Source organism: Alligator mississippiensis, chromosome 6, assembly GCF_030867095.1.
Source record: "Alligator mississippiensis isolate rAllMis1 chromosome 6, rAllMis1, whole genome shotgun sequence".
Lineage (NCBI taxonomy): Eukaryota > Metazoa > Chordata > Crocodylia > Alligatoridae > Alligator > Alligator mississippiensis.
The window spans coordinates 13,658,086-13,729,336 of record NC_081829.1 but is presented as its reverse complement, the minus strand read 5'-3'; the positions used below and the strand labels follow the sequence as shown (position 1 = coordinate 13,729,336).

General features: G+C 49.7%; 1 long non-coding RNA gene across 5 annotated transcripts; it reads left to right on the top strand.

Annotated features, from left to right (window-relative positions):
• The first annotated feature begins 19,614 nt into the window (after positions 1 to 19,614).
• Positions 19,615 to 70,281, top strand: LOC102565750 (uncharacterized). Of its 5 annotated transcripts, XR_009462956.1 has the most exons (5): positions 19,625 to 19,714; positions 33,868 to 34,056; positions 64,271 to 64,439; positions 65,572 to 65,723; positions 66,549 to 70,281. It is a non-coding gene; the product is annotated as an uncharacterized LOC102565750 (long non-coding RNA). The 5 variants fall into 5 exon arrangements; XR_009462957.1 differs by lacking the exon at positions 33,868 to 34,056 and having other exon boundaries at positions 19,615 to 19,714; XR_009462958.1 differs by lacking the exons at positions 19,625 to 19,714; positions 33,868 to 34,056 and adding an exon at positions 19,727 to 19,790.
• The last annotated feature ends 970 nt before the right edge of the window (positions 70,282 to 71,251 follow it).

Below are 71,251 nucleotides of genomic sequence, written 5' to 3'. Positions count from 1 at the left end.
CCTGGCAGTTTGAATGGCAAAGTGACAAAGGGGCTAGACGGCAGAGTTGTGACTCTGAGAATATGAGAGGGCAAAGGGAAATTGGGACTCGGGTTTGGATGGAGATGATGGAACACAGAGACAAATGAGTGTGAGCAAGGAAGTGAGACTGTAGTGAAAAGTCTTTTGGTGCCCAGAGGAGAGAGCCTGCATGTGAAATGTGCAGACAGTCATCCTTCTCAGTCATAAGTGGCTCTGTCCCTTGTGTGTTTTAAGTGCAAGGACATTTCCTCTGGCCACCTCATGCAGTGGAGCCTGCTGTATTTCTGAATAACTACACGTGGCCCAGCTGAGCAGATTCTGCTTAGCTGCTAAGGCTATATTTAGATCCTTGCAAGAGGGGATAGTGAGCTGCACTGGAGCCAGTGGCTCAGCTCAGAATGTCAGTGTAACAGCAGCCAGGGATAAAAAATAAAAATAAAAAATCAACCCAACCATCAGAAGCTTTGAGCAAATCCCTCTGATGGTTTGAGATGGAAACAGGCTGATCCAGAGGTGAAATCTGACTGCCCTTCAGGGTGAGATCAATATATGCTGGATGGGACTCTCATGAACACACTCCTTTCTGCCCTGCTGAGATGCAGCTATGAGGGCTTGGCAAGGTTGTTGTGGGACTGAAGGGCAGAGCTACCAGAGAGTTTAAGGAAAATGAAGTTCCTGTTGTCTAGACAATATTAGCAAAGTCAGATCAAATTTGCCAGTTTCAGCTGAAAAAACCTGGGACATGGGGGGCTAGATTCACAAAACAGAGGATAAGATAGTGGTTCCTCTTTATGCCATTGCCACTGTACTCACTTGGAATAGGGCTGACCTGGGCTCCATTTCCATCTCTGCCCATTGTAACAGGGGTCCCCTCCATGGGTGGCTGTGATGCTTCTGGAGCCCCCTCAGCCCTTACCAACTTCACTCTCTTTGGGCAATCTTCCTTTCCCCTCTTCTGCCATGCCTTGAAGTATTCATCTTTTAGAAAAAGGGAGGTTGTCCCAGGGCTCCCCAAGCCTGGTCTCACACTCATAAACACAGGTACCCATGCTCATCACCTTAAAGGCTAGTTACATGGATCCCGTCCTCCCCAATACCCATGCCCATGCCTCGCAGATGGCAAACATACTAATTAAATCCTAACTGGCCCTGCAAGCTATGGGCTCCTGGTTCTGTTCATTCTTATACCAGCTGCTCTCTGAGCTATGGGCGCTTGGACCCCCTTGGTCTTAAGCCATGGCCCTCCTGGACTTCAGTCCTTCTCCTTAGAGCCTAGCCCCACTCCTAAGCCAACTGAGCCCATGGTTTCTCCAGCCCTACCAGTTTCCAGCTGTAGCCCTTCTTGGCCTTTGGCCCCTCCTAAGCCCTGGCTCCACTCTTAGGCTAGTGTGACCCATGGGCAACCTGGCCTCCATTCTCTCTCAAGGCCCACTGACCCTCTGTCTCCTCTCTCCCTGGGCCAGCTAGGACCTTCTTACCTTCCCTCAGTCCCTTTTACAAACTACCAGTGTTGCTTACCCCAGCTCAGATATAGGGGCTAGGCTATTAGGCTACTAGATCAACAAGTCATGTGACTCCTAATTGCCCCCTGGCATACCTGCAGGATGTTTCTCAGGCAGTCTGTCTTCTCTTAAAATAGCAGGAGTACCAAGCATCCTGCTACACCATGGAGACCTGAACCCACATCTCTACAAGTAGGCTACAGTTTACTTGGCGGGCAATGTGTTCTCATTCTCTGCTAACAAAGCTGTTCCACTTTACATGGGCTATAAAACTGAATTATGACAGATCTGAATGCCTCTAACCTAGTGGGTATGGCACTCTCTTGGGAAGTGGAACATCTCTGTTTATGTCCAAAAATAGGTATGTGCTTTATTTAAAGTGAAATAGCTTCCCAAGGATCAGCAGGAAGTTTAATACTCTGGACCAGGGTTGGCAACCTATGACCCATGGGGTAGATTTGGCCTGTGCTGAGGTCAGACCAGGCCTGTGAGGGTCCAATCTGGCCTATGGAGGCATGGGGAATTGGAGGCAACTCTGTACTGTGTCACATGTTCCCTCTGTAGTACACCACTCTACAGCCCTCCCTGCTGCTCTCATACCCGTACTTACTCTCACTGCAGAATTTACCTCTCACCATTGCTACTGAATGTGGGAATCAGCAGCAAGGGTAGGTTCAAGCAGCTTGGGTGCCCTTGAGGTCAGAGATTTGTGGCCTGCATTGCTACCAGCAGTAGCCTACAGTGACAAAATGTTGCTGACCCCTGCTGTATAGCATGGGATTAGGTCATTCTCCTAACAAGTGCAAAACTGTGGTTCAAATCCCTACTCTGAAGCAGAGACTACACGTAAACTACAGTATTCCCAATCCTGGTATAATGCTTTAACCTATTGCCCTGTTGGGCAAAACAGGAATCATGACCTCCTCTATACAAATGGTGCTGATGTGCAGCCCTTCATTCTGAGTGCTTTGCTTTGGGCACCAATGCCTGAAATAGAAATTAAGTGCTTTATTTCAGTTGAGCAAAATGTTTAATTTGACCTGAAGTGAAAAAATCAATGATTCATACAGCCCTCATTGCAGGGATACTTTGCTGTTGTACTATACATCTGTGGATCAGCAAGTAGGGGCACAGATTATATAGATGGGGAAACAAAAGCTGAGGAAGGGGATGTGACTAGTCCTACAGCCAGAAGTGAAGAACCAGGCTGTCAAGAGTCCCATCTCCCTGGACCAGGCTGCTTTCCCAGTTCTTTCAAAGTGGAAGGATCCTCTAATTGAAGCTTCCCCCCCCAAGGATTTGGAAACAGAATCCTCCCCTCTTGTTGGTTATGGTCCATCATTGCAGGCACTGCATGGCTCTGCTAAAGCCCAGGCCTTCCCCTCTGTGAATAAGAGCATGGATGATGTATTTAAGGAATCTGTGCAGTCACATACCAACTGGCTGCCCCCTTGTTCCTTCCAGTACATACATCACTGTAGAAAGCTCCAGTGCAGCAATCTGCCTTGCAGGTATGAGGTCAGCTTCCATTATGTTGTATTCGACTGCCTCACAGTCAACACCTATTTAACCTCACAACAACCCTGGGAGGTGAGGCTTCTGAGAGGCAAGGGAACTACTACTATCCTATTGTACTACTAGGGATCTGGGGCACACAACAGCTAAGTGACTTGCTCCCAGGTGCACACGGAAATTTTGTGGCAGAACATAAACTTGAACCTCCATCTTCTAAGACTCAGGTTAGCACTCTTACCCCCAAACCGTTCTGCTATAGTGCTCTGTGGCATGCAAGTCCACATAACACAGCATACATGTGTCCTTGGACACAGGCTTTCTGTAACCTGCTTCCCCCTTGCCCCACAGAATCACTGGAGCAAGTGGCCTTCAAATCTACCGAGGGGCTTTTTAACATACATCATGCTAAGGCCACCTGGTATGGTCTGAAAGAGGCACAGGCTGCAACCACATGCCCAGCCATGCTCCCCAACCCAACCCCAACCCATGTAATGGGGAGTGTAACTTTACCCCATCACCACTGTGCAGTGGAACAGCAGTTTCCACTATCCCTGAAGCTGGGCTCCCTTGAAATTTCTTGCCCTTGAACTCAACCCTTGAAGTGAAGTGTTTTATGCAGCTTCATAAAATCCCATTTGAGAGCAATTAGAGCATATACAACAGACCTTATGTTCCCATTTAGACATTTCTCAGGTATTTTATTTGTACTTGATTAACTCAAACATACTTTTTATAAAGACCTCTCTGACAGCCCTTGCCTACCCAGCCCAATGGAAGAAAACCAAATCCTGACAATAAATTATTCCAAACTCCTCCTCCTTGGACTTCTTTAGAAGATGTTCACAAGGATCGCAGGTCCTATTCTATGGTCACTTTTTGCCACTGGAAACCCGTCTGCTTGCAGGAAACAGGAGGGTGTCAGTGAATACTGAGGTCTGTGGCTGGAAAATGAATGCTACGATCAGAGCAGTTTGTGCTGGAAACCTGCCCTGAAATGTTTCACTTGCCCAGCCAGGGAGTAGAAATATGCCATGCTCAATAAAACAGATCCAGCCTTCACTGCTGAATGCTCCAAGCAGCTTTCCCAGTGACTCATCTATGAGCATCCTACCGACTGAGATGCATAATATCATCATAGGTCAGGATTTTCAGTGGCTGTTGTGCTCTTAAAAAAATTCATGCACACTTTCAGTAAATAATTTCTACATAAAGTTGAAAGGAGCATCAGGATTTGGCCCCTTGTAACACAGCTATGATGCAACCTCCTAAGCTCTTCCAGGCAATGCCATTGCTCTAGAACAGGAGTGGACAAAATACAGCCTGCAGGTTGAATCTGGCCCACCAAGTGCTTCTATCCAGCCTGTGGCAGGTCCTTCAGCCCCGCACAGCCCAGAAACAGGGGCAGCCTGGGTCTGAGCATGGAGGTGCCTCCTGGCATGGAGCACAGCCTGCCCTATTTCTTGCACACAGTTCCTGGGCATGCTAGGAGCTATCCATGGGGTTGGGTGGCATGGCAGTGGGACAGGGGTGACGCGGTAGCTGGACTTGGCTTCCCAGAAGGCCCTGCAACAGCAGCTCACCCTCACCCTCATGCTCCATCTGCCCCGCACCCACTGCTAGGGGTACCTGACAGAGCAGGTGGGTGAGCAGGGTCTCCATGGAGACCAGCTCAGGACCACCATGGGCAGGGTGTACTTGGCTGGGTGGATGGGATGGGGCCGCAGGCAGGCAGGGAGTGGTATCCAGGAATGGGGCAGGCAGGTGGGGCTTGGATCATGGAGTAGTGACAGCACAGAACTGATGCCCATCACAGGGACATGAGGGAGCAAATTGCATCTCTGCCCTAGCCCCTAGCCCCACACTGTCACTGCCCCATGATCCCAGCCCTGCCTGCCCATCCCTCTCCCAGGTACTGCTCCTTGCCCACCCACAGTCCCATCCCATCTTCAGCCAAGCATGCCCTGCTTGCAGGGGTCCCGGGCCACTCTCCATGGACACCCCCCCCCCCCCCCATTAACTCGCATGCTTCATCTGGCACCTCTGGCAATGCATGCAGGGTGGATGGGGCCAGACAAAATCACTTGGCATCTCCCCACTGTGCTGGGCAGTGTAAACAGCTGTGATGGGGTACCCCCTGGCTCTTACCCTCAACCCTCACTAAAACTCCTTAAATGGCCCTCCAACTCAAATAATTGCTCCCCCCCCCCCCCTTGATCTAGCATCGCATAGTTAGAGCTGGTTCCTAGTATCTTCTTGATACCAGAGCTGAATGAAAACTGGAATTTCTATCCTGGGGAAAAGTTCAATATTTCAATATTTTTTTGCCTGGCTCAGGACAAGAGGCTGAATGAATAACTAGAATGAAAATATTTGAAAACAATTGGATGCGATGAATGACAAAATGTTTCCCTTCAGGTCAGTTTGGGTGCTGACAGAAGTTACATTTTTCATGAGATCAGTCCCCTGAAAGTGCTCTACAGCCATACTGTGACACGTGCACAGCTGCAGACAGCTTTTAAAGGAGTGGATTATGCAACAAATTAACCCTCAACAAGTGATGTGTCTGATGGAAGTGCTCCATTTTAGACCATCTTAGGGAACTTGTGTTGCCTAGGGTTAATATGTTGTAAGATTAGAGCTGATGCAGCTCAGCCCCAGCTCGGAGGTGGTTAGCAGGAAGGGAGGGGGGTGGAGCTTATGAGAGAGAGATGGAGGGAAGGCAGATGGATCGGAGCCCCCCCACTCCACCGCCAGTCACCTCCCCTCTTCAGCCCAGGCCAGGCAAACCCCAGCCAGCAGGTTGCTCCCCGTCCCTTTCTGCTGACAGCCTGGGGGGCTTGGGGAAAAGGGTGAGGCTGGCGGACAGGAGTGGCTCCTCAGCTGCAGGCAGGCTTTTCAGGCTTGATTGGCTCCAAAAGGGAGGTGATGCTCCCCTCCTCCTGCCCCGACCTAACAGGCAAATGTCTGTTGGGTTGGGGGGGCACTGTAACTCATGGTGCTTTATGCAAAGTGCCATGAGTTAGGGTGGGGGCCTGAATGTCTATCAGCACTCTGTGGTGCCAAAATTATTTCCCCCTCATGACTCATTGGCTCAATAGAGCTGTAGTTCAGAAACCCAATGTGCCCGGCTACTCTGCCAATGCACTTGCAACCATGTGACTCCCATGGTGCACTGCACTGCTTAGTCAGAGGGGAGACTGTGTAGCAATGTCAAGGTCAAAGGTCCTGCTGAACCTCGTGGCCCCATGGGCTCATGGGGCAAAGGCGCATTAGTTCATAGATTTCATAGATTTCATAGACATTAGGGCTGGAAGGGACCTCGGAAGATCATCGAGTCCAGCCCCCCGCCCAAAGGGCAGGACGTCAGCTGGGGTCATAGGATCCCAGCAAGATAAGCATCCAGTTTCATCTTGAAGGTGTTCAATGAAGGCGCTTGAACAACCTCCGGCGGCAGGCTGTTCCAGACCTTGGGGGCTCGGACAGTAAAGAAATTCTTCCTTATGTCCAGCCTGAAACGATCTTGTAGTAGTTTGTGACCATTCGTCCTCGTCATCCCTTGGGGCGCTCTGGTGAACAAACGTTCCCCCAGATACTGGTGATCACCCCTGATAAACTTGTAGGTGGCCATCAGATCACCCCTGAGCCTGCGCTTTTCCAGGCTAAAGAGCCCCAGGGCTCTCAGCCTGTCATCGTAGGGTCTGCTTCCCTGACCCCTGATCATGCGCGTGGCTCTTCTCTGGACTCTCTCAAGCTTCTCCACATCCTTTTTGAATTGTGGAGCCCAAAACTGGACGCAGTACTCCAGCTGCGGCCTCACTAAGGCCGAGTACAGGGGGAGAATGACGTCCCGGGATTTGCTTGAGAAGCATCTATGGAAGCAAGCCAGCATTTTGGTCGCTTTACTAGCCGCAGCATCGCATTGCAGGCTCATGTTCATCTTGTGGTCAATGATGACCCCCAAGTCTCTTTCTTCCATAGTGCTAACCAACATAGCACTGCCGAGCCTATAAGGATGCTGCGGGTTTTTCTTCCCAAGGTGGAGAACCTTGCATTTATCGGCATTGAACACCATCAGATTTTCATCCGCCCACTTGCTGAGCCTGTCCAGGTCAGCCTGGATCACCCGCCTGTCTTCTGTCTTTTCCATAGCAAAGAGTACACAAAGAAGTGATATGATTCCCCAGGCCATGTGACCAGGTGCTCAATTACAGCAAGGTCCTACTGGGCACAAGTCCAAATAGAGCTTGGACTCGTGCCTCAAGTGGAAAATGTCTTAACAACCCTGCCTTCTCTTGGGATGAAACTTCCTGGACAGATATTTATTTGGCTTCTGGTTTCCCCATATAAAATTGAGAACCAGACACTTATACAGCCATCACTGGAATTCCAGCAACACTGCTTTGTGAGGGGCAGATGGAGCCAGGCGCAATTCATTCATCTCCATTAACCTCAGACAAATGCAGCAGGCTGTGCATACTGCTAGGTATCTGCTTGATTGCATGGCAAGGGAAAAGCACCACCTCAAAGAACTTTGTTTTGTGCCCAGAAGATCACAAGAGGAAAGTAGATGTTGCATAATTGATGCATCCTGATTAGTCCAAGAGAAGGACAATGCAGACAGCTGAAATGTAGGTGGCTGCATACACACAGCTGAGAGGACATACCTTCCACCTGACTTGAGCTTAAAGTCTTCAGTAAAGAAAGAGCTGAGAAGATCACCCAGACTTTGGTGTGACCTGCCAGGAAAGGTGGGTCAGTCCTACTTAATGCCCTAACTTACACCAGATTGCTCCATACAATGAACACTCAAGTGTTTTGCTCTGCCTGCACCTTGTGCCTGCCCCCTGACTCTCATACATTGGCCTCTCTCCCTCCTTTATATTTATCACATGGTAGTAGATCATAGTAACACCTCCCTTTTGGCTAAGCTGTGTGTGTGTTGGACCAAATCTCTGTCTCCTCCTGTAAGGCCCAGGTAAAATGTCTTTGTGCAGAACCAGAGTCAGACTGCTATGCACCTGTGCATCCTGGTAGCCTTGCCAAGAATGGGGTTCAGAGAGCCACCTGCAGCTGGCTGCACTCCACCACTGCCCACCAGGCAGGGGTCCAGCCATGAACGGCGTGTGCCCCTGGCGGCTGGGGGGGCATGGCTGTGCCGGTGGTGACAGGAGCGCGGTGGTGGCGGCGAGAGTGCAGCGGCAGTGGCAGTCAGTGGCGATCGTGGACCGCTTGCAGATGTTGCCAGCGGTGCCAGTGGCAGGATGGCGAGTGGCAGCTGCCCACAGGCGCTGCCAATAGTGTCGGTGGCGCCTTTTTGCAGGGGATGCACCACCACACACAGGGGGTGCACATGCACCCGTGTGCACACCCTACACATTGCCCCTGGGTCCAGCTATAGACAGGAGACCAGAGCATGCTCCTGCAGGAGCCCAGCTTCTTCCTTACACCCTGCAAAAGAGATACAGCATTTGGGCTCTGGGGCATTTTGGCCATTTTGGGCCATGATACTTCACTGGCAGGGTCTTGAAGGCAGAAGTAGCACTGACAGAAAGAGCAATTTTACATCAAGACTGAGAGACAGAAGGCAGAAGAGCCTGGCAGCTCTGAGCTGCCCAGAATCAAGCTGTTCATTTTTATGACCTCTTGGACAGATGAGATAAAGCAGCTTAGCTGCATTGGAAGAAGAAAAGCAGTGAGCTTGTCTCAGTCAGATAGAAGGTCCTCCTGCCCCACTTCCTTTAGACTCTGGTTGTTTATCTCCAGGAGAAATTGCGATTTACAATGGGTGTGGTCTATGGGCAGATTTGGCACTGCCCCCAGCTATCTTCCCTCACCACTGCTAGTATCAGTGGGTTTGCAAATTGGCATTGGAACTCAAAGGGACTCTCAGCTTCCCCTGATCATTTCTCTTCCAATTCCTGGCCAGTCGGGAGTTTGAACAGCTTTGTGTTCCATAAACATACAATTTGCATCGGGACTGGAACAGATTTTGCTTGATTGCTTTTAAACATCATAGGATATGGTACATTTTTAAAAATCGCAGCTATGTTTCCAGCCTGTGATTTGCTTATGTAGCAACTGAAGCTGATTTTGCTGTTTATGAAAGGAGCTATGGAGATAGTCATGGAGAGTAAAGCCCTGGGCTTAACTACAGAACAGTCAGTGCTGTTTGTCCAGCTCCAATGCACCCTGCATCCCTGTGCCTCCAGCCTGAGAGTAGGGACAGACTATTCAATGTGGGGCAAAATGGGGTAGATAGCTGCACCCCATCAACTGCCCATGTGCATGCTTTTACCCTACAGTAGGTGGAAGCTAAACTGTCAGACTCAGAACTTAGTCTTCAGTTAAAGAAGAGTCATCTACTGTAGTTGAGTTGTCAACCACTCTATCTCATGGCAAATGGCATGGGGAGATCCTAAATCCCTTTGCCTTATGTTAACTGTTCTTTTGTTCACCCCCTATGAAGACGGCAGTTATTCAGAGCCCTCAGCAATGGGCCTCTACTGCACTTGGTCAACATTTTTTTGAGCAAACAATATATTTTTGTTTCCATATCAGGTAGAGGGGGTAAAATTGTTAATAAGGATATGGAAATAGTATATATACCCAGTAACTATTTGTCTCAGAAGCAGGACAATGCATTCATCTCTTCCAGTGATATGCATGTGTAACCCGGGTGGCAGCCCAATAGTTGCCACCCCTGCCCAATATCAGGGATGGTGTGGTGAGAGTGGGGCAGGGCTTCTGGCCAGCACCAATTTACTTCCAATTACTTTCCACCAATTTACTTTAACACTTAACTGATTTAACTATTTACACTTTATTTACAAAACAAGAATAATAGGAAAGGCTATTTACAAGTGAACTGAAATGGCATAACCAGAATCACAAAACCAACCACAATGCATTAGTCAACCCTTGACTCAAGAACCACAGGTAGGGGAACCGGCAGCTTTCAGCCACTGCTGAGGTGCTACCACAAGGAAGCAAGGTGCTCCTTCCAGCAGCTCCAACAGGCTTCCCAATAAGTGACAGACTGCAACAGTGTAAGTACTTCTGGTCTGCAGCAATCAAATTGTATCAAACCCCAACCCCCAAAAGAGAATGAAGGGTGACTCTCTGTGGCAACCAAAATGGCAAGCAACAAGCAACAGAGTAGGCTCCTGCAGCAACTGGCATGACCAAGCACAAAGCTCAGGGACTCCATTTGGTGACAATCAGCTGCAGAATAAGGGACAGGACTGAGTCCTCTCTGAGGCAGTCAGTGGCAGAGGGTCAGCAGCACAGGCAGCTCCCAGGGGTCGCTGCTCTAAACCCCTGCTCCAGATGACTGGCCAGGCGCCCCACACACCTCGTGGCTCACCAATCCCACTCCAAGCGCAGGCCTGCACCCCGAGTTCCCAGGGACCCTCATCCTTGCGCTCTGTCTGCTTCTGTCCCGCTTCCCCAGGGAAGGTGAGGGATTTCCTCAACTCACCGGATCAGCTCCCTGCTCTGGATAAGGATGCTGCCTGTGCTCCTGGCGTCTTCTCCGCAGTGGAGTGGGGGGCCGACTGCCACCCCTAGCCTCCGGGACGTCCTGCCCAACACATCCAGCTCACTGTGATGTGGCCTTGGGGCACCAGCTCCCTGCCCCAAGCCCTGGCTGCTGCTCCCTCTCTGCTGCAGGGCTGGAGGCACGGCTGACTGTCACTGCCTTCTTCTCCCAGGTCCTTCGAGGCTCTTCAGAGGGGTCTCTCTGCTCCCTCTGCTGGGTCAGCTCACCCCAGCTCTAATTAGGCCTCCTGTGTTGTTCCCCAGAGTCACTGTCAGCAGCCCCCACAAGCCAGTTCGGCTGCTGCTTTTATCCCCCCCGGCAGTCCCTCCTTGGCTTGCAAACTGGCCAACCAGGGCTCAGGGTGGCTGGCCCCCAAGTCCGGCCATCCCCCTTTCATGCGAATGAAGGGATTGAAAACCCTTTCTTTCCATCAGCTTCTCCTTTTCCCCAGGGCAGGGCTCCCCTGCTCCACCCTTGGGGTCGCTCAGACTTCACCAGCACTGTTTCTAGCCCAGGGTAAGAATCTCAAGCCAATCTGGTGAGCCCACATTGGCAGTCTGTTACACATGTAGATTGTAACCATATTAAATTGCAGCTGCTAAAGTTGTGCATATCTAAGAGTTGCACTGGAGAATTTAAGAGCTGTAACTGAGGAGCATCTTGAGCCACTGTTGTTTAATAAAGGTTAGACTACCTGGGAAGCTCCAGAGTGCTGGAACATATGGACAGCGACACAACAGAAAACTCTGTAATTAAAGTAATGGTTAGCTACAGCCAAGGAAGGACCCTGGCAAGATCTCTTGCAGTGTGCAGATAAACAAGGCCTCTTGGTCACTCCAGACTGCAGAACTGCTCCTGGTATCTTTGGTATTGACTAACATTAGGGTGAAATAAACTCCCCTAGACCATGGGAACAGGGGGAACATGCCCAGATGAGAGAATGTGCATTTCCCTGGGGACAGGCTGCTGCTGCTTGTCCCTGGGAAATGCCCATGCCATGTGTGCTCTGGTGCAGGGCAGGTTACCCAGGGTGGGGCAGGGGAGGCTGGAGCCCGCAACTGTGCTGGCCCCAGCAGCCTTACCTAGGGTCCTGGGGGCCTCTAGGAGCTGCAGCCATGGCACTTCTGCAGTAGGAAGCCTGGCCAGAAGTTGGAGTGTGGCTCTGGCCAGCCAGGTTTGTTTTGGGTGGCGTGCGCTGCCGCCATGTGCACCACCCCAATTTTTTTTGGCATGGGTTTCTTTGATCCTTGGATCTCCCGGGGTCAAAAACTCCCCATGCACTGCAAAGTAGCAGCATGGGGAATGCCTGCATGTGCAGTCTGTGGCACCACAGATGGGTCTGCAGCGCCACGTACCGCACATCTGCACTCATCTGGATGCGCCCAGGGTGTTACATATTCATGACCCATTCCACAGCTGGCTAAAAGGGAGTGGACTCTGCAGCTCTTCTGCCCTGGGTTACTGCAAGGGTCAGTGCTTCTCAAAATGAGCCAGTTATTCCCAGTTATTGCAGAGAAGGAACATTGGTAGCAGTTAGAAGGGAGGTAGTTGAGATTGATGTCAGCAACTCGCTCTGCAAATCCTAGGGAGTAGCATAGCCTTAGTAAACACCCTCACAGTGGAGAAGTGCACAGGAATGCTGTCCCAAAGTGTCTTGGGTGCTATTCCTCAGAGTTCAGTCAATAGGGCCAGGTAGACAACCTGAACCTCTCATGCTGCTCCACAGCTGAGCCAACCGCATTCCCAGTGTGTTGAAGCTTTTTTCCAGCACTCCAAAAAGCTTTTTTTTTTCTTTTTTTTTATAAAACATTTTATTAGAAAACCATACTATAACAAAAAGACTCAAAACGACCCCAAACAGAGGCCTCACAAAAGGGTAATACAACATTTCAAATAACATAATACAAAACATCGGAATTGATATCATATTGCACGTCATCTCATTTGTACACAATATATACAACATCCCTGAGTATTGGCTATCTAACACATATTACACATATCATATTAGACATCTGCCTCACTGGACCAGCCAATGGGGGCTCTCAGGAGCTGATGCATTCCTGACTGCCCCACCCTGGGATGAGCTGCCTGCCTGCCAGGTGCTGTAAGGTCCCCTGAGGGCTGCGGCAACCTGGAGACTGAGCCATGCTGAGAACCGGGGAGCTGCAGCAGCTTCTGGAAAGGGCTCCCTCCTCTACCCTTCAGCTGTGTGTGGCAATTTTACTCAGGAGGATCTGGGCCTAAGGGGCCAACTCTTCTCTGGGTGGAGCTAGGCCAGAATTACAGCCCCACACTCAGGCCCTGCTGCCGTGAACGGCTCACATGTAAGGGGTGGGGGTTTCCTTGCCAGGAAGCCCCATCCTCATTCTACATTTTTTCAAACAAACCAGTTTTTCCTTCCCCCTGAACAACGATGCCTCAGCACCTGCTAGCTGTTTTGCCATCTCTCTTCAGAGCCTCCTCTCCTCCCGTGGGAAGGCAAGTGTCATGACCGATCAGGCATAACGCATCCTAAATGGACCCGGCCTGTGCCGATTTCCCTTCCCACTGATCTGCAGGGCTGAGACTGCTGGAGAGAATAGGAAAGCAGGCAAGGAGAGAGCAGGGAGCGAGGAGCTAAAAATAGCCCTTGGAAATACCTCCCTCTGCAGAAAGCTGCTTCGGGAGCTGTGCAGCTCCTGTCAGCATGGATGGATGCACATGCCTGCCTGCTGACCAGCCCTGGGGCTCCCCCCCTTTTCACCCTTATCACCACCTTGCTCTGCAGCCCGGTGAAGGGAGCCTTCTGAGCAATGTGCCAGCCTGTAATGCAAGGGAACTGGGGTCAGTTGTGGGCTCTGCCATGACCTTCCTGTGTGACCCTAGGCAAATCGTTCCCTTTATCTGTGCCTCTGTGTCCAGTCTGTTGCATGGGCACCCTCCTTCCTGTCTTGTCTCTCTTGGCTGTCAGATCTTTGAGGCAGGGAGTGGGCCTGGAGGGCACCTAGCACGAGGGGGCCCTGGTTGTGGCTGGGGCAACTGAACCTGACCATCGTGGAAATCATGCCACACTCTCTGGCACAAGCAGACCACAGTAGGGGCTGGGGGTGGGGACCTCCCACCTCAAGGTTCAGTATTGCCAGACCATTCTCTGCACCAGGGATTTGCAACTGGTGGTCTGCATCACCCTGCTGAAGATCCTTTTAAGTGTGTTGCAGGATACAATGCAACGTCAACACTGTTAGGTGTGCAAATATGATTCTCAAGATAAACCCAGAGATTTCAAATATAGATGCACAGTGTCAAAACCATTTTGCTCTGTGGTGGTCTTTCTGAGTTATTTGCCATAGACAAATTGCTCTATTATTTTCCTGTAATCAAAAAATAAGTGAAAACTAAGAGCTGGCATTTTCTGAGCAGTGCCTTGAGTCTAAAAAGTTTGAGATCCACTGTTCTACATCCTAAGGCCTGTTCCCTCTCCCTTGCTCAGCTGAGCACTCTGCTCGTGCCAGCGGTCCCATGAAATCCACAGGCATATCCTTGCGCTGAAGTCTGCAGGGGCAGGTCTTAGATTGCCTGACAGCACTCATGAGCTCCTTTCTCTCAGGAGGTTTCAGACAGTGCCACAGTGGAGAAAGGGAGAATCTTCTCAGCCCTTCTTGGCCAGAGGTGTCTGCCCCATCCAGTTCCCACAGCCACTTTATACCCACAGAAAGGGGATTTCTGTTGCACTTGCCTTGGGGAACTGATCCACTGCATATTTGGAAAGACTCCTGATGACAAGGTTGCACTTTGCCTCGCTTGGTCCCTGGATGGTGAAACTAATTTAGAAATGTTCTTGTGTAACCCCTGCCTTTCCCCTTCTCTTACACAAGGGCTCAGAGGATGGGGTGCACCAGAGAGCAGATGAACCACAGCAGATGACAGGAAGATCTCTCTTCCTAGACTGAGAAGTTTTGGGCTGTTGCTCATGTAATTCATAGCAATATCTGGTGAGAACAAAGGACTCCCAGCTTCTACCCTCTTGAGTACAGATATTGACTGTCTGAAGGGCTGGTCTGACCCCACACATCTCCCTGCAGGAGGTTTAAAAGGGGCCAGGAATCTTCTTCTACACCTGAAGCATTACTTTTTTGTTTTCTCTCCTGAGATCTTACATTGAAAGACAGTAAAAGTCCCTGGAGAGCCTCTGGAGAAATCTCTTTTTCCAAGGGTATAACATCCTGCTTCTCTTCTAGAGGCTGAACCTTCTACCTACTGGTGCAAGACAGAGAATGTGTCCACCTTATGCCAGGTGATGGATGGGAGGAGCCTGGGGAAGACAGAACTGCACACTTGGGAGAAGGTGGAAACTTTTCTCTGCCAGGGTGATTTAAACAACAGGACACCAGTTACTTGAAGCGGTTTAGGGACTTGGAATGCTAGAAGCAACCCAGGAGTTGATGGCTTGGTGGGCAGAGTGCTGGGGAGACAACTCTTCACTGCATCAAATCCTGGATTGTCAATAGCTCCACACAAGACCATGCTGCAACTGAAGCAGCATTTCTCAGAAGCCATCTCCTTTCAGTATATATTAATTGCAAGAAAAGGCAGACCAGCTCTCAGGGCTGCACTAGGGGACCAGGATGCCAGGTACAAGGGAAAGTGCAGGAGATGAGAATTAGCAAGCCAGGCAGTTCTGCATTTTCACCAGTAGGTGGAAGTAACAAGTCCCACACCTGGTTAGCATTGGATTTTAAAAATCCATTGTCCCGGCTGCCAAAAATTGTGATTGCTGAGATTTTCCATCTCCCTCATCTTGGAGAATAAAAGAAGTCCAGTTCAGGTAGTTTGATTTCTTTTTTTATCAAGTACTTTACTTTCTGCATTCATCTCAATGGCTGAGCTAGGAAGGCAATGTAGGAAGGCATCAGGTCATTCAGGGAACTGCTTGGATGGGACATTCGTAACCAAAGTCATGAAAACTTCTGTATTCATAACATCACCATCATAGATAAAACTGAGGAACTAGCCTGAGTCATGTAGTGTTAAAAGCAGGAGATGTCACCACTTGAGATAAAGGAGCAATTTCTCTAGCTAGCAGCTGCAGTGGACTCCTATCTAGACCTGCCCCAAATGGTGATCTAAACCACACATTAAACAAATTGAGCTGAGGGGTTTTTTAAGGTCTTGTTTATTAAAAAAAAACCCTGTAGATATTGGGCTTAAATGGAGGTAGGCTCACACTGCAGAGAAGTGCCAGGTCACAAACACCATTCATGGTAATAAAATAAACAGGTCCAAGTTCCTCTCCTATGTCATAAATGACAGCATCTGACATCAGAGCAGGGTGCTGTAAAACTCTCATTTGTGCTGCTTCATCCCTTTATGCCTTTTAGCTCAAGTGAGCCTTCAGCAGGCAACTCCCTCTACCAAGCCCCAATTCTCCTTCCCCTACACGGCTCTGGAGGCAACACCCAAAAAAGTTTGCACATCTACAACCCTTCCCCTTCTCCCTCTCCAACTTCCTAGCTGCTGGCCCACACTCTCCATACACAGCTAGTACTTAAAGAGAAAAGAGCAAGGTTCTCCTTACTGCAGGAAACACCTCCCAGTTACACTGGAGGACACTGCCTGTATCCCATCTCCTTCCTACAAGCCATGCTGTACAGGCCTATAAATGCCAGGGATGCCTTAGACCTGCATTTCAGGGACAAGAGAAAACGAAGCAGTCTGATCTTGACCCAGCTCTGTCTTTCTCCCAGTGTGGTCCCAGACACCAGGGTTGGCAGCCTAAGCTTTCTCAATTAAGTGCAGCATTCTTACTATACCAAGCTCTGCTTGAATTGCCAAAGTGTAAGGAAGAGAGAGGCCACTCAGGCAAGAGACAAGTCTATAGACAGGTCTGGAGTCATACTCATGGGTCAGGGTTTCAAGGCCAAGTACCAGCTATAAGGCAAGGTCCAGGGTCCTAGTCATGGGCTCACAGATAAGCAGTTTTGAGCTAACTGCTGCTGCTTCCCTGAAGTCCCTGAGCTGCATCTTGTGTGGCCTGAACCAATGAGAATAAATAGCTGAACAATCAATCAGGTCACAGGCATGTGAGGATTAGTCATTCTACCATTGTGTGAGACATCATATCAGGTGTCTGTTAGTGCAGAGTACTATCTCCCCTATTGCCTGCAAGGTGGAGGCCACACACTGTGTAAAACAAGCCATGATGTCCTGAACCAGAGTTAGAGAGGGAAGTCCAAAGGACCAGCACTGCCTAATGCTCAGAACAGGGAAGTGGAAAAAGTGGAGCTAAGATCAGCTGAGTGTATGGAGCAGATGAAAAAGAGAAGGTCCTGAGTGGGGTCAAAGGAACAACAGAATAGAAAACAAAGCAGGGAAGCTCAAGCAGGGACCAAACCACTCTCTAGACAGCTCACTGGTTTTTTAGAGGTTTTTCCTGTGGTCCCACAGGTGTGTATGCTTGCACCGTAATCCCCAGGACAGGTTAGCTTGACTCCTACATTCACAGTTGGTCTATACTGCATACAGTCATGTTAAGCTACCAGAGTTGGTTCCAGAATCCCTCTGCAGCAGGGGTGGGCAAAATGCGGCCCACCAGGCCATTCCATCCGGCCTGCAGGGCCCCTAAAAACTTTAGAAAATTAATATTTATCTGCCCCTGGCTGCCTGTCATACAGCCCTGAATGGCTTGCCAAAACTCAGTAAGCAGCTCTCCGCCCGAAATAATTGCCTGTCCCTGCTCCAAAGCCTACAGCAGGCAGTGTAGGCATAGTGATCCATCTCAAGTCCAGAGGAGCAATGACACCACGCAGTTGGACCTCCTGTATGTCACAGGCCGAGAATTTCATCCACCTACTCCTGTGCCAAGCCCAGTTACTGGCATTTTACTAAAGCATGGCTTCCAGACAGCCCCCAAGTCTAGATCCAGAGGCTTCAGGAGAGAGAGAATCCAGGGTTCCCCTTGGGAGCTCGCTCTTGTTTAAATCACCCTTGCTGTAACAAATGTATGCCTTGCGCATGTGTCCCCAGAGACTTCGCTCTTCATTTTTAAAGAACCACTGTACTACAATAACCAGGTAGTTTCTCTTTTCTAGTTGCTCCTATCTCCAGTTGCTCTGCCAGCATGATGCTACCAGTGTTTGGGCTGCAGCGCTCCTATCAACAAGGCAAACAAAGCCGTGGTGTAGGAAAGTTGTTTTTATTCATTTGTTTTCTTGAACAGGAAATCATCTCTGTTACTTTAAAGGCCAGAGGAACCAAAAGGCAGGAATCCAAATCTGCACTTAGGCAATGAATCGGCCAACTTGATTTTCAAGGGTGCTGAGCCCCCCAGCCTCAGTGAACTGAAATGATAATTGGATGTTTGGTCCCTCTTAAAGCCAGGTCACTTCTGTAGGGAAAGGGGACATAGGATGAAGTGGTGGTTCAGGCAGTGGGCCTGACGCAGGAAGTTTAGGTTCAACTGGCTCAGCCCCCCATGTGAGGGAGGTTAAAGTCCCGTAACCCATCTATGCCTCAGCCCCCATCTAGACATTAGAGACAATAATCCTGCTTCCTCGTCCTTGTTGCTTTAGTTTATTTAAGCTGCGCTCCTACAAGCACATGTGCATTTACATCTGCCATGAGCAGTCTTTATTTGCAGGTGTTGTGGAGGACCGTGGGATGTTTCCCCAGGTAGTATCCAGTTGCCGTCACTGTAGATATACAGACTGCTGGAGTCCACGTTCTGCAAGGACAGTGCCACCAAATTGGCTTCGAGATCCCAAAGGTGACGCAGAAAACACAACTGTGATACGTGGTCAGTGGCAAAAGCTCAGAAAGTTTTATTGTGGTTGGACGGCACACCACTTGGCCTGACTAACAGTCAGTCCAATTTGGAGAAGCTTGTCCCTGCCTGGTAGTGACATATAATGTTACTCATGCTCCCGTAGTCTCTATGAGGGACAGGTCTCTGGACCCTTGTATTTATAAACTTGCATGCCCTCTATCTTGTGCCAACTCTTCTCTCTCTTTGTTGAGATGTTCATTTCTGCTTATTTTGTTTGCCAAGTTTACGTGCCCGTCCTGTTATCTCTCTCTCATTAGCAAGCTCTATCTTTTACATTTGTCCTCAAGTTTTTTAGGTGCTGTTTTCATACTCCCTTCAGTGCCTTTTTGCTCATTAGTGCATTTTTTTTTCTTTCTCGCTGCGTCATCCAGCGGTCAGGAGGCCCCTTTCTCCCATACCGCTTTTTGGGATCGTAGTTTAGCACAGCGGTGCCTGACCTTCTCAGCCTGTGGACCAGATGAGCGGTCCCAGGTCTGTCCATGGGCCACCGGATCCTATCCGCGAACCCGCTGCAGTGCTGGCCCAGTTGGCCATGTGGAAATAGCTTGCCTTCCATGTCAGGCCTCAGTCCCAGGAATTTTGTTCTTAATAAGAAAACCAAACAAAAATGTGGCTTAGATTTCCAGCGGCGCATTGATTTCCCACCTGCAGCCTGCTCCTCCTGACCTGTCCGCCGAAGGTCCTTGGCAGGACCTGGGGGTTACAGTGGACAAGAAGCTGAAGATGAGCCAAACACGTGCCCTCATCGCAAGGAGGGCTATCGGCATCCTGGGCTGCATTCAGGTCAAGAGAAGGGATTGTTCCCCTCTTCTGCGCAGGTGAGACCGCGTCTGGAGCGCCGTGTCCAGTTTTGGAGCCGTCACTCCAGGAAGGACCTGGACAAATTGGAGAGGGTGAAAATGCTCTGGGGTCTGCAATATATGGGAGAGATTGAGTCTGTGCTCATTGAGTCTGAGGAGAGATAATTGAGGGGAGCACCTGAAGGGGGTCGGAAAGAGGACGGAGGTCTACCCTTCTCAGCAGCCGCCCGCAACACAGCAAGGCGCCAGGGTCTCCAGGGAGCCCCCCACCCTGAGGGTAGACAGGACAGGTCACTCCTGAGACGTGTGCAAGCCCCGGGCAGACAAAGCCCGGCTGGGCTGGGCTGGGCTGGGCTGAGCCAGCTGGGGGTGGCCCTGCCCGGGGCAGGGGGTGGGTCTGAGCGGCGGAGCTGCCTCCCCGCGCTTCTGCCGGCCGCACAGCTGACTTGTTGCTCGGGGAGGCGCCGGGGCGGCCGCGGGCCGAGGGAGCGCGGGGCTGCGGCGGCGGCGCGGGGCCGTCCCCGCCGCGGGAGTGGTACGTGCGGGCGGGCGAGCGGGGGCGCATCGTGCGCGCGCGGGCGGCGGGCGGCGCCTCGGGACCGGCGGCGCCGGTGAGTGCGGGCGCGGGCGGGGGTCCCGGGGCTGCACCGGCGGGGTGGAGCCCCCCTGCCTGGGGTGGGGGGAAGAGGCTGCCCCAGACCCGGGAAGCCGCCGCCTTGTCTCCGCTGCATCGCTCTGCATGGCCCGCACCCGGGCCGGCTCACCCCGCTGCTCTGGGGGAAGCCTGCAGAAGGGACGTCTGGCCTGCGGGACCCCCCTGCCTCCCCTCCCCTCCCCGGCACACAGTGCCCCGAGGCCTCCTAGGGCTGCCTTCCCCGTCCCGTGGCCTCCCCCCGCCTGCTCGGGCAGGGGTCCTCTGCCCCGCAGCATCCCTCGGCCCCGGGAGCTCCCAGCACGTGGGTGGGGATGTCGGAGAGGCCTGGGAGTAGGTGTGTGCATGGGGGGCGGGGGGGCAGCCCTTCTCCATTTCGGACCCCCTTGTCTAGCCCCTTCTTGCAGCAGTTCAGTGCCTTCCTCCTGATATCAGATTCACCCAGAGAGCTGCGTCTGCCTCCCTCCTGGGTTGGATTTCAGGAGGGAGGTCAGGCCCCCACTTGGGGACCCATGGACAGACTGATCCAGAGGCATCCTTTCCGCTAGCCACTGAAACGCACCTCCTCGGAGGGGGAAGGTAGCCGCTGTTTAACAGCAGGCAACAATTTTGATGAGGACGGGAGGGTTTGTTATAAATGTCAGGAGTGCTTTCACAGAGAGTGAGGCTTGCTTGTGGCTCCCTGTGGCCTTTGAAAGGCTTGCGGATGGCCAGTGTTGTCTTTTGCAGCAGCAAAGACGGTGTCTCTTCTTGTCCCCACCCACCCTGCCTGGGAGCCAAAGCTGCCCTTCAATGCCAACAGCCCGCTGCACCGTGCACTTGCTCCGCTGCTTGCCTTACTTGGACTTGCAGTTGCTAACGGGGATGTGACAGTGTCCCTGGAGGCAGATGGTGAAACATGTAGCGGAGGGGGAAGAAAAGATGCAGAGATGCCTTGTGTTTGGGACTTGCTCTGAGGGGAGGAGGGGGGAGGCTGAGGGGGCATTAGCAGAAGTGGTGGGAGGTGGCAGCAGCCTCAGCTGTCTTCTTGAAGGCTTTGTCTGAGAACGGCCTCCTGTTCCATGAGTTTAGGCTCCTGACCCGCCTCTTGGAGACAGAAGGAATGAGTCAGGGACACCTGGACCTTGTTGGTGCTCGGAAGATTGTTTTCACGATCTTTGTACTGGGAACACAATTCCAGACTCCTTGGAAGTGCGTCCATGCAGAGGCAAACTCCCCTAGTTTGTGGAGAGATGTCACAAGCCTCCCTGCTGTCATGTTACTCTGGGTTTGCACCAGTGACATAGGGCAACATTTGCTCCGTAAATTCAGCATTCCTAGAAGCAGGCAAAATCCTGATGACTTGCACCCAGCTCTGATTTTGGCCCTGCTTAGTGCACTGTCCCCCTGGATGTCCCTGCAAAGGGCAGCGTAAGACTTGGCTGTGAGAGAGAGAGAATCCCTGACCTGTTACATGAAAGGTACTTCTGGGCTCCTCGCAGAGAGGAGCCTGAGCACTGATACCAGCCACAATGTGACCCATGAACACTGCTAGGGAGAAGGGTTTTGAATGGACCCGTGACATTGCAGCAGGACCCTGCCGCAGAGGGGGTTGAGCAGATTGATAGAGGAGACAAGGCCATAGTGGGAATGATAAAAAGCAGACAGGAGGCTGTGGCAGCACATCTTCAGACTTTCATAGCAGGCCCCTGCTGTAGGCGTTGCACTTGATCACTGCTGATATTCTGCTGCCAGAACGAAACCTGGAAAGCAAGATCAAGATTTCTCTGTGCCCAGGGGTTTCCCAGGACTTTCAGTCCCCATGGTGCAGAGCAGTGACTTGTCCACCGTTCCTGGGAGAGTCAAAAGTAGGGCCTGGGCTGGTGAGCTCCCTACTCTGCCCTCCCATCCCTGGAGCATTTTGATCATGTTGGCTGTGGTCCACTGGGATCTACTGAGGGCTCTTTCTTGAATGACCACAGCACTCAGGTGTGATGGAGCCTGCCTTGTACTGAGTCCATCAGTGGCCAAAAACATGCTAGTGATGCCTTTGCAATCACAGTCCCTGTCACACCCGGGGCATGTTTTGTTCTCTTTCCCTTTCAGTTTTGCTGAGGATGGGGAGCGTTGCTGAATGGCAGGGCAGGCTTTGTTCCATCTGCCTGAGGAGGATGTCTCATGTCAGGGAATCCCAGAGATGCTGGCAGCTTGCGTGGGGGAGGGAATGTCTGGAGGCTTAGAGGGCCTGGGTGTAAAGCTGGCAGTTGCTTTCCCTCTGCTGAAGGCCATGGGTAGGCAGATCATTGTCTCTCAAGGGGGCAGGCTGTCTGGGAGCACAGTGCATGCGTGAAACCCTGGAAAATTTCCACCCTCCTTCCTAGAAGAGGAATGGTCACACGGGGAAGGAGGATGTGTGTGCTGCCACGGGCCTGGGCTGCAGAAAACGTCAGCATGCACGGTGTCTAAGGAGCGTCTCCCCGGGGAGCCCCTGAGACACCAGCTGCAGGCACGTGGGCCAGGCAGCTATCAGCTGGCTCCGTTTCCATAAATGAATTAGCTGCCTGTTTGCATATGTTCTGCCACTTAAGCAAAATGAGTTGCTTCCCCTCTGATGCTCAGGGTTGTTTCTCTCCTGACAAGTGTTGTGACTGCCTGGAGACCCGAAGGGGAGGCTGCTTGGCTACTGAGGAAGGGACTTCGTTCTAGGTTGCCTCTGAGGTGAGAGGAGCCGCTGGGGACTAGGCACTGGGTATGCCCAGAGATAAGGACTGAGGGGACAGGGATGAAAGGTGTTGGGGATGAAGGAGAGGAGAGGCTGGTTCTTTGGGACATGGGGCTGGATAAGGTTGCAGAACAGGAGGGTATGTGTTTCTGGGAGGTAGGTATGGGCATGAGGGGCTAAGGGACTTGCCTGGGTTCATACAGAGAGTCTGTGGTTGAGTCAAGGGTAGACTTCAGATCCCCAGGCCTGTGCATTAACCATGAATGCCTGACCTGCCCCACCACCTTTCCCAGATAACAGTCCTTGTGAAGGGGAGTCCAGCTGAGAGGGATTCCTCATACTCCCATCACCCTTAGGGCTTTAACTGCCTTCCCAACTTGCCATGTCCTTTCCAGAGCCCGTGGATGCTTCACGTTGACTGACCAGAGAGGGTCTCTGAATAATATGAGGCCTTTCTCCTTTGGGCCATAGGAGCCATCTATGTATTCATCACAAGATCTGTGCACCTGGAGCAGGTTAGCTGTCTGCCTTTGCCTCAGCCCACACACCAGCCTCTGCTCTCAGCTCCAGTAGGAAGTCTAGCAGGGGAACCCAGCAGTGCTGCTGTCTCATTGGGACCTTTGTTCCTCTTGGAAGTGGCTGCCTTTCTCAGCCACTGGCTAACATCCCCTCCAGCCCCCTACACCTTCCTGCATCCTCTCTGTCTGCTGTGGTTCTGGCAGCTACCTGTGATGTTAATCTTGTCCTTGGTCACTGTTTGGGTCAGAAGTCAAGACTGGAGGAGAAATGTTTGGCAGCCAAACATGTGGTCCATATGCATGAAATACAGCAGGGTATGGGATGGGGAGGGGCTGCATGTGCAGTAAGATCAGGGTGATGATTTAGGCCTGTTGTTGGCCCTGGAAATGTGTTGCAGGTGTACAGAGCAAATAGGAAACTCTATGAGTGCCTGCCCCTGTGTGCAGTGATAGAGGTGGTAGCTAGCAGAAGGAGTCATGGTAATACATGGAGGCTTCGAGCACTGCATTGGTGGGAGACCTGCCTTTCAGTCCCAGCCTTGTAAAGGGGTCTGTGTACTGCTGGCTGTTGAAAGAGTAGTGCTGAAGAGCCCTGGCCTGCAGAAGGGTAGTGGCTGAGTTTTGAACCTCATCAGTGAAGGACTTAAGGCAGGGCCTGGAGAGAATGGGAGCCCCTGAGAGCACTGAGGGGACTTCATCTTCACAGCTTCTTCGCCATAATCTTGGCCAGGGCAGCAGATGCCTGAGCCCATGAACGAGCTTTTGTATTCAGTTCCCAGGCTCCCCCACCAGCCAACTCCCATGGCCTGCAGCTTTGGAGCTATACAGCGTAGTGAGGGCTGGCTTCAGAAAGCTGTCTTAAGTGGGGATGTGTCATGAGGACAAAGTTGGCAGACGGGCAGTCAGGCCTGAGCCTGGTGATTTCATTCCTCATCCTCCACAGCATCAGAACCAAACCATAACCCCACGTAGGATGGGTTTGGTTTAGAGTACCACGACACAGCTCTGTCCCTGAATGGAGATGGAGCAGTAGGTGAAGTCGTGGGTGCTCTGGAGGGTGGGATCTTCTAGGAATAAAATCAGGCCACTAAGTTGGCTCTAACTATCTGAAGTAAAAGGACTATGGGAACCAGATTAAAGAGGCTGTAAAGACAAAAGCTTGGCCTAGTGGTTGGAATGAGAGACATGAAGTGGGGGCACCAACTATCCTGTGTAACTGGACAAGGGTGATCTCAGGACTAAAGTCAAAGCCTAGCAGCCTGAAGACCTGGGTGCTAGGCCTGCTTCCACCATTGGTTTCCTCTTTGATCTTGGATAAGAGGTCACTGAGGGCCTCAATATGTGGGTCAGAGGATTCTGGCATGTTTTAAGGATTTTTTGAGCCCTGTGTTATGCATCCATTCTGGTGTTTCCAGCTTGGTACTACATAGACTCATAGATGCTGGGGTCAGAAGGGACCTCATCAGATCATTTAGTCAGACCCCCTGCCTAGGCAGGAAAGGGTGCTGGGGTCAGATGACCCTAGCCAGATGCCTATCTAGGTCTTGACCCTGACATGATCTTGGTCCTGCATAGTGCAGCACTGTCAGACCCATCAAATGAACTATATGCCAAGTCTCTCCATTGAGGCCCACAGGTTGAGCCTCCAGCTTCATCAGCTACAGGAGCTCCCCCTGAACTTTCCCCAGAGCTCCTGTGCTCTGCCAAGTGCTCCTCTTTCAGTCTTTGTGAGGGACAGAGGGAGGGAGAGAGAGATCAGCCCCCACCCCCAATCCACCCCCACCCCGCTTTGGCCTTCTCCCAGTGGCACTTAGTCTTGAACAGCTGCTGCCAAGCCATTTTGGTGTGGAAGGGAGCCTGGAGCCACAGAAGAATGAAACAAATTTAGAACATGAAAATGTGGGTGACACATTTATTATATAAAATAATAGTTTGTACAGTCATCAAAGCAGCTAAATAAAGGTTATGGTGGGAACTGTATTATTTAGGGCTAGAGCACCATAATTACCTTCCATTAGATCTGCTTTTTTGTAACTGAGACACATCCTAGGAGAAGTTTCTATTTACCTTGGTCGGCTACCAGAGCAAATATAGATTTACTCAGTGTGAGGGCGTCATTCCGTCGGCATGGAACTGTGCATGTATGTCTGTCGATCTGCGAGAGGGTGTTTGTGGGTTTCACGGCTCTCAGCGAGTGGTCTGCCTCTCTGTGAATGTGTTTGTGATCTCTGTGTAGAGATACCTCTGTGTGTGTGCGTGCGTGTGTGCATGCATGTGTGTGTGCATGTGCGTGCATGTGTGTGTGCTCTACCTCCTTTATCTATGTAAAGAATCCAAGTGCAGTAATGAAAATTGACTGCAAACAAAGATCATCCAAAGTACCGGAAGCTTCAAATACTACCATGCACATAAGCAAAATCTGTCTGTTGTTCACAGAACAGAGCAGGGCTTATACCTACTGTCAGCCATCCGGGTGAGTGGGAGATGCAGCTGGCGATGCCTCCTCCGCTAAATTTGGGGCTGGGTACTCAGCACTGGGATTGGGCAGTTCACTTAGACAGCTACTTGAATGGTAATTGAGGGATTTGCAAGCAGGAAAGAGGAAAGAAGAGAAGGTTAAAAGGAAGGCATGGAGGGAGGAATAAGTTGCAAAGTGAAGGGTTGAGCATAGAGGGGAGAGAGCAAAAGGCTGAATGTGGCATCTCCTTAGCTTCTCCAGGGAGTACTGGGGCACTGGTTTCTCTGCTGTGGTGTGTGCCACACACCTATTACATGGGCCGTTGTAGGTGAGATGCCAAAGCTCTCTGGGTAGGATATCCTTGAGCTATGCATGTCATGTTGTTCTGTACTCTTAAGTCACTGTTGTGCCCTCTTGCACCTCAGCCTCCTCTGCCCAGATGTGGCTGCATTTCAGAGATGAGAGAAGTGCTGCTTGTATGCACCACACACTGTGGAGAGTGCCTTCAGCTCTTTTGATATTGGAAGGTGCCATGGAAACATAAGCTACTGTTTTATAAATGGGAAACTTTCATAGAAGTCTGGATCACACAATGGCTTTGGTGCTGGGACCCTGAGGATTGCAGGTCCTGACCTTCAGGTCCCTGATTTTGGAGTGACACTTGTGTTAGGCGCTCAGGATCTCTAGGCTGTGCACGGGGAGAGTAAGGCATTGCAAAAGGATTCCAGGGACCCACATGCTGACTGCCTAGAGCTGAGCACTGGGGCTGTCTGAATTTCCATCCTTTTGTGGGGATTTGTTGTTTAACGGGGCGGGGGGAGGAAGAAAGTGGCTGGGGTCACAGCCTGAGACTTTCACTTCAAGGGAGATATCAACAACTCCTCTTTCAAACATCAAGTAGGGATCACACTGTTCTTTTAACACATGGCTGCAGGGGGTGCCCCCCCCCCCCCAATCCTGTTGAACAACAGCCCGAGGATGTGGGAGACCCAGGTTCAGTGATCTTCTCAGCTTGAGAGATGTCAAATGCTGGAGAGCCTTGAGCCCCAGGCTATGGAGTGGTCTGGGGTGTGGGGAGCACCCTCTGCCCTTCCTAAGGAAGCTGGGCCACTGCTTAGGAAACAGCTCAAGACTCATGGGGCCAAAGAGGGAGAGAGGGTGCAAGTGGGGACATGGCTGAGCATGGTTAGGACCCTCACTTGGGAGAAGGGACTCCTGGGTCCTTTTCCCTGCTCCAGGATTGTTTATGCATTCATCTAATGGCTGTTTCACATACTCACACCAAGATCCAAGACCTTTGCCCCCCTCCTCCCCCCTGCCCCCCAAATTGTGTGCCGTAACTGCTGGCTGATAATGTAGTGCTTCCTTCTCTCTGCCATAGTGAGTGTCCATGCAAGTGTAATGGGCCTGATAGAGAAGTGGCTATTTACGGCCATTGGTACACATTGGTTTCCTGGGTCCACATGGGCTTCCCTGGGGGGAAGTAGGCACCTGCATACAAGTTTGTGAGAACCACTACTGACCTCTGCTAGGGCCAGGTTCCTGGAGGCAGTGGGGGGTTAGGAAAGTGAGAGCCATCTCCTAGTTCACAACCATTCCTAGGCAGGACAAGGTCTTTCTGCATCATCATGTCACAAGGTAGGTGGTTGAGAGAGTGCAGGTAGAGATTTGGCTGTGGGGAAGTGGGGCTAGCGAACTTGAGTTGAGCCTCCCTTCTCTTTTGGTAACAGGGCTTCAGGCAGGTCCTATATAGCCCAAGAAGGAAGACCTTTTCACCTTCCCTTCCAGGGCTTCATTGCTCCTTCTCCCTCAACTCTGTCTTGGTCTCAGCAGCTTTCTTCTCCTGATAAGTGTTACCTCTGCCCACTCAGAAGTCATAGATAATATTGTGCAACTGGAGCCATCCTCCAGTACCTCCCATGATGGCTGTTGGGTGCAGGCAGGTGATATATTCTAGTTCATCCAGATTGAAAAATAAATATTCAAAACAATGCCATGATCGAGGAGTGCGGAAATGGGAGTGAAGTGCTTCCTTGGGAGGTAGGGGCTAAGGCTAAATCTGCAAATGGTGTAAATTGGATTAGCTCCTTCAGAACCACTTACACTGCAGCACTTTAGACCATCTGAAGACCTGGCTCCGAATGTGTTGAGTTAGGTTATTTTGCCTGCCAATAAATGGCTAAGCTCCAGGAACTCCATTGTCTTTTATTGATCATTTGTTGATTAGATAATTGGGGTAATTGAATTGGACTGGAATTTTAGAAAAATCTTGAAGAGCAAAGTACCCATCACCAGAGTCCTGGTTTTCTCTGATTACAACCCCCCCCCCCCTTTTCCCCCCAATTTTTGGATTAAAAAAGTAACCCGAAACCCACATTTTTCCATGATTAAAATGAAACCTTACTAAATATATATTATATAGCTATATATATCTATATATTAGTAGGGTTTCATTTTAATCATGGAAAATGTGGGTTTCAGGTTACTTTTTTTAAGCTGAAAATTGCGGATTTTTTTAAATCAGAGAAAACCAGGATCCCTACCCACTGTAAAACTCCAACAGCAAGCTTTGCTCATGAGCTAAGCATAAGTTATGTGTGTTGAATCTGCACATGTGAAGCTGAAGTTACTTTCTGTTGAATCTACTATTTCCAGTGAAGGTTTAGTTTTACTTGATGTCTCCAATATATTCTGTGCCTGCCAGTCTCGTGGCACTTTCTTACACTTGTGGCTGAAGTCACTCATTTATGAAGGCCCTGGGACAAGGGACAAACATAACACTAAGAGCTGGGAATCCTGCCCTAGGGGATTCACACCACAATGCAACAGACACTTGTTTGCTCGTGTACCAAAGCACGTGTGCAGACAGCAGCTCCATATATGTTGTCATGCTTATTGGTGTGTATGTGGTTGATAAGGCTACATGTGTGCAAGCATGTACTTTCAAGTGTCACCTGTGTATGAGCGGTGGGTGTGAGGGCATATCCATTCTGCATATCTACATGCTTTAGTGTGGGGTGTGCCAGTATATGTTGTGTAGCTATAAGCCAGTGGTTCTCAAAATTTTGTGGGCTGCGTTCCACCTTTTAAAGTTTCCTATTCTGCTGTATGCCCTCTGATTCAGAGTGACACAGAACAAAATGTAATACCTTATGTCAGTACAGCAATACTAAATACTTGGATACCTTGAGAGAACTTATAACATTATCATTTGCTTTTATTTTTTCTTCCTTTTCTTCCATTAATTTTCCTTTTTCCCTTCTGCTTTCCCATGCCTTCCTTTTGCACACCCTCTAAAAGTCCCCCATAGACTCACAGGGGTCCGTGTACCTCAGTTTGAGAAACACCAGTCCATATCTCTGTGTGTCTATGTATGGATGCATATTGATGGCTCTGTACTTTGGGGTCTTGTGGGTGTGTGTATGCAGCTGAGTGATGGGTAACTGTCTGTGTTGGGGATCAGGTGTATATATGCATGCAGTTGTGCATGTACACACCTTTTGAGTGTATCATGTGTTTTGAGTGTGTCTTGTGCATGTCTGTGTGTGTAGCTTTAGGAAAGTGCCTAGCTCTGGTGTTTATCTAGATGCATATGTACACTTCTCCTTGTGTCTATGCCTAAGGGTTTTTTTTTTCTTATTTGCTCTCAAGACCTCTGACTTTTCCAAGGCTGTTCTGTGCACTGAGGGAAGGCAGTCAGGACAGTTCTAGTCCAGGGAGGACTCGGGCATAGCCATAACCTAGTTACGCCTAGAACAGCCTCTGTGTGCAATCTGGCAAGGCCATTCTACTTTTCAGGGCCTAATAATCTGTCATTTTCCCACAATAAACAGTAATTACCAGAATATTGCTGGTGACTTCTCTGTGGGCTTAGTCTGTAATAGCAACTGTGGATCTAATTAGCATGCAGGCTGGCAGGCAGGGCTATTGCTGGAGGGAACGATATGAGCAGTTTGCAATTGCAGGGATGTTCCCCACGGAGCATTTTCTTTCTCCAATCTGGATTTAAAAGTCCCAAGTGAAGGAATGGCCAGCTCCTTCTTTGAGGAGATGCTATCACAACTATGTTAACAGAGATTTTGCCATTAGGGCAGTTTTCCTGACATACAACCTAAATTATTTTCTTCTGAAAGGGAACGTTGTCAGCCTAGAAATCCCAGTCTTGAACTTGCTGTCCTTATGCATGGCAGCTGTAGGAGGCAGAACTGAGAGCAGGGAAGGCATTTTCCTCCCTAGATTTCCAGTTTGTGTCTGCTCAGCATCACTCTTTCCCAGACTGCTCAGTCAGCTAGGTAAGATCTCTAGAAGGCCTGGGCCTGAAATGAGGCTTCTGGTTTCCTGGTAGTGCTTTGTGCTTTGAAACTTGAATAGTCCCCTCTGTCTTTAATAGCAGTTCCCCGGAGCCTGCAGAAAGAGTATCTGGAACCTGGTGGGGAAGGGCCCGGACAGTGCGGTAAGGTGACACAGTGAATCAGCAGCACTGAGCGACTTCAGTGGGAGCTGCTCATGTGGAAGGCTTGGAAAACAGGGCCTTGCCCTTTGGCTGCTTCAGAAAAAGAGGTTCCTTTCAGTGAATCGGTCTCTGGTCTCACTGTGAGCCTGGTGCATGCCGGGATTTCCAGCAGTGCTGTGCCAAGCAGACACAATCAATACAACTCACAGTGCTTTCATTACAGGTGCTCCAAAACCAGAAAACACTGCATTTAGGTAACTCATTTAAAAAACCGTTTTTAAAGCAACCAGCCATTTCGAAATTGGGAGTTGTGTCTAGGCGTGTCCTCAAGAAGTCCCTGAAATGGGACTTTTGTCCCAAATTTAGGCAGTTGGTCTCTCTTTTCTACAGCACCTGGCAGCATCCTGAGCAGAGGCAAAAGTAATTAACCTGGGTACAGGGCAGGTGAACATGGCTATCCTGTTTCTGAGGTGGGAAGCCGTAGAGCTGACTAGACCCATAGGAGCCCACTTCAGCAACTGCACTAACCAGAACCAGAACTGAAGCTCTGGCTCCAGAGGTTTGTGGAGCTTTCAGGAGCACGTCTGGGATGTTGCTACTGCAAAGTCAGTTGCTTTGTTCATTAGGTTTTGCAGACTGAGAGTAATACATACCTCGGGGCTGTGAGCATGAACTGATGTCTGTGAAGTTCTTTGATATGCGTGGCTCCCAGGAGCTATACTGACACTTCCCGTTACAAGACTTTTTACAGGTGCTTTTAAGTGGGTGTCTAACTCTGGCTGAATAAGGTTTTATTTATTTTTTTTATTTCAGCAAAAGTGGTTCAGTCATTTCTCAAAATGAAGTTGGGGCTAATGAGCATATTGTTTTGGCCAGGTTAAAATCCTGCCATTTGTTTCACTGAAAGATTCTAGTGCCTTCATATTTTGAAGAAGGGTCTTGACATTTGGCAGATGACTGCCCTGATGACAGGAACCTTTAACTTTTCCCTAGAAGAACTGCTGAAGTTTGGCCATATTATAACCCCTTGAGAAAGCTCTACTGACATATGCTCAGCTAGGACCTGTTATAATTTAGAAGCTAAATTTGCAGAAGATCCCATCTGCACTGAGCATGCTTCAGTCTAAGCTTGCAGGGGCTGAGAGAACATTTCTTTTCCATTGCTACTGGTTCAGGCTGGAGTGGAGCCAGGCACAAGAGCTGAGAGCAGAGAAACTGTCTCTCCTGAGCTAATGCTTCCCCCTTGGCACTCAGGCAGCATGGGGTAGGAAACAGCCCAGCACAAATTCACAAGGTGAAGAGCTAGACCTGAGGAGAGGCTGGAGGGAATAGTTTAGGACAAGGAGCTTGGGGAAGAGACTGAAACTCAAGTTTGAGAATAGACAGGGAGGGGCTGGGCAAGGAGATGGGAGGAGCTGGGATCTGAGGAGTATTAAAACATGGGGTGCAGAGAGACAGGTTGGAAGATGTGGAACAGAAAATTTGGGAGAAGGCTTAGCAACCTTGTAAGAGTGATGAGCCATTGCTTGTGACCTAACCACTGCCTCAGGCTGCTGATCCCCCTCCACAGCACCCCAGCCCTGCGTTCTGTGCTGAGGGATACTGTCTTGCCCCACTACTGCAGCCTCTACTTCCTGTCTTCACAAAGCACCGGTGATGGGGAGTGCTGAATTTGGCTGTGAGGATAGGCAGAGGCTGCAGTAGTGGATTGAGGAAGCAGCCCTCATCAGCACAAAGCTGGGAGGGCTGGTGTGGCTGCAGTGGCTTGGGCACTGCGGGGAGGACCAGCAGCATGCTGCAGAGGAATGCACATTGCAAGGCAGAGAAGGTGCCCCTGTTGCTGCATGACTACACGGGCTCGATCCAGTCTCTTTATAGGCTGTGGACCATCGATAGGATGTCAGCCCCTGGTTTGGAGAGAAACAGCGGTGTAAGGGTCTGTGACCACTGGAGAACACTCCCCTCTAGGATCTAAAGTAGAACCCAAGATCCCCGAGTCTCAGCATGGTTCTGCCACCAGCAAATAACCCTGGCCAAGTGTGTGTGTCACCTTCTCTGGGTGGCTGGTCAGCACAGAAGATTACCACCTAATACTGCTCACTCGAGACAAAATATTGGAGGATCATGTTGTGTAATGGTGCTCAACCTTTTGGTCGCATAGGCCAGATGACGATAGGCATGGGGCCAGTGTGCAAGCCCGATCAAGCCCTGCACCTCCTTCCTCAGCCCTGCACCACTGAATCAGGGGCACATGCTGCTTTCCCAGGGCCTGTATGTGGGACCAGGACCCCATGCTCTCAGATCTGCACTGCCTCCTGGGGGGCCATGCTGCCTCCCTGAGCTCTGCATCACTCTCCCAATGCCTTACACCACCCCCATCAGCCCTATGTCATCTCCCTCAGCCCCATGCCACCATATCAGAGCCCTATGCCACCTTCATCTGGCCCCTGTATGCCCAACTTGGGCTCTGGGCCTCCTCCACATGCCAATTTAGTGTGCTGTCAGGGCTCCCCACAGGTCCAGAAATTTGGCAGCAGAGATATGGCAGTTTCTGCCATCACTGCCATGTCCCCAAGTTTTTGGACCTGTGGGGATTGGGCCCACCGCCAGGGGTTGAGCATTCCTGATGTAGTGGTTTTAAAGTCTGGAGAAAAAACCCAGTGTGGTTGCTAAAGCTATTGAGTGCTGCCTTAGAATTTGACCCCATCACTGCATCTCGTACAGTGTTCCTGTGTGGGGAAGTTACTTAAAGCAGGATGTTCACGGCTGGCCACTCATTGCACGTTCCTTGTTTTCTGAGAGCCCAGCTTGAGACCCCACAGTCTGGTCTGTGGAAGTGTTGAGCACTCACAGCTGCAACTGAAGCCAGTGGGAACACTGGTTTATAAACTGCTTTGTCGTGTAAAGTACTTGAAAACATCAAACTTAGGAGTCTTAAAGTGGGTACCCAAAATCACTTCTTACTTTAGACCCTCATCTCTCTGTCTCAGCTCCCATTGGGATATTGTGGCACCCTCATCTCACAGGGGTGTTGGGAAGATGCATTAATTCATATTTGTGAGGCACTTGGATACCAGTGAGAAGTGAAGTAGAAAAGCCCAGGGGAGTGTGAGTATTTCCTGCCTTCTGAGCAACATTTGAACCATGTGCATTAAATGAGAAAAAGGCCGTGCTCTGAACAAGAAGAAAAGAACAAAATGTGAATTGACGTCCAGCACTCATTACCACGGGAAGTTGTAGAGGCAGATAGTATAACCAGGTTTCAAAAGGGATTGAACAAAGTTATGGAGGACAATTCCACTAGGGGCCGTTAAATAAAACAGTCGGGGACATATTCTCTGACATGCCTAAATCACTAATGTCAACCATGGAGGGTATGAGAGGAGCTGTATCATTTGAGGCATGCACAGTTCATATACTTTCTATTTAAAGCATCTACTGTTAGCCACTGTTGGAAGCAGGCTACTGGGCCCCGATATCGTACAACTTATATTCTTACATCTGATATTACAAATAGCTTTTTATTAACTGAGCACTATCCATCTTATGCACTGGGTGAGACAAGGCTCCAATGGAAAAAAAAATAGCACGATATCAGGCTGTAGCAAGGCTAATGTATGTGCACAATGGAATTAAGGTTGCAAGGACAGCCATCATCCAGGCAAGTCATGACTGTTTGGTGCTTGACTTTGCAACCCTATGGACCAGGGGGGTGAGGTGGGAGGGTGTTGTATGTAATTATTGTAAGGCTGGAGGCCCAAACCCTTCACATTGGGATCCCTTGGCTTAATAAGATATGAAAAAGTTGTTTGTTACTAGAGTGATGAGCATGGTATAAATACTTAGGTAAATAGGCTAGATGCTCATGTTAATGAGTTCATCCCGATTCTTTCTGACATCTTTTAGGTTTGTCCTTCAAAGCTTGGAGGAGCTTACAGATGTAATGTCAGAGAGTGCAGAAGCCAGTTTCACTGTTACCCTTGAGCAGAAGTGGTCTGATTGTATTTTTACCATTTTAAACAAAAGTGACAGTTTCTACAAACATACCAAAATCCTGCCTGGATTGCCTTATTTTGGAAATTTGCCGGCTTTCATGTGAGTATTAAAAATGTTGTGGCTGAGCTTTGCTATCGTATTAAAGACTGTGATTCACAGGGCAACAGCATGTCATTTATCTGAGTAACTTGATTTTGCAGCCCACAGATTTCAGCAAAGACATCTCTCTTTCTTGTTTCCTTGTTGGGAATCAAGAGTAATAGATGAAGATAATTAGAGTTGCCCATTTTAAGTTCCTTGAATCTAGCTGTTTGTGTTGGAATGACGCTTGAATACAAATATTTAACTGCCCTGCTTCCAACTGCCTCTCTTGTGGAAATGAGATGTACTGCACGATGCCATGCCAACAAAGGGAAGCTTTTACATTCAAGCTAGATTGGCAGCTGATTACAAGAGACTCTTAAGTTTTATTTTAAAGATAAATAGTTTCTAGCCTTCACAATTGCAAAGCAAAGCCTGAAAATGTACCCAGACGGCTCAGAAACCAGCTGGCAAATAAAAAACCTAACGTACAATTATGATTATGATTACAAATCTTACGATTTTAAAGCCAGTCTCCTAATTCGGAGAGGCTGACTCATGATTCCTGAACGCTGAGATTGGCCACATGAAATGAACCTGCATTTACAATGCTGCATGGTTAGAGTAGGGCAAGAACAGGAGTTTTCAGCCTATGTGTTTTGCAAGCATCCTGCCTTCCTAACAGTGATAAAGGGAAGGAGGTGTCTCAGTGGTCTGGAGGGAGGCTGGTATAATAGTTACCATAGAAGAAGTCAACTCAGGTCTGTTCCTGCTTCTGCCACTGACTGGGGCCTGATCCAGCACCCATTGAAGTCAGTGGGAGCCTGTACAGACAGCAGGCATTCAGTCAGGACTTTATGGGACCTGTCCACAGGTAATTTCTCGGGGGTCTGGTTTCCCTTCTGCCTCCTGGTGATGATGCTTATTCCGTAGGAGTGTGGTAAGGTTTCATTAAATGTTGTGGAGCTCTTTGGGGTGCTTGCAGAAGAAACTGTGCTGGCAAGGGGTGATCATCAGTAAAGAGTGTTAATGGTCAAGGGCATATTTGAGGGGTTTATTACTCACCTGATGTGGGACCCCAGTGCCCAGGTTTTTGTTTTCCATGGATTGTAAGGCTTGTGAAGCACTCACTCGCATCTCGGTTTGAGAGAGCCAGTAAAGAAACAGTTTCTCACCAGCAGAGCTTGGCAGAGCCACTTAGCTGCATGCTGGGATCCTGTTACTGGAACTGTAACATAATCAGCAAGACTTTAGGGCTGTCAGTCCAGCACCTTTTACCAGCTCTGAATTCACTTTAAGAAAGAAAGAAATACAATTATTCTTTGATAACATGGTAAATTGAGGCCTAAAAATCCCGAAGTGGGTTTGATTGAATGAGAGTCCATTTCCATCAAGTGTTGAGGATGTCTAATATAAACTCCCTAGACAAGCCAAGGAGCAGGCACGATGTTTGCTTTTCCAGCATCCCATTACAGCAGCACATAGAGTTTTAAAGCATTGTTTGTCAAAAAATAGGATTACTCAGCAACAGAGAGGGTCAGAACTGTTCTGACAAAACAAGGCGGCCTTTACAAATGCCAGTCTTTGGAGCCCAGAGTGTTTCATTTGAAACTTCCCGAGTTGCTGAATCCAAGCAAAGGTCCTGAGGGACCTTGCCTGGGTATCTGATGGCCTGTCCTGGGCCGTAGAAACTTCTGGTCCTTGGCCTTGAGGCTTCCCCACCAAGCATATCTGTTCCAGAGGCAGGGACTGGGTGAGCCCAGCATTCCTGCAAGTGGGCCAGATTGTGTTCACCCAATGTGGCATCTACGTGGACTTACACACCCTTTCCATTCTGCTCAAGAGAGAGAAGTGCCTCTCCCCACCCCTAGTCACTGAAGTGGAGGGGTATTTTCCCAGGGCTTGCTGAGTTTTATGTACTGAGTTATGCATTGTGGTCGTGGAGTCCCCAGCCTGCGGTCTGCCTCTGGTTACAATGCCGGTGCCATGGGTGGGGTTGTACTGTGGGTGGGTGCTCTGTATGAATGCCTAATCCTGCTAGGGATGGCTTGCATGCTGCAGAGCTTGGGCACAGTTGGCAACAAAGGAGACAGTAGTACTCTCCACTTAGAAGTAACAGCTTGATTGGGAATGGCTGCTGTTATGAGCCAAGGTCCAGTTGGGGCTGACCTGGTCCCAGTCCCCAAATGGAGGTAATCAGACAGTCAGGCTGAGTCAACCCACATAGAGAAGCCCTGCCCACATGGGCTATATAAGCTCAGACCAGACAGCAGAAAGCTGCCTGGGCAACACACTCACCTTACTGTGTCTCTGGCCTGCTTAAAACTCCTAAATCTGACTGTGCTCTGGACCCCTGGCTTGTGCCTCCATGCTCTGGACCTCTGGCTTACACCCTCCTGCCTGTTCCCACTTGCTCCTGTTCCTGTCTTGGACCTCCCTTCCTGGATCAAGTGCTTGCCCTGCACATGATCTTGACTTGACCTTTGGCTCGATATCCTAAACTCAGACTGATACGGAGCTTAACTTTGGCTTATACTCTGATAACCCCCTGGCCTGGTGTGTTCCAGTCAGGCTGACCACATATGACCTGGCCACCCCCTTACAGCTGCACAGTTAGCTGGCTGACAGAGGCATAGACCATAGTGGCCAAACTTTGCCCAAACAAGCGTCTTGTTGTCAGTTCACAGACTGGCACAAAAGGGAGCATGTGGCATCCTTGTTTTTGCTGTGGAAGTACATCCCAGGGAGATCACAAAAGGAAACTAAGGGCTTGTAGGGATTCAGTGAGTGTGGGCTTGTGTCCTCTGCAAAGACCAACCCAAATGTTCCAGCATGAACTGAATATGGAGAGTGGTAGGTCCAAACAGCAGAAAATGTGGGGCAGTCCTGTTTCGCCTTTTCTAAACCTTCTTGTTACTTTTGGCCAAAGCCATTTGCAGACTCCAGCTTCATTTAAGAACAATATGACCTAACCCCAAACTGCATTTTGGCAAATAAATCCTGACTGGAAAAGCCTGCCCTGCTCTAATGGCACTTGATGCACTGAATTAGGACTGCTGATGGTAGCTGGATCCACAGGTCATTTCCTACAAGCTATTAAAGATCTCAGAGAATGACAGCTTCTGGCATCTGTTGATGGGGGCAGGCTTTGAACTGGTAACCAAACAGCCACTCCCTACAGTCTGCTTATTTCTGTGTCTTTCCATTCCTTAGGTAAGTCTCTTTTCAGGACTGATGAATGTGTCCAGTATGGAGAAACGGGATCTAGTTGATTTCCTTGCCTTCCTCCCTGGTTCTTCTTAGCTCTCATGGATCTAGTGCCTACTTGCAGAGCATAAGTGGCTCTCCTATTGAGGTGGGAGGTGAGGGCCACCAGTGGGTCCACGAGAAGCAGGATGAGGCCATTGGACCTAGGTTGTTCTCAGTGGTAGCAGATGACAGAACACGGAGCAATTGTCTCAAGTTGTAGCAAGGGAGGTTTAGGTTGAATATTAGGAAAAACTTTCTCACTAAGAGGGTGGTGAAGCACTGGAACAGGTTACCTAGAGAGATGGTAGAATCTCCATCGTTGGAGGTTTTTAAGGCCCAGCTCGACAAAGCCTTGGCTGGGATGATCTGGTTGGGGCTGGTCTTGTTTTGAGCAGGGGGTTGGACTAGATGACCTTCTGAGGTCCCTCCAACCCTAATTTTCTGTGGTGCCATGATTTCACCTTCTCTGTGGGTAAAATTCACAACCCAGCAGAAAGCCCACCCAAGGTCTGGGCACCACAGAAATCCCAACTCAGCCCATGGGGAGAGCCTGTGAGCTGTGCTAGGACATCAGGGCTGCTTTAGGCTGTACTGGTTACCTAATTTTTGGCTTTTACAGATCTGGCCTATCTCACCAAAAGCAGAGGAGGGCACGAGGGGACTTTTGGGGTTCAAAGTACAAGCCTGTTTACTTTTCACATGGTATCACCATTTATTTTTCTTGCTGCATTTCCTCATTACCCAAGGTACTTGTGTGAAGACAAGAGGCTTGGCTTTTTCCCCAGCTCCACTTGTCTTCCCACTTGCTCCCAGTAGGAAGTCACAGAGCGCAGAATTGCAGCATTGTGTTCTGTTCCATTTTGTCTGCCCAGTTTTCATTAAATGTCTGGAACCCAATTATTTTCCCTCCCTGTCTTATCATAAAAGCATGGGGCATTTCTATAGGACGTGGGTTTCCTCAGAATATTTAGAGTCACTCCTGTTATAGAATTGGGCACATTGACTTGTTCTGGTAGGATGGTGCAGAGGCTGTTCACACTGCCTTGTTAGTGTGAGGTTATTTGTGAGCATGCAGCTGCTGCCAGAGACTGTTTTCCAAAATAGACCATGGTACCACTTGTTTGGAAGGTGTCTATTAAAACCACATGGCTTTTGCAGACAGAAGCCAGAGAACAAGCAGCGGGACCTAGGCTTGCAGACCTGGAGCCCTGGCTTCCAAACCCTTGTAGAGGGTTCAACCCAGTAGAAAGCATACCTTATTATCTCCCCCAAATGTCCATCACAAATCTAATGCTTGCTTGAGACTGTGCTTCAGACTTTTGGCTCGTGTTTAATTATCACCATCTGCCGTTCCAGTCCCCAGGGGCCAATTGGTTTGTTTGGTGGTTGTTTGTCTGTTGTTAAATTAACCCCACAGGGTTTTCTAGTTATGTGAGCTCCCTGCTTATTTTTCTGGCCTTAGCTGCAATATTGTCCCAATCCCACGATGGAAATAGCTGTTGCCATCCTATTCTGCAGAGCTCATCCTTGTTCACCTTTAGATTTACAGCCCTTGATTGGGGGGGAAGGTGGGGGAAGAAATCCTGAAACCCTTTCATTTTTAATTCTGCTCACCGTTGTTTAGCAACAGTGACACTTTCCACAGTAGCAGCGCTGAGGGATTCATCTGTGCGCTGGGCGCTTCCTCAGTCTTTAATCAGAAGGACCGGGGTGTTGATTTTTTTTAACAGATAGAGCCCTCTTCCAGAATCTCTCTTGGGCATCTCAGTTAAATGTGTCAACCCTTTCCAAAAAATCCCCAGAAACCAAAGAGGCTCAGCACCATGAAAAAATATTCTGCCCAAAATTGAGTTATACTCACTTATGTCCTATATAGGAAAAAAAAAAATAAAGCATATAATTAAATTAATCTTTGTTTAGAATGAGACTTCAGCAGATGCTTCAGGTTAAGTATATGGAGTCAACCTGTAATGGTGTCTGCTGTTGCAAACACATTGCAGCAGAGATGTTCCACGTGCCCTGCCACGATAATTTTGTTGAACCGGATAAGTTTGAAGAAGAGCAGATGGGATGGGATGTTGTCTAGTGTTGATGGTTCTTATGATTCTGCTGGAAGTCCTGTGATATTTCATGCTTTTCTTAAAGCCCCGACTCCTGGAGTCGTGTGATTCTGGTAGAGGCTCAGCTTTAACACAGGTGATAACCGGCCAGCCCTCATGACTGCAGAACAAAGCAAAAGAACTCCAAAAGCTCTTGTGTGTTAAAAAAAATGAATGATTTTGAAGACAGTGACATGAGTTTGAAGGGCAAAGGATTATTTTTGAAGGCATGGGGTTGTAATCCAATCTCAGTAATCCCCCTAGAATTACTTGGGAAAACAGTGTAAAGATGACTTAGATTTCTACTGTAAAAAAAAAAGAAAAAAAAAGAAACAGGAAATATTAAAGAACCTTCCAACTCTCTTTGGATCAAAAAAAAGGTAATACAAGGCACAAGCCCAGTGTTTCCTTAAAGGGCAAGGCCCCTGCAGTGGGAATGATCAGAGGCAGAGACACCACATGCCAATGCTTGGTGTGGCAGATTGGTTGGAGGGTATTGATTGTTGTCTAGGTGTTGTTCACATTGCAGCCTTTGACCAAGCAGGACTCACCCCAGACACACTCACACCAGTGCTCCAAACAATATGGCAAGTCTTGTTTTCTTCCCACCCCTCAGCAGAACTGTAGCACCGTTGTCAAACTGTTACTGGGTTTTCAGTGGATGCACTGGGCAATGTCTGACTGTGTTTATAGCTGGATTAACTATCCTGTGAGTTGTGAAGGAGCCAATATGATGGGACAGTCAGGGATGAGAAGGGTCTGTAGGATATCTGGGCCCCCAGATCTGGTGAGTGATGGCTTTGATCCAGTACCACATTAGAATCAATGCACAAGTTTCACTGCACAAACCCCAGATGAGACTGAAGCCAGTCCCTTTGTGTGTTGTGCATGTGTCTGTCTTTCTCTCTCCAGCCCTTAGGCCATGCGAAGAAAGGGACAGCAGCTGTTTTCAGGATGTGCCCTGGACTGAACTGCTTAGCATTTCTGAAGTGGATTTTGTATTACAGAAGCCGGGAGAGCCCTCTGAGATATCCGCTCTTGCAGGTGTAAGGGCAGAATTGTTCCATACAGGACATTTTCCACTGCTTTGTACCAGAGACATTTCAGTGCCTGGTTCAGTGGGGTGGGGGAGAACTATGCTGACCATTGGAGAGTGCATATTTGGGGGAGGGGGTGAGGGAGAGAAGAGGAGTCTTGCCTCCGCTTTCCTCACTTGGGTGGTTGTAGCTGCAGCTGCAGTAGTGCAGACTCAGGTAGCTGCTGCTGGAGGACAGGCAGTGGTGCAAGCTCCCTACAGGTCTCTCCTGATACCTTGTTTGCTCCTCCTCCTTGGGCATGGGGCTGTGCCTCCCATGGCAAGGTTTGGTGGGGGAACATCGTTTCACCTCCCTCTTCCCCAGATACGCAGTATGGGATCGGGCTGTGCCTGCATGCCTCTTACGCTTGGGCTACATACGGCCGTGCCTGCTATAGCAGGCTCTTGGGAGGAGAGGGGCATACTGGCACTCCCTCCAAGGTAGATGATGCCCTTCACCCTCCCTAGTTACACTACTGTTTTATGCAAATGCCTTGCAAGTGGGGCTGTCATGTCATGGCAGAGCTAGCAACTCCTCTGCCCTCTCTCAGTTTTCTGTCCATGTAATCTTGTCAGGTGTTAGGCCTTGAGCTGTTTTCTGTCCTGGGATGGCTCCTGTGATAGTCTTTCTCTTAGATAGGAGCTCTTTGCCGCAGTGCCCTGCAGATCAACCTGCTAACCAGTGGGTCTGACTGGGCTCAGGACCTGGGAGTCTTCCCTCTAGGAGTCTGTGCTTAGTGACCCGACAGCTCTCTTCAACCAAACCGTTGTTCAATTGTAGCACTAGGCATAAACCAGAATGTAAGAAAAACAAGATTTTAAAACAAGTCTGCCTTAAAGGTCTACCATCCTGGGAAGGAGGAAAGAAGTCCAGCTTTTTCAGATGCTCCAGTGGGTGCCTGTCCCAGCCTGGACAGCTTCTTGAAAGCAATGGACTGACCGCCAGAGTGGGATAGAGAGAGAGTGAGCATGAGCCTTTTCAGCTCCTTACAGTCCTTTTGATCTTTGGGATCTAAATACTGGCAAAATGTGTTTTGTGATGTGGCTGTACACAGAAATGGGATCTGCACTGCCAATGGCTTGCACCTGGTTTTCTACCTACCTGAGTGTTTGCTAAGAGGTGTCTTTGTCAGAGCTGTTATTAGGCCTTCTTACCTGTTACCTTACCAACTGCTATTAAGGTAAACCAGTATTATTCCTGGAGTAAACCAGGAACCAGATCACATGCAGTTTTCATGCGGAGCAGCTCCAGGTTTGGTCATGTGGATGTCCACCAGTTTTTATCCTCCTCAGCCTCCCTGCCTCTCCCATGCGGAAATCTCCCTGTGCTTTATGTGGCGGGCCAGTAGGGGGCGCTTCTGATTTGAGCCGCCCACCTCGCTGTGCCCGACCACCTTCCAGGCTCCGAGTGCCTCCCTGGGGTGCCTCCCATCCGGCCGACCCTTTCCCAGGAGCACACCCGCTCGCCTGGGGTTCCCGCTGCCACCATCCAAGGCTTTGGACTCACTTCTGGCTCTGCGCACCTTGGAGAACACAGGCCTGATCGTCCAATGGGTACTAGACCCAATACAGGCACTTGGGGCACTTCCCCAAGTCAGGGGCTTAATAGGAAAGTCTCCCTTAGTCCACAGACCTAAGGGACCTCCTCGGCATAATTTAGACCCACCCTTCAATAAGTCTCCCACACCGGTCATAAGGAGAGCTTTATTGATTACAGGGGGTAGGGCAAAAACAGGGTAAAAGGTAGAGCAGTATCATAGGAATATCAGAGGGATCCCATAGAGCAAACCACTATGGCTGAGGTAGCCTTTTGATCATGCATCTGAGTTACTGTAAGCTAAATATCTAGTCGAATCTCAAGTAGCTTACTCACCCACATCATCCAGAGGTGGTCGGAGTTTTCCTCTGGAGGCAGGTCACTCTTGGAGCGTGCAGTTAGCAGGATGGCAGCAGTTTCAGATGGTGAAGCTCCTCTCCCAGTTTCAGATTCACCTCGATGACTGCATGGCTAATGGCTGCCTTCTTCCTGGACCGAGCCTTTAAATAACCTTTCTGACCTCAGCAGCTCGGTCCAATTGAAGCTGCCAATGCTGGCCACTAGCCAACCAATTTAAAAAGCATCACGGGTCACCTGGGCCGGTGAGCGAAGCTTTTCCCTCCCCCTCCCCAGGTGACCAGAGCATCTACATCCGAGGCACCAGGCTTTTGTCATGTAGGCAGGGAGGAAGATCCCCCTCCCTGAGGAATTCAGCACCAGCCTTTCACACTGGCAGAGACAGATTTCTGGAGAGGGACACAAACAGTGGCATTTCTGCCACACTTCACACCATAGATCCTTGTTCTGCCCCCCAAGTCCATCTTAGGCTATAAAGAGACATCACCAAATGAAGAAGATGAGTTGTGCTGGGATGTGTCCCAGTACAGCTGATCTGCTTCATTGAATGAAACAAATGTCTCCTCTTGTCTGATAGGGTCAGGCCCCTGCTGTTTCCAGGGTTTACCCATTTCCAGACATGCCCTCAGTCAAATTCCCTGGGCATGCCTCTGCAAGTTGGGGGGGGACCCTGGGGTTCCCTGTTTGCAGAGGTACACCCCAACCTGGAGCAAGGCAGAGTGATGTGCACACCCATCCTTCCACACATTCCCGTAACCCAGGTCTCCTGGGCAGGAAGAACCCTGATCGACAGAAACGAAGTTTGTTGCCATTTATCTCCAATTTAAAATCCATCAGTAAGATTGTGCTACAGCCCCACGCTCTGCTTAAAGCCCAGGCACCTTAGAGCAAAGGGAACGGCTTGCTAATAAATGCAGGTGGAGACTAACTGGAATATATGAGAAAATTGTAAGAGAAAGAGAGGCTTGCACTCAGGTTAGGAGGAGCCCGGCATGAGTGATGCAATCCTGCTCACTCTCAGCCTTGTGTGCTTTGATATCACCACAGCCCCACAGAACAGGACGGGGGGAATGGCATGTAATGGAACATCCTGCTGGTTGCTGAGCACCTCCCAAGCTGAAAGTCCCCAGCTCCCAGTGAAGCTGCTGGATTTGGTGCTGTTCAGCACCTTGTAGGAAGTTTCCTATGTGGATGAGTGAATGCTGTCAATCATAGGGTCTACTTTGAGTGAATGCTGCCAGTTATTAGTGGCCGTCCCGAGGAGACTGCATCTCCCTAAGTGAGTAGGGCTGTGGATGCTTGAAGCTGAAGGAGCCAGGTTGAAGCCTGGCTCCCTGTGTGTGTGCTGTACAGTCATCGTGTCTGCTGGCAGCAGCGGGGGATCTATTACAACGCACCCTCTGGACCATAACTCGAGCTCAGTTGGGGCGAGACTCAGCCATGATGGTGTTCTTCTGGCTCTGGGAGATAATTAACATAAAGAAGGGTTTGGTGGAGGAGGGTTGAATGATGAGGAAAGCTGTGACAGGCTCCAACAGCAAAGCTGCTTTGTCTTCAGTGCCTCCAGGAGCATGGAGCACTGCTCCCGGCAGCCTCTGTGCTCTGAGCCCATGCAGCGTAGGAGGCCAAGGGGTAGAGAACAGCCATCAGGGCTAGAACAGACCAGCCCTGTCTGGAGGCCATATGGCCACAGTTTGGGGGAGGAACTTTCAGACCCAGGCCCCCAACACTGCATGGTGACATGTCTGAGAGTTGTCCTAATTATCATTACTGGATCACAGGCTAGATCTCCAAGCAGCATGCACATTATGAGCTGCAGAGAGACACCAGCACAGCCTGAGCCATTTCTCCATAGAAGTAGTAGCTATTCCCAGCCCCGGTGATGTAATACGGTCCAATCCAGTGGGAGCCCCCAGGGGGGTCTGAATAGGTTGGTGGTGATGGGCTGTCTGACACAGGAAGTTTACTAAGAGCGTCTCTCCACTTTCTTCTGTAAATGTTCCAGCCCCTTCCTGGAAGGGGGCCAGGGATCCGCCACTGCTGTAGTTCTTGCTAATGATCACTTTGCATCATTGCCTCACTGCCCTGCAGCTGGCATTTTGCCTTCACCTCCAAAGCAGAAATGGTTTTGATCATTTCACTGCCAAGTTGAAGTTCTTTCCTGGCATTTCTAAGTAGAAAGCTTGGGAGAGTTCACAGCATCGAAGAGGAATAAGGTGCCCAGCTCATCGCTCTGTGTATATATGTGTCAGATTGGGGACATGTTCAAAAGTCTTTCTCTGCCTTGATTTTTAGTTCTGAAGAGCAACAAGGGCTCCCTTTCTCTTTGAGTTAGACCCATAGGTGATGTGTAGAGGAGGATGGCGGGGGGGGGGGGCACATACCCCACCTGGGATTGGCCATCGCCGAAGCTGCTGCCGACTTCTGCAAGCAGTCGCCGCTCACCACCTCTCCCCCCACCTCGCTTGCGGCATCTGTGGGCAGTCCCTGCTCGCCACCCCCCTCTGCCGCCGACACCGCCACCCGCAGCCGCAGGTGGTTACCACTCGCCAACGCCGATGGCTGCGGGCAGTCCCCGCTCACCACTATGGTGCCCCACCAGTCTCGGGAGGCACCAGTCATTCATGGCCAGACCCATCAGTAAAAAGGAGCAGGCCCCCCGCCTGCATAGACATTGGATTCCCTTGGGAAGGTCTGCTAGATCCGATTCAAAGCTCCTTGGCATATAATTCACAACTTTCCCTCCACACAGCATTAAGCCGGCTTGTCTCCAAATCCTTTGAGCCAAATAGCCTCAAAATCTGAACCTGCTTCTCCTCGTTGATATGCTGCAGCACCTAGTCTCACAGCTTCAGCTTCCCTGCCACGTGCACCCCTGACATGCCAGGCCATTCGTGTGGGACGTGGAACTTAAAGCTGAGGCCTGCAGATGGTCTGGACCAGGTCAGAAAAAACCATCCCTGCAAGTCTCTTGACATATGTCTTCATTGTACAGTTGACTCTGGTTTCTACTAGGTTCCTGTCTCAGCCCTTACTGTCCACACTCAAAACCCTCTCACTCGGGTATAGCGATGCTTTAAGCTGGGTCTGCCCCACAAAGTGGTGCAGGTATAGCTGTGCCAATTAGGAGTGTGAAAAGATCACCCCCGGCCCCACCCCAGCCACCACAGGCAGGCCAGCAACCTCCAGCCTGGATTTAGCTTTGCCCACAGAATAGGTTTCTACTTTCTTGACTTACGTTGTTCAGAGAGGTGGCATAGCTGTGGCAGCAGCAGTAGGTAATACAGTCTAAGCCATGTTAAGCAGGCTCATGAGTGAAGTGCCTGAGGCCTGGAAAAGGGCCAATATAGTGCCCCTCTAAAAGCGGCAAAAAAGGAGGACCCAGGGAATTATAGACCAGTTAGCTTGACTTTAATACCTGGGAAGTTACTGGAGCCAATTATAAGGAAGTCCATTTAAAAGCACCTTGAGGAGGAAAGGCTGATCACAAACAGCCAGCTTACATTTGCTAAGATCAAATTGTGCCAACAAATTTGATCTTCTTTGACAAAGTAGCTAATTGGGTGGAAGGAGAGAATACAGTGCATATAATGTACTTGGATTTCATTAAGGTTTTTGACAAAATTTCACACAAACTTCCCATGCAAAAAGTTGGAGAAATGTGGGCTGGACAAAACTACTACAAGGTGAATAGACCGCTAGTTTAATTGGTTTAAGCAAGACGTTTCAAGTGGAGTCTGACAAGGGTGTGTCCTGGATCCGGTGATCAGGATAGCACCATAGGGTGGCTATACACGTGCAGGGAGGCTGCTCCAACACACTAATTACAGCATGTTGGTGCAGATTCAATTAAGTCTGCTGGAGTGTGGTAATTACCACACTCCAGTAGACTCCAGCATCATATGTATCAGCCTTCCTACACTAAAAAATGGTGGCGGGGTCACTTCAAAGCTTGTTCAACAAGATTTCATTAGTGTCTCCACCACCATTTTTCAGTGCCAGATGCTGACACACATGACCTCTGGGCACTTTAATTAGAGCGGCTCTTGGAGCTGCTCTAATTAAAGCACCCCCTTCCCAACTCCCAGAGCACGTGTATAAACGTCCATAGAAACTAGATGATTCAGAGAGGCATAATCTTCTGCAGGCAGCAGCGTATTTTGTCAGATGCTATGACTGGAGTAGTAAAAACCAGGGGTCCTAAACAGAAGGGAATTTAAATACAAAGAATGGGAGAGGAGGCAGCGCTGAGAGGTGAAGGTGGTTTGAACAGGTCCACAGGGATGAACAAGGCTGTTAAAGCACTCAGGGACATAGGAGCTATCAAAGCTAGTGCAGGTAATGGGATAAGAATTCATAATCTCTGTTCAGACCATATTTAACATAATCCAGTCTGTGGATGAATTCTTGTTCTGCAATTTCTTGTTCAGATTGGGTTTTGAAGTTTTGTTGTTTAAGGTCAGCGATGGGATGTCCAGGGAGGTTAAAGCATTCAGCCACAGGCTTTTGTGTCTTTCTGGAACTGATGTCATATCCATGTCCATTCATTCTTCCACAGTCTGTCCAATGTAGACCGCAGAGGAGCATTGTAAGCAGGTAGTGCTGTATATGACATAGGAGAGGAGCTAGTGAATTAACCTGGATAGTATAATCTATGTTGTTTGGTCCAGTGATGGTATTGTCTATGTTGTTAAGGGGCACAGCTGTAATCTGGGTCTTGACAAGGCCTGATGGCTTGGTGTGAATTGGAAGTAGGTAGTGTATTGTTGGAGAGATGTTGTTTGCGGCTGGAGGCCTGTGTATAAGCCAGGATAGGGGTGGGGGGGGGGTGTTAGTGGATTAATCTGGAACCTCCCCAGTGAGCACACAGCTGGGCTCTAGCCCTAGCACTGGAGAGCATGCAGCAGAGAGGTGCTGGCTCCTGGGAGCTGCAGTTTTTTGTGCAAACCTTTGTAGGGCCCCAGGGAATGGACAAGCTGTGCTGGGAAAGCAGGCTGCCTGGGGTCCCACCTTGGGGTCTGACAGCTTAAGCCAGGCTCCAGTTTACTTGTTCTTGGCATTGCTTGCCTTAGCAGGTCTAGGGGGAGCTCTGCAGATGCGTGTGCATGCTGCTGTGCAAAGTGTTTTCCCATCTGGACCTACATTCATTAGCTTTCCTGTGGCCCCATGGCACCATCCAGACATGAATGGACTGACCCATACAAGGTAAACGTGAGCAAAGTTAATGCTGTTGTCCCCACTCCTCCATGGAGTCTGGGACCCAAGGGATGAAATACACTCCAGATCTACCCCCAGCCCAGGGGGTCTGATTTCCAAGTGTGTGGGCACCCCCAGCTCCCACTGAGCTTCCAGCTGAGCTGTACGTGCCCAGCACCTTGCAAGTCAAGCCATAAGTTACTTGTGCAGTTACATGGCTCTGGCTGGCAGGACATTCTTCCCTAACCTTTGCTCGACAATCTGGGCACGGCCTCCAGCTTGACATCTGAATACATATACCAGGTCTTCAATCTGACCCAGTCAGGCCCTCGCGGTTCAGAGCACATCGGCCTGGACACCCGAAGCCAGCACCTGCCTACAGATCAACCCTTTCCCTTTCTACAAGCTGCTGGTCTCCCTGGTTCAGCCAGGCAACTTCTTTTCTGTGCTGCATGCATCCAGGTCACAGGAAAGCTACTGCAGGGCTGAGGAGACAGATGTGGAGCAACAGGGATGGTTGCGAAGATGGGGTCATTCTTCTTTCGTAGGCCCATCTGCCTTATTCGCTGGGCTCTTCTGTCTTTATCCCTGTCACAGCTATTCTAGGAAAATATCCTTGTCTTCTCTGAATTTCACCCTCCATGGCTCTCTCTCACTCAGTGGGTTGTCTCGTACCCGGGAGCCCTCCGCTGGGGGAGGCCACAGTGGAAGCAGCTTGTGTTTTTGGTCCGGCAGGGTGACAAGGACTTGGAGGGACACGTTTATTTCTAGGTTTTAAGGGGGGAAGAACCATGATAATGTCAGCTACATCCTGGCAATGAGAGGAGCCACTTACATAAGTCTTGCATTTGACCCACAGCCTGAAGGATGCAACATCCTGTGTTATTGATGTGGTGATTAAAGCAAAATCTTCTGTCCACAGGGATTGTGCTTTATTAGCTTTGCTTACAGAGTGAACAGGCTTTTTGTGTAATAATAATATACCCCACTGGGCACCAAGGCAGCATGGGGGAGGGGAGAGAATGACTTGGTAGGAGCTAATGAACTGGCATTCTTGCCATTCATTAGCTGGGAAAGCTCAGGGTTTCATGAGCACAGAGAATAGGCATGACAAGGTTTGGCTTTCATTGCAACTCTGAAGTAACGCCACATTATCTAGTGCCCAAGCTAGGGGGAAACTGGGATCTTTGTTCTCCAGGACATTCCAGCATTAGGAGCATCTCTTCTTTATGAACCAGAATGACAAGACCAAGCTCTGAAAGTTCCTTTGCTGCGATATTTCCAACAACAACAGACTGATGTGGACCCAGCCCCGTGTATTGTTTTGCTAAGGCCAAATTATTTGACTTTTCAATTTGATAATGTTGAAATGTTACCATATAATAGAAAATATTACCTCCAATGTATGGTATGAAACCTCAAAATATCTTTATTTACAAATACAGAGACATACCATCTTCAACCAGTGTTAATGTAATATAATATTTGGCACAAAAGGAATTGAGCTGATAGGTCAAAAGCGAAAGGTTTTTTTTTTTACCTTAATGAAACGCAGCATTTTGATGTTAGAGATTTGTACACACTTTTTCCCACTGAAACTTTTGCCACAGTGGACGCACTCCTACAAAACAGTTCAGTTTTCACCAGATTCCGTATTCTGATGGAGAACAATTCTGCTAAAAAATTGCCAGCCAGCTCTGCCCTGAGGAGTTGTCCCCATACATCAGCAGACCCTGTGAGACTGACAAGAGCACTCAAGAGTTTGACAGGGTGGCAAATTATATAGCCAAAGGCATTTTCACCTTCCACCACAACCTTAAGTGTACTGGTCTATGCTAGAGGCAGGATCCAGGCTAGAGGGACCAGTCCAAAGCATAAATGTGCTTTCTGTTGGCCAAGGTCTCATAGTGTTTAGACTCCATGTTGTCTAATGCTGAAATGATCCTAATTTGGTAGGAAATGCCTTCTGTATTCTATACAGCTCACAAGCATGAGGAAATAAAGACATCTCAACTTATCTGGTAGTTGGCAGCAGCAGCCATGATCCCTTACAGTTAAAAATGATCATTCCCATAGGTCAAGTAAAGGGTTATAGTAGGGTTTGCAACCCTCCTGGATTGGCCGGGAGTCTGCTAAAACTGGCATCGATCTCCCAGTGATTATTGAAAGCAATCCGGGAGATTGATATTGTGAACCAGCTGAGCAATACAATTAATGAATTTTGTCATGTTGGAAAAAAAAAATCTCCTGGAATAGCTTCAGTCAGAGTTGGCAACTAGGTTATAGTTGAGTCTACTGATGGCTAAGAAGGCTGATCCTAAAGCTGCAGACTCTCTGGCAAATGCCACAGGTGGTAGTTAAAGGAAGGGTCAGACCACAAATTTCTCAGTCTTGTTTCTTTTCCTTCCATTTCTTTCATTTTTCTTTCTCCAGGATGAGATGATTTGTCTCAAAGTAAGATGTGCCTTCTCTTACAAGGCATCCCCATGTAGCCCTGTCCCAGGCCATTTTTTCGAAAATGTTGGTGTCGGTGCCAGGCTTGTTTGCCTTGAGGGTGTCCTTGAAGTGTTTCCTCTGGTCCCTGTGTGTCCTTTGACCTTGGCTGACTTGGTGACCACAAGAAAGGTGGAAAACAAAATTGATGCAATCATGCAGCCTTGCTTGATGCCAGTTTGAATGGTAAAGGGCTCTGTAGCAGAGCCACTGCATAGGGTGGAGGCAGTCATCTGGTCATCAAGGAGTCTTAGGATAGTGATAAATTTCCCTGGGCAGCTAAACTTTGTTAAGATCTTCCATAGAGCCTCACAGTTAACAGACTTGAAGGCTCATCAGATCAATAAGATCACCAAATCAATAAGATCACCAGTTCCTGGTGTTGTTCTTGGCATTTTTCCTGGATTTGCTAGGTATCAAAAATCATGTCCATGGCGCCTCTTAATGGTCTGAAGCCACACTGCGACTTGAAAAGTATTTCCTTGGCAAGAGGGAGCAGTCAGTTCAGCAGAATTTGAGCAAGGATCTTCCCAGTGGTAGAGAGGAGGGCAATAACTCGATAAGTCTGGCTGTGGAAACTATCTCCCTTTTTTTTAATGGTAACAATACTGGCACTGCATAGGTCAGTGGAGATTTCCTCGGTGTTCCAGATTTTGAGAAAAAGTCAAAGTGTGGGGCTTATAGGTCATATTTTCCCCGCCAACTCTGAAGACCTCAAGACAAAGCTTGTGTTAATGCTCTGCACATTTACTGAGAAAAAGAATGCCATTGGAATTGGCCTTACCCACTTCTTACTTCCCAATGGTGCCCCTCCACATGTTAAAGTCCCAGCCAACTCTGGCATTGAAGTTTCCAAGGAGGATGATTTTGTCTTCTTTCAGGATGATAGTCAGGATTTCATCAGGGTTGGCATAAAACCCTTCTTTCTGTTCATCCTGGGCGTTGAGTGTTGGGGCACATGCACTGATGATGGTAGCAAACAAATTGTTGGTCAGTTGGAGGCGGAAAGTCTTGAGGCACTAATTAATGCCAACAGGGAATTAAGTCGTTCGACTGACAATCTGGTTCTTAATGACAAAACCAGTGCCATGTATTTGCCTGTCATTTGTAGGTTCCCCTTTCCAGAAGAACAGATAGCCACCCCCTACTCCCTCAGTTGCCCTTCATCTGCATATCTGGTCTTGCTGAAAGCAGTGATATCTATGTTATATCACAAGAGTTTCTGGGCAACAATAGCTGTTCTGCATTTAGGTCTGTCAGTGTTCGGGTCATCTAGTAGGGTTTGTGCGTCCCAGGATGCAAAGGGCAATCTTGTGTTTTGACCACAATTTGAGTGATCTCTCAGGAAGCGGCTATCCAGTTGGGTAAGGTAAAGTGGGACAGCCTATGTTTGGGTCACCGTTTCTAGCCCCCTCCCCATGTGTGGTTAGTAGAGGGGATCCTGAAAAGGACTGCTAAGTCATGATCGCAGCTGCTGAATCACCCTCCTGTCCCAAACCAAGGGTGAAGCAACCATCACGTGACCGCCGCCTGTATGTGGATCTGTGACTAGGGACTCCCAGCGATTACTTCATCTTTCCCCATCACCAGTTGTCCATCGCTGCAGAACTTTGTAGAAGTTATGGGTATTAGTATTGGTTATTGTAGTAGATGTTGCACCAGTGGGAGAAGCCTGTGTGTGTCTTGTTTTACATGAGGATGACATTGTGCATCGACAAGCACACGGATCTTGGAGGAGGAGAAACCTGTGTCCAGTGGCAAGGGGATCCAAGACAACTGTGGTTACTCCTCCACTGCAGTCTTCATCTGCCTTGGCAGCTGTTGAGAAGTCTGTCTTCTGCAACCACCTGCTCCACCACTGAGGTCTATGTGTTGTGTTAGACTGTTCTTCATTTAATACCTTACCTTTGTCTTTACTGCCATGGGTTACTGCCAGGAATACAAGACTCCTGACCGTGTTGTTCTTAGAGTCAGTGGTACATGCAGTGGTATTCTGTAGAGGTATCTGGTAGTAATTCAAAAGGAACAAAAAGCCATTTGCATTGTATATAGGACCTAGGGAAATGCATCACTTTGTGCTCCTGCTACTGTTTGGTTTGCCAGCAGCAGTCAGACACCAGGTGTTGAATCCTGTTCTCCATCTCGCCTCTCCTGTGTCTTCACTGTTATCAGTGCAAGGGGAGTGTGAAGAGGAAGGGAACTCATGTGGCAATGGCATGATTGAAGCCTCCAAGTTTAGGACAAAGGATGGTAGAGCAGAGCTGACACAGTTGGCAGTGCTGGGGCTGTGGATTGGGAAGTTGATAGAAAATCTTGGGAAAGGGGAAAAATATATTCTTGCTTTTTCAGTCTGCCTTCCTCCCCTTTTGCTCTGGTTTGTTGCGCTGGCAAGGAAAAGTAGGTGCTTTGCTGCCCAGAAACAGCATAAGGGCCTCTGTTGTGAGTCACCGAGGTGTTTAGCTGCAAGAAAGTACAAACTAGCCCCCAACAGAGGAGCTGGAGGCAGTCACCAAAGCACAGCAAAGCCAGACAACCTTTCAGCTCATTTATCAAAGCTCCTGCCATTCCCACATGCAGCGAAAGAGACAGTGATCAATAGGGAGGAGAGAGAGTTTGGTGGAGCTGAGCGGGTCCTGCTTGCTTCCTGCCCCTCCTGAAAGGTATGGAGAAAATGGCATAGTTCATGAAACTGTAACGTGGCCAAAAGCCAGGAATAGTGCGAGCCAGCACCTCAGCAGGCTGCAGCACATGCACATTCCTCACCGTGCTCTTCAGTTCTGACCATCCACATGATTTGAACCCTCCTCCCTGCTCTGCCAAGGCAGCTTGGATCCAGCCCAAGCCCCCTCCTCTTCCCAGCTATCAGCCCTGCAGAACTTCGCCAGGGTGTCTCGGGTCAGATTGGCAGCACCTGCAGGGCTCCAGTCCTGAGACCCCCAGAGCTCTGCCAAAATACCCCGGTCCTGGCCAGGCCACTCCTCAGCTTGACTAATTAGCCTGTGTGAAGTGCCTCACTAATCCAGCTATGCAGCTTCTAGTATGTAAGCTGCTGCTGGCTCCCCAGGGCTCCATTCTCAACCCAGGCTCCACTCACAAGTCCTCCTCTGCCCACGTGCCATGCTAAAACAGGAGACCACTCACAGTAGATTGTACAGTTTGCCCTAAGAGGTTCATCTGCTTTTTTTTTTTTTCCTTATACACTTTGATCAGCAAGGAAACATTTAGATTAGTACAATTAGGCTTCAGGGGATGAACACCGCATGGAGAGGAATGGGACTTCAAATGGAAGGTTCTTGGCTAGAGGGTCTTGCCCCTCTGCTCAGGGTCACACCAGTTGCTGTATTCGGGGTCAGGGAGGATTTTAACCCCACTATCAGATTGGTATGGACTATGGGAGGCTTTTGCTTTCCTCTGTAGCAGAGGGCATGGCCTTCTTCCTTGGATCTCTTGAACATATGCTAGCAAACTGCAGCAGCAGGACATTGGCCACTGTGGTCCCCCTGCTTTACCTGTGGCAGGTTAGGATGCTATGCTTTGTGTTGTGTCAGATTGACCGTGTAGTTTTGCTAGGAGATTAGGCAGTGGATTTGTATAGGGTTGGGTTGGATAGGAATGATCCTGCCTCAGGCCCTTTGATCCTGCCTTTCAAGCCCTACTTTTCTATGAGTCTAAGAGTCTATAAATCTCCATTGCCATATCAGCTACTGAAGGCTCAGGCTGTCTGCAGAATCAGGCAAAACACAACTAATCAACACCCTTGCCACCTAGATCCCATTCATAGGGTTTTCTGTGCAATGGGAGACCTAGATTTATTAAGGAAGGCTTAGATTGTGGAGCACAAGATTGCTGCCTCCAGAGGGAAGCACTGCTTCATTGAGCTACTGCAGAGCCTTCTGATCCCATCATGCCCATACCGACCAGCCCACCTGCACTGGTGAAAGCCAGGTGAGAACCTGCTTGGAACAGGGTTCTCAAAACCCATTACACAGCAATTCGGGGTTTTTTTTTTTCCCCTGGTTACTTCTGTTTCAGCTGGCAGCAACAAGGAAAGCACTGGAGATGTGTCCCACAGGGTTCCTAGTCTTACAAAGCAGATTCAAGTCTCAGCTGGTGTCCATCAAGTCTCAGTACCAGCCTGCTTTTTACCCATTGGTTTTCTAGGGGACAGGACAGCTTCTGTACAGGATTCAGGCAAAGAACACCGAAGGACGGGGTTTTGAATCCACGTGGATCCTAATGGATTAGTAACATCAGCTGAACCTGGCCACCTCAGCCCACAGGAAGGGCTAAGAAGGGGAAAGGCATGGCCATGCACAGTATGTTTGTGTGCATGGTTCCATCTGTGTGCAAAAGGAAGTGTGCAAGGGCCTGATTCAATGCTAGCAGCAGCCAGGCCATGCTCCCAAATGGTTGCTATGGAAACGCATTGAGTTTCTGGAGCCTTGCAATGTGTGTTACACTCTGCTCTGTGCAAATGCCATAGCTCCTGTCCAGCCTGGTGGTTTGAGATCAGGGAGACTGCTTAGGTGATTCCTGTGCCCACAGGATACAGAACCGTTGCATGGGAGAAGCTGTAGCTCTTTCCTAGCTGGCATTTGCAGATGGGGTATGAATGGATTTATTATCCTGGTCACAATAAAGATGATTCACCCCAGCTGGTTAGTTGCCTAATGCAAGGTAAAGCATAATAGACTCAAATGCAAACTGGATAGAGCAAACATCTGCAACTAGAACAATTAAATATCTGATATAATACGGGAAGCTGGCACAGCATCCCACGTGCAAGGACAGAAATGAACAGGTGGGCATACATGTATGTATGTACATCAAAAGGCATGCACACTTGCACTTGTGTGCAGTCTCTGATGTGCACCGCATGTGATCTGATACATACAGTCCCCACCCAAGCACACACTTCTGTAAATTAATATGCCTATGTGCGCACAAGCACAGGTACACACACACACACACACACACACACACACACACACACACACACACACATACATTGTGCCCTCTCCAGTTTGGCTGTGTTCACTGGCACAGCTCTGCTTTAGATAATTCCAGACTCCTGGTTCTGGTCTCATCTGCCTTAATGCTAGTTATGTAGGGCCAGGTTCTCTATTTTTTGCATGTACTGGAGTCCTACAGTTTCCAGACCTGCAAAGGGCCCACTGATAAATTCAGGAAAACAAGAAAGCATTCATCTCAATGGTTAATGCAACTCCTCTCCTTCCTGCTCAAAGACATGCTGGCCATGGGTCAGCTGCTGTGCCAGCCCACGGCTGCGAGCAGGTTTGGTTCTTGTGTGGGCGGGCAGTGTGACTCTGATGTGCCAATCCAGTGCCTCACACCCTGGGTTAATCATTGACTCCCTCCCCTCGCACACCTGCACAGGACAAGGTTGCTTTTCGTCTGTGGGCTCCCTGATACTTTTCTCTTGCCTGCTCAGGTGGGAGACACAGCATGAAAGGAGCTGGGAACCTTTGGTTTAACTGCTTCAAAGTAAGCACAGCACCAAGGCAGCGGGCACCACGCTGGTGAGTGTGTCCTTTCTGTCTGCTTGGCCCCTGGCCAGGCTTGTGACCGTTTGGCTAGGGCATGGGTGCTGTTCAGTCACCTTGAGCTCCAGAGCACACTTGCTGTTTCCTTCTGCTCCCGTCTCCCGCAGGCCTCTCCAGGTCGTTCTTTCCAGCCCAAGTGGTAACAGCTGCTTTCCTGACATTTCTCAGGGAACCTGGCATGTGCTCAGCTGAGTCCGCAGGGAGGGACCTTTTGTCCCACAAAGCCCCTCCTCTTGCATCTCTGCCCTGGAGTGTTTTGGATGTCTGCTAGGACCTGCCAGGGGACTCTGCACCCATAACTGAATGAATAGGTTTTGCTAACACTAGCCCTCCATCTGCCCAGTCTCCCCTAATATGGGATTAGTCTCCAGTTTCCCTCTTCCAGTCTTGTCCTGTGGGGTGCTGAGCTCAGGAGGACTGAAGAGCAGTCTGAACCCCAGAGGATTGGGCTCCTCACCTACTGTGTATTGGTTCTGCATGCCACTAGAGAGCTGTCACACCGCCAGGAAGAGGACTTTTGCATCATGCCCATGTCCATGCCTTGCCTGGCATTGCTTGCCCAGCCACCCAATAGGTCTGTGGCCAGAGATGGATCAGGGCACACCAAAAGCCAAGCAATTGGGCTTGAGCAGTCTCTGGTCTGTTGAGCAGTGCCTCCACGCCCCGCTCCCATGCAGGTGGCTCTGCACAGCGTGGAAGGTGTCCAACTCCCCAGGGCCCAGATCTACAAATTTTGAGGTGAGTGTTTGATTGCTAATGGAAAGCATCAGCTCCTCATGCAGGCATCTGAGTGTGTGTGTGTAGCAATCTGGGAAGGGACTTATACCCTTGAATAGTCACTAAAAAGATGATCTGACTGCTTCCCTCTGTCTGGCCATCCATTACTAGTTAAAATCTTCAGGCGGAGAAGAGAAGACTTCAGCCTTAAAGGCATATACTCCACTTGGAAAAGCAGCCAGCAGTTCCTCACCCTGCTCCCTCACTGCCGAGCTAGTTTTGGTCTGGAAAAACCAATGCTGTTTTTGTTGCCTGTACTTGTGTATTAATTAAGTAGATTCTACTTAGGTTAAATTAAGTAGATTTAGCTAAGCACCTGCAGCTGGGTCCAGACAGTCTCTGGGCAAGCACAGTAAGTTTCTAGCCCAATTAGCCGAGTGAAGATGCAAGCAAATGTGAGCCAGGGCTTCCAGATGCTCCTCCTGGCTCTGACACCGATTGCCTGTAGAGAGCCCTGGGCAAGTCACTTCTCTGGCCTGTGCCTCAGTTCCCCCTGCTGTAAGATGGGGGTTATTCACTTGCCTACCATGTGAGTATGTTGCAAATCTCAATTCCCTGTTTGCATTTTGCTTCAAGAATCCCAGTGCCAGCCAGGCCTTGCAATACAGTTCTTTTGGCTACAGCCTTAGCTGTTACCAACTCTCTTTTCAGCTCCGTAAGTATCTCCCCCAGGTAACCTGCTACACGTCTGTGTGGTATCAATAGAGTGACAGTGGTTTCCATTTGCTTTCAGTGTGATTGCAAGTGATTCTTTTCTCTAGTCTGGGCTCCAGCAATTGAAGCGACAGGATTTGCAAGGAAAGGGAGGGAAATTATCTTACAGCAATAATTTTGCTAAATGCTATGTAGACAAGCCCCTGAGAGGGAGAAAAAGGGCTGATGGATGTCATCCTGGCCTGCATGATGGTCATCAGACATTGTGGGTCCCTGCAGAATCCCCATGGCATCACTTTGCCAAATTTAGAATCCAAATGGGGCACGCTTTGGTCTTTAGTTCACATCCAAAGAAATCAGGAGTGTCTGGAGTCAGTGGAGCAGGACTGGAGGGAAACTGGCATGAGCACTGATCAGAACAGCAGCATTTTGCACTGGAGAAAGGACACCGCAGAGTGCCAGGCCACAGAGATTCGGCTCTGGCAGAATATGGGTTCTGAGCTACTACACGGAGCTTATTTTACTTGCTAACATAAAGCAAGAGCAACTTCCAAGGAATTATTTTTCCTACAAACAAACCTCCAAAGGCTGTGAGATACCTGGGTGGCTTGCTGTTATCCTGGATGGTAATTACCCTTGAAAATATGGGATCTGTTAAAGGGAATGTCTAAGCTTGTGTCACCTCCTCAGTAATAAGGGAGCACATGCTGCCAGCTGGGAAGGAGGGAGATGCAGCCAGACACTGGTGTGCTGAAATGTGGTCACCACAGGGCAGCAGCTGCTTGCATGGCTGAATGTAAAAGGGCAGCTACCTACAGAAAGGAAACTGGGAATGTTTGCTGCACAAGGGTGATCCTGTGGGGAAGAGGCTCAGGAGTGAGTGACTGGGCAGCTGTGCAGAAAGGAGGACACACAGGAGGGACTGGTTCCCTACCCTCAGGAGGGAAATGGACCTGGGTTGAAAGACCCATCCATGTTTTGGGGGTTGGAGCCTGGGGTTTGTACCTGCCCTGTCCTTTTTTTTCATGTTAAAAGCCCAGGTAGGTTTGCTATCATGTACATCCTGGTGTAGTGTGACCCACATTGACCTCAATTGCAGAGAAGACATCTTGGGAAGATTGAAAAAAAGTTTCCCAAAGCCCTAGATTTAAAGCAGCCATGTGTCTGGGGTGGCACTAGTGCTGGCTCCCATCACCAGATGGTTCATGCGAGTGTAGCAGCACTTAGAGTGCTTGGCTGAGGTCAGGGGTCCATTGTGTGGGCACTGCAGATGCAGTATAGTGGAAAGCCTTGTGCCAGAGGTCTCACAGCTTAAATAGATCAGGTAGAAAAAGGGGAGGTTATTCTTACTGTGACTCACGTAAAGGCCCACAAAGTATCAGGAGCAGAGCCAAGACCTCAGCCACATGCTTATGTAGCCTGCTACCTTGCCTTAGCCCCAGGCCTAGCCTTGTCAGCACCTTGACTTACCTACTGTAGGCAGTGCCATGAGTGGATGCCTGCTCAGGTGTCTCAGAGGAAGAGCTGCCTGTATTGCTCCCTCTGCAGCTTCCTATGGAGTCACTCTTCAGTTACAATGAAGTTATTTTGCACAAGAAGTAGTGAACAAGAACCTGTCTTAAGAAGGCTTCATGCAGGCAATATGGTGCCTTGTAATCAGCAGTTCATTCTGTGTCTGTCTGGGCTAGGGCTTGGGAAAATCCTATGTGGTGAGAGCCAGGGAGCACCCAGGGTCCGCTTGTGTCCACCAACCTTAGCAGAACCTGCCCTTTCATAGCCACTGCAGGCAAAGCCTGGCTTTGCTCTGCTGTGCTCAGGAGCTAAGCCAAGAGGCTCAATCCATCACATCCAGCAGGACTGATTCACCAAGGGCTGCTCAGGGAGATTATCCTGGACCATGCAACACTGTAAAGCCGGTGAGCAGTTTGGAGTGGGTGCTGAACACCAATGTGCAGCCCTGCCTGATCCAGGCCTTTGGGTGAGCCAAATCCCAGCTTCTCCTGCTTCTCCACCCCACTCCTCATTCACAGCAGGGTGACTGCCAACCGCCAGCGCAGACTGGTTAGAAGAGCTCCTACGTATGGTGGAGCTGGGGGCAGTACAAGCCAAAACCTCAACCCCCCTGCCCTTCCCACAGAGCCCTGCAAAAGTCCCCCAAGTCTTTTGAAGGCAGGCTAGAGTAACATTAGCTTACAACCTACAGACTGGACACAGGAAATAGATTTCTACTAAACCTAGAGCTATTAATTAACACCTATATTAGCTTTGCCCTCAAATATCATAACAGTAGTCCATAGGTCCGTCTTGCCCAGGATCCTGTGTTGCACAGCGGCAGAGAGTGAATGCTGAAATGGAGATTGAATAGAGTATAGCCAGAGTTTTTTCCACTTTTCCTCTCTCATTTTCAGCCTCCAGAATTTAAGGTCTAAGAAGTTCTGATTCAGAGGCTGTACCCCTAACTTCAAGGCTCAATAGCTACTGATGCCCCTTTCCTCCAATATGTCCTTTTTGAATCTGGTTAAACTGTCAGCTTCCACAACAACCATCAGTTTTCCCTGAGTTCTGCTGCCATTGCCAATACTCGACACAAACTGTTCATCCAATTCCCTATTCCCAGCACAGCAGTGAGCCTGGCTCTGAGAGGAGGCAGGAACAAGGATGCAATGCCCTATTTTAAATCAGTGGCAATGACCTCAAGCTTCTGGGCACCCCAGCTAGACTGTGCGCTCTGCACAGGCCCCGCAAATAACCCCGCAGCCTAAGATTAAGCAGCAGTGTGCTAGGGCATGACTGCACGTGTGAGTGTAGGTAGGCAGGACTGCTCACCCTGGCTGGCAATGACTGATCAAACCTTAGTATGTCAGGCATTCATCTCACTGCGAATTGTGGTGCCAGCAGCAGCTGGAGCAGCAGGGATACGGATGGGAAATTAATGAGCTTGCCACCTTCATCTATTTAACCATCTGTTCTGCTCTAACAGGACACATTTTACTTCATGCTACACCTGGGTAATTACCAGCATGGCACTAACAAAGCCCTGTATCCTCATAAAGTGAGCTTCTGCTCCCAACACTGCAAAGGAGATGGTGGGACTGGCTCCAGCTCCCTTTCCCCCAGGGGCTGATTGCCAGTGAGTACTGTTTGGCTGGAGGAAAAGAAAGAGGCACAGAGGTGGCTGGAGCAGGGCTGGCAGAGTATTATCTTTGTTCCCATTGCACTCATGCATATGATGTGTCAGAGCAGTTGCCACTCAGGGCCATGGAGGATGAGAATGGAAGAGAAGGACTCCTTCCCCTGGAGACATATGGCTTTATTGAGGAAGATGCCACAAGGGCCCTGCAAGTAAAGCAAAGGCGGGAGTACTAAAACCCAGTTAGGTTACAATGCTGTAGAGCATCCCAAAGGCCTGTGAGTGCAGACGAAAGTGATGCTGCCAGCTCTTGTGATTCTACTGCGAGTATCTTGCTATTCCATTTATTTCTTAAGGCCCCAGCTTCTGGGATCATAGGACTATGTGAGAAGTTCAGTTTTTAGTTGGAGAAAGAAATCTAGTTCCTAACCTTCCTGGTAGGCAGAAGGAACTTGGGAATGGACCTAATGTCTCTGAAGGTGGGGGCAAAGAGAAAGGACCTCGCATTTATTAGTTTGTCAGTCTCCTGATCTTACTCCACTGTTCTGCTTTTAAAGCCCTAGGATCATAGGAAAGCAGGGCTAAAAGGGACCTCATAAAGTCCCTTTGGGGTTGGCAGTCTGGGGAAGGTCCCTCTCCAGTTCCTTTGTGACTCCTGGGTGTGATCCAAATAAGCCACCTGTCTGCTTATCTCCTTCAGCTGAAATGGTTTGTAAAGGGAACAAAGAAGGGCCCTTGGCAGCTCCACGGTGCTTCTCACACAGAGCAGCCCCCTTCCTTCCCCTTGCCCCACATAAAGAAGGCAATATTGATAACTTCAGGGGCTGATGTTAGTACACATGGTGTTTTGTTCCCATTACCCTCCTAGAGTCAGTGCACTCCTAGGAGAGGGTCCTTGCTCAGGGATGGACCCAGTCAGGAGGAAAGGGAGGAGCTGAATGAGGAAAAGTTTAGTCCTGAAGACAATTCAGAGCAACCTCAGGACTGCTCTAATTTATGCCCAGCTGTCTGTGACCTTCAAAGGGCCTGTCTGGTAGCTCCACTGCACACGGTGGCTGCCCTTGCTGAGTGTGGTTTTCAAGAGAAGCTGATGACTTGCTCTGTTTCACATCCTTTCTGTAAGGGGTCAGGTCCTGAGTTTAAAAGGTGGGGAGAGTAAAGATGTTACATACCCATAGAGAACCAAACAATGATTTCAGTTACTGGTATGTAAATCTGCATTATTCCTTTGTCTTCAATAGAGGTGCTTCAGATCCATACTGGGGTACCCAAGGGAATTTGGCAGTCAAGTGCCTTCTAGTGGTGACTCTAATTATATCATTTATTACATACCTGGAGAGGGTGGTGGCTGGGGAAGCTTGGTGTGCTGTTCCTTGAACACTTAGAACAGTGGTTCTCAACCTTTTTGGACTCGAGGCACCTCGCTGTAACTTTTGTGAATGGAGTGGTACCCAAGTTTAGAAAGGAATTTATATATTACAGTGCTTGCCCCCTTGCAGCAGGGCTGGGTGGTTGGGGATGGCAGGGACAAGGACAAGCCTTAGCCTGTGTTTATCTAGTTAGCTTATCTGCTTATCTCTTCACACCTTGCTTATCTCCTTGCACCTCGTGGCACCCTTTAAAGGATCTGGTGGCACCCCAGTGTTCCCTGGCACCTAGGTTGAGAATCACTGACCTAGGATACAGGTGCTAACAACAAGTCACAATGCTACTCCCCAGCCATGAACCTGGGTGTGCAAGATAGGGCTCCTGGGAAGAAGCAGCTGCTGGAGGGGTGGTCATAAGCTATCATTCATTCTTGAGGTCCAGTGATCAATGCTGGATCAGTCAGCTTCCCAGCAGTGAATACCTGATGGATCCAAGGCTGTGAGACTAACAGTCATTTTGTACCTTGTGGTCTGCTGCTATGTCTCAGCCTGCCCTAGGGTTGGGGTCTTGCTGCATTCACCCTTTATTACTTAGAATGGTACAAGAGCTTTTCATTCAGGCTGCTGAGTTTGGGGGGCTCTGGGATCCTCAGAAGGAAAGTGCTGGCAGTATCCAGGATGTCTTTGCTGTTGTACATGGGCACCTCTGAATGCTCTGAGTGGCACTGAGACATTCCTGTGAGCAGCCATTTTTGCCTGAGTTTGGCATCTGGACAAAGGCTGGCTCCTTACATTGTTTCCAATAGCCAACGTGCAAGCCAGCTCTGCTTTGCCATCCCCCTTTGGCATACCCTGAGCTGCAGGAAGTTACACTGACATTGCCCCACAGCCATCCTCTGCAAACACAGTGGGAAAGGAAATGATCAGTGCCCTCCTGGTTTGGGCAGGAAAAGGACAGCAACTGGCAGACTGCTGGTTTTGTGGTGACTTGTGCTCTTGAGATTATCAGTGTTACTGCTATTGCTTTTGCTTTTGATATTGGGTGCCATCGTATTGATCCTCCCCTCCACCCCCCAAAATCGCTCAGTCGATTTTCCATCAGCCCTGATCAGTGTGAGCACTTGCCGTGGGGAGGATTAGCAATGACGTGCGGCCAAGCTGATGTTACTATTTCCAATGTCGGTGTGGGGAGCAGGGACAGTGCCCGACACCCTGTGAGCACTCCCAGCAAATGAGCAGCCTGCTTCTGTTCGACTTTCTATCAAGTGCCAAAGGGCGACTTTTGGCACATTAGTGAAAGGGACATTTTGGGCCAAAACACATTGATTGGACAGCTCTGCTTCCAGCAGGGCAGGGTGTGTGTCTGCCTGTCTGTATGCATTGGTCAGTCTCACCTCCAACCCTTTCCATCATAAGGGTCTCAAACCCATGGGCATTTTGTGTCCCTGATTTAAAAGGATGTTGTTCTGTGCTATCAAAGGCAAGAGGTGCCTGCTGCAGAGTCCCTGCCCTGGCTTCCTGGTTACTTTCCAGTGCTCGCTCTCTCTCCTGCCTGCCACAGTGTCACCTCCAGCTGTCTGTCTGCGTCTCCCAGCCATCACTCTGTCCCTTGCTGTCACTCTCCTCTCTCAGGCTCTTGGAGTCACTGGCTCAGTCAGGGCTTCATCTTGCAAAGTCCTGTCTGCTATTAGTGACAAAGGAGCTCAGCATCTTGGAGGACTGGACCCAAGAAGCAGAGCTCTTCCCTTTCTCCTTTTGGATTTGCTGAGCTTCTGCTGATTGTTTGGCTGGCAGGGGCATGGGCAGAGGCAGAGATTAACCCAGTAAGTAGAGGTGCAAAGTGGTCCATGGGAGGCCCAAGCAGGGATGGGGCCCTATTTCTGTATTTGGTGCTGTACACACACACACAGCCCTAAAGAGCTCTCACAGCCCCTTTTCTGCATTTGCAATTAGCACCAGCAACCTTGGGAACAAACCAGTGTCCTGCTGAAGCATTGGTGGCTTTCTTACTCACTCAGTGTTCATGCATGAATCTGTCATATCAAGCTTGACCAGGACAGTTTCTAGTTGCCAGAGACAGAAATGGGCCCTCTCTTGATAGCGCCTGTTGCTGCAGCTCTGTGCTTGCCAAAAAGTTCAGACGATGCAGCAGGAATTGTCCCAGGATCCTGTACTGCCTGTGACTAAGTCATAGGTCTGCCCCGGCCTGCGTGGCTCTCTTCAGTTAGGGCACACCGCTTCCTTCAGCCAGCACCGCCCAGGGAGGTGACATGGCTATCAATGCATTTGGCTGCCTTTGACTCTCCAACCTAAATGATCGTGTACTCACTCACAGCCGGGCTTATTGCTATGAGGCTCCCTCTCACTGTGGGACAGTTTCCTCAGCAGGGCCTGATAAAGGCACTGCATTGTCCATGCAGTGGACTAGAAGGGCTGAGAGGAACACACCAGCTGAAGCAAGTCGCCTTTCTTTCCAGTGTAGTGTGTAAAGCACCCCCACTCAGCCTTTTCTAGAGCACATTACAGCTGAGCTGGAGAGGAGAGGGGTTAGCGAAGGCTGGGTAAGAAGAACTGGGTGATTTGAAACGGGTGTGGAGAGGTGGAGCTGGGGCTGCGTGTGGAGGGCTTGGCAGAGCTGGCTCTGCAGCAGCCATAGCTGGCAGCTGTCGCTCTGTGGTGCATGGGTGTCCCTGTGACTGTTCTGAGGTCTCTTCCTGTCTCTTTGCACAAGCAGCTGCTGCATCGCTCTGTGGGCAAAGGATAACCGTGCTGGGAGCAGACCCAGGCCTGAGTACCAGATTCTCTTGGGGAAGTAACTCCACAGCCTGAAAGACGTCTGGAGGGGGAGACCCCACCCTTGGGAGCCTGGAGAAGGAGAGCCAGCCCATTCCGGAAGGCCACAGGTAAGGCTGCTCCTCCTGCACCTCCAGTGTCATGCAACAGGTGAGCTAGGACGCGCACTGCCCTGGCTCTGGACTTTCTGGGCTGCTAGCCCCAGGCTGCTTTTGACAGGAAGGCTCAGGTAGAGGCTGTGAGCAGACCTAGCAGGCTCAGAGCCTGGTTCAATGGGCAATGCCCCTAGCCATTGCCTTCTTCAACAATGCAGATTAATGGGTTGCTGTGCAGCCAGCTGTTGCCTGCATGCCTCTGAAGTACCCAGGAGCCCTGGCACAACCCCCCGTCCTGCCAGACATTCATGCCACAGTATCTGTTCACAAGTTGCTTAAGTCCAACCTGACATGAATGACAAAGTTCAAGGCCAGGTGAGTTGGCTTGACCCCTCATAGACCAGAACAGTTGGAGGCAAGGGAAGGGTCATCTTCACTGCCAGCTCTGCATGCCCAGATCTCCGCTCCTCAGTGGGTTAATAGTGGGAACTGAGTGACCACAGCTCATGACTGAGGTACAATGTCGCCAGCCAGTCTCCTGTCTAAGCAGTCCAACACCCCAGTTAGGCATGGCTCAGCATGTGTTAAAGAGTTCCCCTCAGTGCCCACCGTCCAGAGGGTCTGAGTCCATTACAACCCCAGCCACAGAGCCTGGTTCTTTAGCTGATGGCTAGAAATACCTGCTTCTATCCCTGATCCAGCCCCTGGTTGCAGGGGAATGCTGCTGCTGCTGCCCCAGCCTGGCAGGGCTCTGCTCTCCTGCTACAACCCTTTGGGGCCTACTGAGATGCCTTTTATAGATGGGCGGGTCAAGGCCGGGCAGGGGTGTGGAGAGGCTGATGCAATTTTCTTTCCCAACCTGGGTTAGAAGCTGTCTCTTCCATGTGCTTTAAGGCCAGGCAGTATTCATCATGCACTTGCATGTGCCTGCAAGCTCGTGTGTTGATGGGGAGAGCATTGTTGTACTAGGGCACCTGTGGGCATTGTGCAGGGGCAGAATAACTAACCACAGCTCCAGAATTAGAGACCAGTGTTCGCCGCCTGCCTGAGGGCGCAGCACCTTCCTGGGTCAGAGATTCTGCCAGGGATCTGTGTGTAAGAGCAGGGGGAGGTGCCAGCCTGATCTGGATGTGCCATCTTGCTCTAGGGAAAGCATGACTGAGGTGGAGCCCGTGTTGGACTTTGCATCCTCTGGGAGGACTGGCCGAAGGAACGCCCTGCCTGACATCCTGGGCTCACCGGCCGGTGTCAGCCCTTCTGACCTCCCTCTCAAACTAGCAGAAATGTCTCTAAACGCAGGTATGTACCAGGCCCTGGGCCAGGCACTGCTGGGGGTTGGGAAGTGCAGTCCTGAGGATCCTTGCTTATGAAGCCACCAGAAACAGAGGAGATGGAGCAGGTGTTGTGGTGTATCAGGAGCCCGGCACACTGGTTGGAGCAAGGGATTGAGTCTGCTGGCTTATAATCAAGTTGCATCCCCTCTCTGTGAAGGGAATTGCTATGTATTCGAATAGGCACCTCTGTAATCATTGTTTTTGTATCCTGTCAATCAGCAGCTTCAGTCCTGGACCAGCACCTGTGGTGCTGGGCACTGTAGAAGCACAGCGCACGAGTCCCTGACGCAGTGAGCTGCCAGTTGGAGTAGTGACCATGGCTTGTGGGTTTCCTACAGGATTACACAGACCCATTCCTAGAGCCGCTCTCCCCCATTCTAGTGCTCAGCCTTCTTGCGCTACTGGCTAATTCTTTGTGTGTGGGGATTGCAAAGGCATGGTTGTTTGAGGAACAGCACACTTGGCATTGTTGGCTGTCTGTGCCAAGACACCAGGGACTGAATAAGCCCAGAAAATGGGCCCTTTGAGGCAGGGCATAAGGATGGGCTGCTTAGGGATTAAGAGCTGTGGCAGGGAAATTGCTGGGGTAATGAGGACATCCATAGGCAGGGGCTCTGGAGACAGTGGGGGCTGCAGCAGTGGGGCTACCCAGGAGCTGGAGACCTAAGGTGTTGGGCTGCCCAGGAATCAGGCGCTGGGAATGAGGGAGCTTGTGCTGTACCATCTCTTCAGCAGGGGGCCCAACCTGCAGGCTTGTTCACTGCGTTTATCCCTCCTGCTTTCTCCACAGACAGATCCCAGGAAATGCAGTCCCCAACCACAGAGGTGCCCCCTCAGCAGCCCCAAAGCCCAGAGCTGAAGGACACATCTTAACACCTCCCGTGGGCGCGTTTCTGACCAGCAGGGAAAGAGGAGACTGTCGAGCATCAACCAAGCTTTACTGGCGTGGCCTGGAGTTTGCTGGGTTTTCCTTGGTGCTATGCAGCAAGAACATCTTGTGTTCCTTGGAAGAGGGGAGCAGAGGAGGGACATGGAGCAGCCGAAGGGGAATAAGCCCCTCAAGTCTGGTGCAGCTGGGACAAATCCCTGCAGGGAACCATTTCTTCTGTGGTGTTTAAGGGAACAAACAAAGGGACCAAGGGCTTTTGTTTTGGGGGATATTTTCTTGTCTTCACACCTGCACAGTCAAGCAGCTCAGAGGCAGCCTTGCCCTAGGAATTGCTGAGAGGAGCAGGGGAGTAGCTATTTTTATGTGAGGGCACTGTCCACTGTGACGTTTTGGGAGCAATTTCTTTGTTCTTTTTCTCATGATCCAGTATCCTTCTTCAGGCCTCTTGACAAGATTTGGGGAAATGGTCCAGAGGGGAACACAGTGCAGGCTCCACTCTGTGTCCCAATGGAGAAGCCCTTCTCTAAGAAGCAGGAATCGGGGACCATTCTTGGGCATGATCCCACTGATCCAGGGTCCCACTGTAAACCCTTGCCATGTGTGTGCGTGTATTTGGGGGGGGGGCTCAGCAATACCCCCTCCCCACTTCTGTCCCAGGCCTGGCACAGACTCCCAACCCTCCTGGGTTCCTGTTAGAGTCCAGGCAAGGGGAACACTGTGCAAAGCTACTTCCTTCACTGCTGGCCCTGAGAAGCAGACCCTGCTCTGTAGCCATGGCATTTGGTCTGTAACCAATGAAGGCAGGAACAAGATGAAGGGGCAGCTGGGCTCTGCAGTGCATGGCAGGGTGACTGACCAATACTGTAGTGAACTGAGTGGAGGGAGGCTGACCTGACTTCAGGGTTAGGCAACAGGGTTAGCATAACATCCATGAGCTGGGAGCCTAGGACTGTGCTTGCTACACACAGGCTTCCAGGACCTGGCCACATGCTGCCCTCTGCAGAACAGTTGATGTATTACACAGGGCTCACCACACCCACCTGTTCCCATCCCTTACATCCCAAGCTTGCCATGGCTGATCTGCAGGTGGCACCAGGTGGTACTGAAGTCTGGGCAGGGACTGAATACCTGCTTTCCATCAAAGGCACAGGATCTCCCACCGCATCCAGTCCTCCTGCCTGGCTCCCAGAGGAGAAGCTGTTGGGCTGTGATCTCACTGCAGAGCATGAGGTGGGGCTCAGGGCTGGTAGGGTGCAACGGGCACAGGAAGGAGCTCTGGTGCAGAGAAACCTGATGGCCTGCTTGCCCCTTAGCATGTGTTTGCGGTGTGAGAAGGCCTGGGAGCCCAAAATATGGAGCAGGGCCCCAGTAGGTAGGACACTGCCCAAACACAGCACAGACCAGGGCCCAGCTGATAAGACCATGCAGAGCTTCCCGGTCTGCAAGGGAGCTTGTACTGAGCCCCTGCAGAGCAGCTGCTGGCTTTTCCCCACCATTCACCTGGCAGTCAGGACCAAGCTAATGAGCATGACAGAGAATTGTGGGATACCTGGCTTAATAGAAATGAGCACTAAGCACCAAGCCGAACTCACTGCCACTGGCCTTGTTTCCAGTACTGGGTGCGTAGAGGCACCAGGAGAACAGCCCTAGTCGTGGAACAATCCTGCAAAGATTCTCTATCTTTAATGAATGATAGAGTGGGGAATGAGTTAGCCTGGAGTTAGACTGTCCCCTCCCTTGCCATTTCTCCCCCTGGGCACCCCGGCTTCTCATCAGTGAGTACTCTCTTTGACAAGGCTGCCAGCGCCTCCTCAGGGAGCCCCATAGGGAGCCCACCCCCTCCCTGCTGCACAGCTAAGATGTTCAGGAGACTTCAAAAGCCCATGCTGGTTTTGTCCCCCATCTCCCAAGGTCTGACAGTAACATATTTCTGGCTTTCCACCATCTGCCAGTCCTAAGGGCAGGTAGCTTATGGCTGCCTGTCCTGGCCCTGCTAATCTGAGTTTTTGGTGATTCTCCAGGTTCCCATATGCAGTTAAGGGTTGTGCGGTAAGTGTATCTATCCCATGTCATTAACTTGGTAACTCATCCTAAAACTCTTTTTCCAGCCTGGTTTTTCTGGGGTGATGTTTCCTGGCCTGGCTCTGGGCAGCTCCTGCTTTGCAGGACTTGGGCCTTGAAGTGCTCAGCTGTGCTGCTGTTGGATCAGGATGAATCTCAGCGCTACAGCAGGTCATGGTCATCAATGCTACAGGTGCCTCTGTTGAACTGGCCAAGGAATACAAAACCCAAAGAACGAAATACTTCCACGGGCACCAAACATCCATTGTGCTACACAGAGATAACAACCCTTTGTCATTCTCCAGCTCCTTCTATCTGGGAATTTCAGTCATTTATAAAATGATCGCATATACCCACAAATCTCACTCTGGTTATAAACATGTCACTGGTCCAAAGTGCTGATTATATTCAGGATTGGATAAGTATTTAAAAAATACAGACCCACTGAGCAACCCCTGAAGGCTCAACATGGATTTTATACATTAATGTCTCACAGCCATAAACCCCATGCTGTTAACCAATCCAGGCTCTCAGGTTTCTAGAGGTATAAAGCACTTATTTCTATCTGGGAAAAATCATTGTACCCAGCCTTTTACAATCATACCATTCAATTACCATTTTGCCTTCCTCCCCTACCTTCTTAATTTCCATTGTGATTTTTGGTAGCTGCCATTTCAAGAACTACTTGATCTACAATTTGATATTTCTTGCCATTGTGAGAGGGGGGGCACCTGGAATCAGAGACTGCAAAAGGGACAAGGCATCAGTTTCAAACTTGAAATACCAGCTGCTAAAATCATATTTCATTGGCTCTTCCACAAGTACTTTGCCAGTGGGACCAAGCCAAATGTTTTCAGAACTAATCAGTCTTTTCCAAGCACATCCCAAGTCCAGAGCAAGCGATTGTGTCTCTGCCCTCCCTCCCAGTCTGTTAAACTTGTAAAACATCTGTCTGCCAGGATTGTGCTGCAAGGAGAGAACAAGGGGAAACTTGGGTATATCTGGAATAAATCAATTGCCAGGAATGGCAAAGTTATAGTTTTACACAAGTGTAACTGAGACCAGGCTCTGGTCTCACTGTCTAAATAATTCCTGAACAAGGATACTGGATTTAGCATCATTCTTACTGTGTAAACAAGCAGTACCCTGGATTTAATGTCTGTACAATGTAGCTGTGTGTGTGTTGGTGCGGGTCCACGTTGGGTGTGTATAGTGTGTTCCTGCTGCTTCCTTGGGATTCTGAACTGAGCACAGAAAGTGTATGGAGGCCGTGGTCTGGGGTGGACATGGGGACCAGAAACTTGTGGCTACTGATCTGACCTGACAGTGCTAGGAGGATGAAGAGCAGTTCCAAAAGGAAGCTCCCTCCCTCTCTGATGATGTGTGTCTTTGAACATCAAACTGTCAATCTCATTCATTTTGGCTGGGGTATAGTTGGGCATCAGGAGGGGGCTGGGATGGGGAGAGAAAACAGTGTAGTTATTTGAAGAGATCACTGCGTGTCTGGGAGAGTCCTGGACTGCTCACACCAGGGGACTTGTTTGAGTAATAAATTGTGAGTATTTTCCTGTGATCCCCTGTGCTGTGTGCAGTTTCTTTGGTACGAGGAGGGTGCACTGAAGGGGCAAAGGAAATTGCAAAATTAGAGGGTTCTCCCCAGCTGAGCTTTCTCTCCCTGACTTGCAAAGGGGAGTGTGAGGTACACCAGATGCTAAGCTGCTAGTGGGGCATGGGGCAGGGTGGAAGTAGGTTTCAGGATTCTGTGGGGAAAACCTCCAAACTGCAGCAGGTCTCCTCACACCAGCCAAGAAAACCAGCATCTCATCCACCTGGGATCTGGTAGGGAGCAAGTGAAACAGCTGAAAGGGCAAGAGGCAATGGAGGAGGAAGAAATTCAATAAGGGATGGGCCATTTTCTAGGCATCAAGACTATCCAGAGTCATCATAATGAACTGGAAGAGCCAAGCAAGGATCAGTCCTCACATTAATGGAACTTTGTTCTCTCTGTAAATGCAACACCTTAAAATGCTGCTGATTCACACCAGGCATACACAGGATGATCTCTATGGATCCTGGTGAGAACCAGAACTTTAAAGAAGCCTGAGGCCCACTAATATCAGACCCCCAGAACACCTGTTTGGTCACTCAGGATATGGCCCAGTATTGACTACTTCTGTTTCCTGAGGTCCATGGAGCATCCTGATTGTCTTAGGGTGGCGCTGTGTGTGTGTGTGTGTGTTTGTGTGTGTGTGTGTGTGTGTGTACGTACATACAAGAGGCTTAGTTAGGATGAGGTTGAAACTTGTCTACATGTACAGCTCAGCCCACATGAGCAACAAAGAGTATGAGCATCCTCTCATTAAAATGGTCTGGTAAATGAGATTCCCCTTTTGCCCCTCCATTTCCCACTAGGCTAGGCTATAGTAATGGGCAGAGGACTTCTCATAGGACACCAGTCCAAGCCCTCATAAGTAGTAGCTAGAGCTGTCTGTCATCTTTTGGCTTATACCAAACAAGTAAGTTTGGATTGAAGGGGCAGCAAG